The sequence below is a fragment of the Beta vulgaris genome, chromosome 5 (assembly GCF_026745355.1).
Source record: "Beta vulgaris subsp. vulgaris cultivar EL10 chromosome 5, EL10.2, whole genome shotgun sequence".
Taxonomy (NCBI): domain Eukaryota; kingdom Viridiplantae; phylum Streptophyta; class Magnoliopsida; order Caryophyllales; family Amaranthaceae; genus Beta; species Beta vulgaris.
In genome coordinates this window covers 18,088,966-18,161,054 of record NC_079206.1, presented here as the reverse complement: position 1 = coordinate 18,161,054, position 72,089 = coordinate 18,088,966, and the positions used below count along the sequence as shown (strand labels likewise).

General features: G+C 34.9%; 2 protein-coding genes and 1 pseudogene across 3 annotated transcripts; 1 reads left to right on the top strand and 2 right to left on the bottom strand.

Moving 5' to 3' along the window:
- Window positions 1–15,573: 15,573 nt before the first annotated feature.
- LOC125497550 (uncharacterized) lies at window positions 15,574–18,919 on the top strand. Of its 2 annotated transcripts, none has more exons than XR_008969373.1 (4): window positions 15,574–17,246; window positions 17,367–17,456; window positions 17,609–17,767; window positions 18,694–18,919. XR_008969373.1 is itself a non-coding variant. In XM_057395030.1 (4 exons), exons 1-4 carry the CDS (start codon window positions 17,160–17,162, stop codon window positions 18,725–18,727), a joined length of 345 nt encoding a protein of 114 aa, XP_057251013.1. In that variant the 5' UTR covers window positions 15,577–17,159; the 3' UTR covers window positions 18,728–18,919. The 2 variants fall into 2 exon arrangements, 1 of the variants encoding a protein (XP_057251013.1); XM_057395030.1 differs by having other exon boundaries at window positions 15,577–17,246; window positions 17,609–17,742.
- Window positions 18,920–35,153: 16,234 nt separating this feature from the next.
- LOC125497861 (protein NSP-INTERACTING KINASE 1-like) lies at window positions 35,154–35,702 on the bottom strand. Its single transcript, XM_048645562.1, has 2 exons — window positions 35,487–35,702; window positions 35,154–35,393 (listed from the first exon to the last, which is right to left on the bottom strand). Exons 1-2 carry the CDS (start codon window positions 35,700–35,702, stop codon window positions 35,154–35,156), a joined length of 456 nt encoding a protein of 151 aa, XP_048501519.1.
- A 6,066-nt stretch (window positions 35,703–41,768) lies between these two features.
- Window positions 41,769–42,603, bottom strand: LOC109136557 (uncharacterized; annotated as a pseudogene).
- Window positions 42,604–72,089: the final 29,486 nt, after the last annotated feature.

Genomic DNA, 72,089 nt, shown 5'->3' with positions numbered 1-72,089 from the left:
AATGATCATACCTCAATATAAAACTAATTTTATATAAAAGCTATAAGTGTTAGTTCAACAACAATTAATCGTCATTAATATTTTTTATTTTAGATAACATGCGCGATGTTCAGTCAATGAAGTGTAGACCAACATAAGATGGGTTAATTGATAATTTATCACAAAATATAGGGGTTGAGCAATACTATGAAATTCGAAAGCGGTAATGGTTTCATGGAACGAGTGTTAGTAGACAGTAATAGTGCAAATTGTCATTTTATATAAAGAAATGGGTTAAGCGAATATTTTTCATTAGATAGGTTGAACTATACTATTAGATAATCTAATAAATTAAATGGTTCTACAAATTTATATAAAAGAACAACTAACCAAAGTGATATACTATACGGCATAGTACCATTCTGTTTACTATTCTATTCCTTATTAAAAAAAAAGTTCAATAAATTCAGTCAAATTCATATAAGCTCAGATAAAATCTAATAAAAATTAATAAGCTCGGATAAGTTTAGAAAAAGTCAGTTCAACAAAAATAAGAAGAAAAAAGTTCGACGTACTCATAAAATAAGGTATAATGAATTCGGAAAATTTTGTTCACATAAATTCGATTATGGTCTACTAATGACTAATAAGTTCAAAAGGGTAGGATTATTTCCAAATATAGGAAAATTGTTTGATTATATTATTGAGACATTTAAGCAATCCTATTAATCATATTATATAAGTTAAAATATTCATAAATTCAAACTTGACGTGTTGAATTTCCTTATTTACAAAATTATAAGTGTTAACAACAGTTAATTGTCAAGAATATTTTTACTTTAGATAACACGCGTAGTGTTCAGTGAATGAAGTGTTACACCAATATTAGATAGACTATTTGATACTATATCACAAAATAGAGGGATTGAGCGAGACTACGGAATTCAAAAGTGGTTATAGTTGCATGAAGGAGTGCCCGTAATAGTACAAATGATCATTCTATCTGAATCTTTGAATAAAGAAATGGACTAAGGGCATGTTCTCTTCGGCATAAAACAGCTGAACTGAATTAATTGGAGCTGAACTGAACTGAACTAAACTGATTGGAGCTGAACTGAACTGATCTTAACTGAACTGAATTGAATTGAATTGAATTGAATTGAATAAATATATAAATAATAATTATGATGATAAGTAATAATAATAAATAATAATAATAATAGTATTTTGGATATTTTTAGATGATAGTTACAAATAAATAATATTAATAATTATTAATTAATAATAATAATTATTATTTTATATTATTTGTATTAATATATTAATACTTGATATTGAGAATATAATAACAATAATATCTAAGAAGTAAATTAATATTACTATTTTAATAATTAGATTTAATAATATAATAATATTTAGAAATTAAAAATAATGATTGGATTGGACCGCCAAAATTGCAACATAAACCGTTTTGACGTGATTTGATTGGTTTATGGCCTAAAAAACGTGGGTTATTTGCGCTTTGAGTGTTCCTCCTAAGAATAATACTAATAATAATGAGTAAAGCTATAATAAACAAAATAATATATAGAAATAATAATAATAATAATAATACTTAATAGTAATGATATAAAAATGAATAATAATACTTAATAGTAATGATATAAAAATGAATAATAATAATAAGAGTAATTAGTAAAATAAATTATACCAATATAATAATAATATTTAACAAAATGGTTATAGAACTGAACTGAACTGATTTGATCTGATCTGAACTGAACTAAACTGATTGGAGCTGAACTGAACTGAAAATAAGCTGGGGAGAACAGGCCCTAAGTGAATACTTTTTATTATATAGGTTGAATTATAGTGTTAGAGAATCTGATAAATGGTTCTACAAACTAAAATAAAAGAAAAGTCAAAGTTGTATACTATACGATCGACATGGTACCATTCTGTTTATTTTTTATTCTTTACTGAATCAAAAAAAGTTCAAAAAGTTCAGTAAAATTCATATAAGTTCGCATAAAATCTAATAAAAATTAATATGCCCGGGTATGTCTAGACAAAGTCAGTTTAGCAAAGAGAATAAGAAAATGAAGTTCGATGTACTCATAAAATAAGGTATAATAAATTCAGATTTGTTCGAATAAATTCGATTAAGGTCTAATAATAACTAATAAACTTAAAAAGTTATTTTTATTTCCAAATTTAAGAAAATCAATTGATTATGTTATTGAACATTTTCAATATTATTAAACATATTATAAGTTTAATATCATAAATCCAAACTAGATGTGTTGAATTCCTTAAAAATATATTTAGATTTACAAAAGTTATAATACAACAAGGATTGCAAAAAGTAAAAGGTTAGTTCAACAACAATTAATTGTCGCATCATTCTTTTACTTTAGATAACACGCGTGATGTTCAGTAATGAAGTGTACACCAACATCAGATAGGTTAATTGATTACTATATCACAAAAGAGAAGTGTTTGAGCGACCTATGGAATTCGGGACGAAAATGATTACATGAAGGAGTGTCCAGTATTAGTATAAATTGTTATTTTATCTGAACCTTAATGAAGCAATGGGTAAGTGAATACGTTTTGATAGATATATCGGTTGAACTATAGTGTTAGAGAATCTAAATGTTTCTACAACTTAATAAAATAACAACCAAAGTGATACATTACTATACGATACAATACTAATTTGTTTTTTTTTTAGTCCTTATTAAAAACAAAAAAGTTCAATAATTCAGTCAATTCATATAAGTTCACATAAAATCTAATAAAAATTAATATGCTCGGGTAAGTACAGATATAGTTAGTTCAACAAAAATAAGAAGAAAATAAAGTTTGATTTACTCATAAAATAAGGTCTAACAAATTTAGATTTGTTCAAATACATTAGTTAGGTCTAATAATGATTAATAAGTCAAAAAGGTAGGTCTATTTCGAAATGTAAAAAAAACGATTGATTATATTATTTAGACATTCACGAATCCTATTAATCATCTATATAAGTTTAAACAATCATAAATCCAAACTTGATTGTGAATTTCCTTAAATATAATGTTTAGATTATAATACCAATAGTTCTAATACTCCCTTATTTTTTTATTCTACACACTTTACTTTTTGATATCTTTCTTTTTAATATAACATTTTTGCATTTTTAATTCTTGAAACAGTTCATCAAACTTTCTCCTCTTTTGGGTAGTTATAGGTAAGAAGATATATGAAAAAAATAGAGGTAGTATTGTAATTTTTGGTGGGTCATGATTACTTAATAAAAAATGTATCAAGTAAAAGAGCTAACATTATTGAAAATTTGAACAAATAAATGTCTCAAGGAATCCAAAAGCTATAAGTGTTAGTTCAACAACAATTTAATTGTCACAAATATCTTTTATTTTGGATAACATGCACGATGTTCAGTCAACGATGTGTACACCAACATCAAATGGATTAATTGATACTATATCGCAAAAAAGAGGGGTTAAGCACGACGAAGGAATTCGAGAGTGGTAATGCACGATGTTCAGTCAACGATGTGTACACCAACATCAAATGGATTAATTGATACTATATCGCAAAAGAGAGGGGTTAACCGCGACGAAGGAATCGAGAGCGGTAATGATTGCATTAACGGGTGCAGTAATAGTGCAAATTGTCATGTTATCTGAACCTCTTAATGAAATAATGGGTTAAGCGAATATTTTTCATTAGATAGGTTGAACTAGAGTGTTAGAGAATCTAATAAATGTTTCGACAAACTTAAATAAAAGAACAACCAAAGTGGTACACAGTACGATACAGTACCATTCTGTTTTTTTTTTTCGTATTAAAAACAAAAAAATGAATAAATTCAGTCAAATTCATATAAGTTCACATAAAATCTAATAAAAATTATTAAGTCTGGGTAAGTTCAGAAAAGTTAGTTTAGCACAAATAAGTAAAAATTATAGTTCGACGTACTCATAAATTAAAATAAGGTTTTATCAATTCGGATAATTTTGTTCAAATAAATTCGATTAAGGTTTAATAATGATTAATAAGTTCACAAAGGTAGGTTTATTTCAAATGTAATAAAATCGATGATTATATTATTGAGACATTTAAGTAATTCTATTAATCATACTATATAAGTTAAAACATTCATAAATCCAAACTTGATTTGTAGAATTTTCTTAGATATAATATTTTGATTTACAAAGTTATAATACAACAAGGATTGCAAAAACTTTAAGTGTTAGTTCAACAACAATTAATTGTCACGAATATTTTTTATTTTAGATATCATGCGCGATGTTCAGTCAATGACATTTTTCATGCAGCTTGATTTATGTGCCACATATATGCCATGTCAGTTAAACAATATTACTAGGGAACTCTTTGAGTCTCAACAAGAGAAAAAATAGGCAACTATTAAGTTAAATAAAGTTAGGAGTTAATTAGGTGATCAGTCAAATAATGAAGTATATATTAAGAAAATAATATGAGAGAGTATTATACTTATTATTCGAAATAAGTCATAAGTCAAAATCGTATAACGCATTTAGTGGCGGATCCAGGATTTTACAGTTATGAGTCACCATCGTCTACAACAAAATGTCAATCAATTATCAATGCATGAATTTAAAACTTCATAAAAAGTTTAATTTCACTCTACAAGTAATACTCCGATCCAATTTTTCGAGATTTAAACCATATTCAAAAAATGTATTTTCACTAAAAGAAACATAATAAAATTAAAGACGAACTAATACAAGATACTCAAAACATGAGTTTTCAAAATATAAAACTAAAGATTATCTTATTTCAAGCCAATGGGTACATTAGTACCACAACTTGAAGTTATTTACCGCACCCATCTAAAATTCTAATTTTATCAATTAAAACTCATTAGGATATACCTCCTTGCAAATTAACAAAAACCCATCAACAAATTACAAATTTAACAAAAAAAATTTATGCAAAGTGAATGGAAAAAAAAAGGTACATATAAATTATCGCAAACAATGGTGTTCACTGGGTGGCCTAATGCAATGGTAGTGCAAGGCAGCAAGATAGGTAGGTGAGAGGGATTGTAGTTAGCGGGAACAAGAGTGTCTCAATGACTGAGTACGAGATGTGGTCAAAATGTATGATATAATCTAATCCTTTAAATTAAATGAAGTAGCAGGCAAAGCGAAAACATCAATTTTTTTTAAAATATTAATAATGGGTCACGTGATCCACAATGATATTAACTACATCAACTGCTCAACACAAGGGTCATAAGCAATTCTCTAAGTAAATAAATACATGATTATAAAACTTTAAATCAGAAGATACTACTTATACAATAATTTAAGAAAAACAACATAAAATCTTAAATTTATGGAACAAATTTTTTCATGCAATTTGCACGGATCTAATAGCAAATCAAAATTTACATTTATGTATATACTTCTTTTTTTATTCCTAACTTTTATATCATCTATTTGATAGATAAACATGTTTAATAGTTTCACCCTGATTTTAGGGGAAATAACATAAAATCTTAAATTTATAAAAGAAAAAACTCCCCATGCAGTTGTACCAGTGTAAAATGAAAATCATGACTAAGTAAGCAGCTACCACTAGGTGGCCAAATATGATGCATCGATGGTGCAAGAAGGTAGAATAAGACTTCCATAAGTGGTTGTTGAAACCGGCATATGGTTGAGTGTTATTGGTGGTGCGAATTGTGATTTTATCTGAAACTCTATGAGAAGCAATAGACAGAGCAAATACTATTTCTATCAATTTTTTAAAAATATAGGTGGGTCATGTGATCCACCATGGCATTAACTACATCATCTACTGAACACACGGGTTATAAGTCAGTTTCTAAAATAATCTCAATATATGATTATGAAATCTTAAATCACAAGTTAATATTCACTACCATGATTTTTAGCAAAAACTTCTTAAAATATTCAATTTATAAGACAAAACATTTACCGTGCAATATGCACGATGCACGAGAAGTTACTATTATTTTCGAAAGCAATGTTGGAGAAAAAAAAATGTACTCCAAGAATGACATTAACCCTGTTTGACTTCACTAAATTTCCTATCAGATTCAGAGACGATAATTTACTTTAATTAATGATTTGTTTTGCTGTGACTTTAAATAAAAGTGAAGGACAAACTCTATATCATGTAGGTATGTATCTTCAATACATGTTATTAGAGGACAATTTTATGTTATCGTTTCCAGAGTTACGAGCAAAAAAGGTCTCAAGATCCTTTTGTTGTGAGAGAAAATTGTTTGCGTGCAAATACGCCAAATGTAATTTACAAGGAAGCGTTCGCAAACATATAAATTGATTTGGAAATTGCATTTGTAATTTTTTTTCATCACCACTCATACTTTATGTTTTATGATTTTGTGTAATATGGGAAGTTAAGTCAATGTTATTATGTGACTTCTTTTATATATGTAATAAAACAATAAATACGCACGGGTCTTAATACTAGTGTCTATACAATAAACAACCATATCGCACTGGTTCTATTAGAAGTGATAGTTAGTTAGAAGATACAAACAAGGAAGTCCATTTGGCAAATTATCATGCCTTTTATCCAATTCTTTCTAATACTAATAATGTGAGTTATAATTTGGCCTCCATTTATCGGATTAGGTTTAACGGGGCAAGATGATCTTGACAAATTGGATAGAAGCTAGTTTTGGGTATCGCGAGCAGAGCGTACCCATGGACAAATATGATAACTCTACAAATAACTCGATGATAATTTTGGTATCATTGTCATTTTATTAGCAAGATTATTGGTGTAAGGGTTTGATCAACGAGAAAGAACCAACTTTGACAAAACCTATGTACATAACATGAAGAATTAGATTTCTTGTAGCTCATAGCCTTTTTAACTCATATGAATACGAAAATTTTTTCCAAGGAAAAAGTGTATGTTGGGTAACCTTCTTGTCATACAGTGAAGCTATTTATAATCTAAACGGGAAAAATTTGCCAAAGAAAATACCTTACATAGAAGTTTTATTAAGCGAATTTTTTTTTTAAAGTATTCTTTGCAAAAAAATCATAAATTTAATTTTTCTTGCAAGATTAAAGCTATTCCCATTTTTTCACTTTGGTTTTTCTCAATTTCATCGGTGACCCTATACTATTTTCCTTTATCCCCCTATTTTCATTAATTGTACCACCCCCTAGACATTTAAAAGCCATGCTAAAAAATGAGAATAGGTTTTATCTTGTAACAAAAATTAAATTCGTGACTTTTTTTCTAAAAAATTGTTTTAAAAGATTATTTTTTTTGCAAAATTGAATTTTAAAAAGGTTTTTTTTTTGGTAACTTTTCCTTTCAATAAAGCTCCATGAAGATATTATATGAGAGGTAGTCTTAGTATCTTTTAAGAGAAAAAGTATTGCAGTTGTGCTCCGTCTAATTATTTCTTAGCATTTGCAAGAGTTAACACTTACTGGGGTACTAGTGCGTGTACTCGAGTTTGATGTTATGGTAAGAATTGAGTTGAATATCAAGAAAGTAACTTCAAGAAGAACAATTGAACTTGCTTGTGGGGATATCTTTGGTTTGAAGATTGAATAATAAGAGTGATTAGGTTAGCGGATGTAGACATATTATTAGGAGTTAAACGGCTTAAACCTCGTTTTGTTTTGTATGGTATAGTACTTTTTATTCTCTTGTGTTGTTAGATCTATCTATATTAATATATTATACTACTTTTTCACTATATATTTTTGATAATTTTTTTTAATTTGCACCATATACTTTTTCCACTTTTGAAATTCACCATATACCTCCCACTTTTCAAAAAATACATTCACTTACCCTTAATGACTAACGGCGTTCAACTCCGTTAGTCATCAACCACTAAATCCCCTTTTAATCTTAATTAAGGGCATGTTCTGCCCGACTTATTTTCAGTTCAGTTCAGGTCAATTTAGTTCAGTTCAGCTCATTTCAGTTCAATTCAATTCAGTTCAATTCAGTTCTGTTCATATTAATTCAGTTCAGTTCAGCTCTGGACAATACTTTTACTCTCACATATCACTATTCATTTCAGTTCAATTCAGTTTAGTTGAATTAAATTCAGTTTAATTTAGTTCACTTCAGTTCAATTCAGTTCAGTTCAGTTTAGTTGTTTTACGCCGAAGCGAACATGCCCTAACTACCTAAATTTAACCATGACACTAACCCTAATAACCCCTAATTTAATATCCTCACCCTAATCACTCATCCTACACCCTAACCTTAACCTTAACCCTAAGTAAATCTTAAATATCTCTGTCCCTAACCTACCCCAAGCCACCACCCCCACCAGCTCACCATCCCCTAGCCTAACCTCAGCCCTGCCAGCCCCCCAACCCAACTCGAGCCTCACCAACCAACCCCCTACCCCCTCCACAACCACCGCATCCCCCACCTTCCCTCCCCCACCCCCACAGCCTTGCCAGCCCCCTCCACTACCCCACCCCAATCCCCCTCCCCTACCTCGTGCCCCACTCCCCACCCCTCCCCACCCCTTTGATTCTCAACTCTCACCCCCACCCACTGATTTTCGCACCCCAGACCCCTAGATTTTCTCACCTCACCGAGTTTCAGATGCACAATTTACCATATAGTAGCACCCCACCCCACTGGATTTTCGCACCCCAACAGTTTTGGGAAATCGACAAGGTGGGGGGATGAGTGCAAAAATCAGTAGGGATGGGGGTGTGAGAGTTGCGAAAATCGCAAGGATGTGGGGGGGCGGGATGGTGGGTGTAGGGCGGGGAGCTGATGGGTTGCGAGGGTGAGGGAGGGGGTACGGGGAGGGGGTTGGCGAGGTTTCTAGGGTGGGGGATACGGTGGTTGTGTGTGTGGGGTGGGGGGCTGTGGGGGTAAGTTGGTAACGCTACGGGGCATGTAGGGTGGTGGCTTGGGGTTAGGTTCAAGAGAGAGATAGTTAGGGTTCACTTAGAATTAGGGTTAGGGTATTAGATTAGGAGTTAGGGTTAGATTTAGGTTTGTTAATTAGGATTAAAGGGGGGGGGGGAGTTTAGGAACTAATGACTAATGAATTTTAACACCATTAGTCATTAAGGGTAAGTGAACGTATCTTTTGAAAAGAGAGGGGTGAGGGTGTATGGTGAATTTCAAAAGTCGAAAAGGTATATGGTGCAAAAAAAAATTGTCAAGGGTATATAGTGAAAAAATCGTATATTATAATGCGTTCTTAAGCAATTCTATAAGTCACGTGGCACTTCCTTTTCAGTTGTTTCATTATATTCCATGTCATCAACATACATGGAAAAATTGAAAAATGTTTTAAGTATATAAGATTTGAGCATTTGCCTCATGTTAATTAATATACTAAAAATCTGACCAACAAAATATGCAACATTAAATGTTAATATGATAAGTTTGGCAACACTAAATAAAAATGACCTGAAACTGATAAGTTAGTTGAAATTTAAAATATTATAACTGAAACTAATAAATTAGCTAATTGCACAAGCTATTTGATAACACTCGTTGCTGAAGTTAGTTAAAAAAAATTTCTCATTCTAAAGATTAACTTATATATTTCAACACTTTCCCCTCAAAATAAATGATGCTCCAACACTAATTTTTTTTTTTTAATGTACGAGTACTATAATCAATGAAATACCAATATATAGACTTTTATGTTTGCTTCTACCTTACCGTCACGAAAGAAGCACCTGCAACTAACAAAACAAAACATGACTAAAGTTAAAGATGGTGGACCAAAACTTCTATTTGATAAAGTCCATAAAAAATCCAATCAACAAGAATAGTGCAGCCATTCGCTATTGATACACTTGCTGGAAATCATCATCATCACAATTTTCTTATTGAAAAGACATTGATTTCCATCATCATCTTCTTGGTTATAATCCTGATAATAGGCTGACATATTAAGTTCAACGTTGGATAAATTTAGGGGAAATATTCTTAATTGATGAATTATTTATGTCAAAGTTACCTTGCTGGAGTACTCCATTGTTGCAGTGATGAGTTTTGTTTTTCTTAAGAGAGATAACGTGAGGTGAGAGACAAAATAGGAGAGGATATAGAAATTTAGGCGACTGACTGTTAAACATTAAAAAATTACCTTATCATTTCAGTCATTTAAATCACCTGAAGTTATATTTAAGCAACTTCTTAAACACTCCTAATCATTGAAGTACCTGAAATATTTCAGCACCTTATCACGTTAGGTGGCTAAAATCCTTCCCCAAACAGGACCAACACCAAAATATTAATAATCTGGGATAACACCCAAAACCAAAATAAAAATTGGATTTCTCATCAAATCTAGTCCTTAACCATACCATTCCTTCTATCTACATGAGCATGTTGGAAGTAAAGATGGAAAAATGAAAAAAAAGGGGCACCCGATGGGATCTGATGGAGGGAGCCCGATCGGATGACCGTTGTTTGCGCACGTTCGGGCGACCCCTATGAGGTTTTGTGATATTTGTCTAGGGCCCGATCAGGTGGGGCTCACCGGACCTGATCAGGCTAACACCCAAAGACGTTATTTTTTGGGTTTTGATTATTTCCTTGTATGCTTTTATAACCCCTCCTTTTTAGTTACGTGGTTAAGGATGGTGTACATCCTTATGATGACAATTTAATTAGTTTATTTCATTTTTTTCTCTTGATGATGGGAGTTTCAATTGTTCAAGTTCATGAGTTTAATTGGATTAATTTTATCATTGGATTCCATGGAGTCCTTTGATTACTTTTGGGATGTTCTTCTCCTTCTCTAATCTTATAAATGTGATTCATTTTTCTGATTTGGAGATAGACATCCTTCCATTCTTTATCTTCTTCTTTTCTTAATCTCTTTTGCACGTAAGTTCTAGTAAGTCCATCTCACACCCAATAGTGCCATTATATGTTGAGAGTTATGTAAACCTTAGGGAACGAATCGGTGATTACAATAGTGCACCCCGGTTGCAACAAATCTCGTTTTCAAGGTACTGGTTTGCTCACCATGACACAACAAGTTATTAATATTTTTTTCATATCTTGTTTTCATTATAGCCTTCAAAAACTTTAAATTCAACAATTTGAAAACGAGAGCATTATGTCGATTGTTTTGACTAACCCACTGTTGAACAAGACTCTTTCCGACATCTCAAAGTTAGAGCCTCTTGATGGCAAGAACAACAAGAGATGATCACAAAAATTGTTGTTATTTTTTGAGCAACTTGAAATAGATTATGGCCACTATGAGGATGTGATTGAAGCAAGGCGATAGCCCCGGATCCCTCCATTTCGGCGTAGGAACTCAAGAAAGCGGTTGATGCATTGACCAAGAAGGAGAAAAACAACAAGCTTGTTCGAGCTCATATCTCCATCATGTGAGTGGAATTTTGTTTAAGTTTCTTATCACTAATCGATTAAGCAAGTCCATTTGGGACACTTTGCAAAAGAAGTATGGAGTCGATGTTGCCGGTAAGAAAAAATATGTTGTTGGTGAGTGCATTAAATTCAAGATGATGGAAGACAAATCCAAAATGAATCAATTTCATGACTATGAGAACATCGTCACCGATATCCTAGGTAAAGTGATGAAAATATGTGAAACTCTTCAAGCCAATGTGCTTTTAGAGAAATTTCCACCTTCATGGAATGACTACTGAAATTCCTTGAAGCACAAGAAGAAGGACATGAACCTTCAAGAGCTTATAGGCCACGTGAGTACCGATGAGGCTAACGGCCTCAAAGATAAGTTTGATTCTCTCTATTTGAATTCTTCTAAAACTAACTTGGTTGAATCTAATGATTCTATTGCTAGAAACAAGTCCAAAGGTAAGAAGAAGAATAATGGAAAGAAAATGGACTTCACTTTTAACAACAAGATTCAAAAGACCAAAGGAGCATGATATCTGTGTAGAAGAATAGGAGACAATGCCTATCAATGTGTCCACCGCAAGAACAACTTCAACGGTGCCTCCCAAGCCAATCTTGTTCAAAAGGATGATGTGATAGTCGCGGTGGTGGTTGAACCCAACTTGGTGGAGAACAAAGTGAAATGGATGTTGGATACGGGAGTAGGGGTGATAATGAGCCTAACAAGCTCGCGAGTAGCTCGGACTCGGCTCGGACTAAGCTCGGTCAAAGCTCGGCTCGTTGAAGCTCGGCTCGAGACTTAAACGAGTCGAGTCAAGCTAGGCAAAGATCGACTCGTAAAGCTCGTGAACAGCTCGATTATTATTTTATACTAAAAATACATATTTTATATTAAAAAATATTTTATATTAAAAAATTGTTTATATATTAAAAAATTATTTATATATATTAAAAATTATATTAAGTATTTCTTTTAAGATATTAACTAAGGTCTGTGATAGAAGAAAAATAAAAAGAAAAGGTAAAAACAATTAAAAACGGTATTTTCATGAAGGTGTGATTGTTTGATCATTCTCACACTTGAAATAGAAAGAGGAGAGAGAAAGAGAAAGTGGGAATAATTACTGAAGAGAAGGTTTCTTCACGCATGGACAATGGGCAGCAATGTTGCAAGACGGAAGCAAGTGAAAAAGAAATTTGGCTTTCTAGAGTCCACACCAGTGGAATAGGGTGAGGGTGTGAGTTAGAGGCTTTAGAAAAGAAATCTTTCACTCACTAAATCTCTACCATTGGCTAGCTACTACTTGCTTGGCCATGCAATAACAAGTGTTAGTTATTGGGCCTTCGAACTACTAAACGTTCGAGCCTAATGAATTATGACCGTAGTTTTGCTTAGGGTTGAACCTTGAAGTTATATACGAGCCTTTCAAGCTCGAGCGGAGTTGCAAAATTTGGACTCGAGCTCGAGACGAGATTAATATTTCGAGCTCGACGAGCTTTGAGCTCGAACCGAGCCCAACTAAAATTGTTCTTGAGCCAATTCGAGCCTAATTAGGTTTGGTCTCGGTTCGACTTGTTAACACCCCTAGCCGACCCTAAACGAGCCGAGCTCGAGCTGCAAATTCTAATCACGAGCTCGGCTCACCCAAGCTCGGCGAGTTCACGAGCCGAGCTGAGCCCGTGAGAAGTTAAACGAGCTCGAGCCGATCCCCGTGCTATTCAGGCTCGGATCGCTCGATAAGCACCGACATATTTGTGCTAATAACAAGGCTCTCATGACGGACTTTGAATATGCTACCGATGGAGACCATATTTACATGGGAAATAGTAGCACTGCGGTCCACCTTGAACTTATTTCTGGGAAACATTTTGTTTTCGAAAGCAGGTTTAAAGCTTGTCTTTGAGGCGGACAAGATTGTTATCACTAAGAGGAAAGTTTGTTGTGAAAGGTTACCTTAACGGAGCATTGTTTGTGATGAATGTTTTGAATAATAATGAAAGTACTTCATTTGCTTATATTGTTGAGTCTATGGATGTTTGGCACAATCGATTAGGACATTTAAATGTTTCATAAATGAAAAAACTAAAGGACATGGACTTAATTTATTTTGACCAAATTGACAAAGCCTCTAAATGTCCTATTTGTGTTGAGGGGAAACATACTAAGAAATCATTCAAGCAAGTTGTATGAAGAAGTACTAAATTGCTAGAGTTGATGCACTCGGATTTAGCGGACTTTAAAAATTGCACTACTAGTAAAGGCGGAAAAGTTACTATATAACTTTTTTTGATTATTTTTCAAGATTCTCTAAATTTTACCTTTTGAAAACTAAGGATCAATCCAGAGTGCATTTTTAAAGTATAAAGCCAAGGTTGAAAATCAACTTGATCTTAAACTTAAAAGGTAGTTAAGAACTGATATAGAGGTGGTGAATGTGGAAAATGGTCTTTAAAAAGTTGTGTGAAACTAATGGGATCATCCATAAGCTAATTAAGCTCCCCTTACACTCCACAAAAAATGGTATTGCGGAACGAAAAATTAGATCTTTAAAATAAAATATGAATGCAATGCTTTAAAGTTCCGGATTATCCGACAACATGTGAGGAGAGGCGGTTGTATCTGCTTGTTATGTACTCCATAGAGTGCCCATAAGAAATTGGATAAAACACCTTATGAACTTTGGAAAGGATATAAACCTAACATGAGTATTTTGAAAGTGTGGGTGTGCTTAGCTAAGGTTGCTTTTCCAGATTTTAAGAAAACCACTATTGGGTCTAAAACTTTTGATTGTGTGTTTATTGGTTATGCTTATAATAGTGCAGCATATTGATTCAAGCTTTTGATTGATTATTCTATTTGTGAATCTAGAGATGCAGTTTTCTTTGAGCATACTTTCCCTTTGAAATCATCATCATCTTTGCATATAAATGAGTCAAGTGTTGATGTGTCCTTCGATGCTTCATTGCTGAGTTCTAGTGTTCCTCCTCCTTCTTTGGTAGTGGAAGAAGTCCCACCTATGTAAAGTAAGAGGGTTAGGGTAAAGACTACCTTTAGACCGGATTTCTTGTCTACTTCTCTTGTTGAGAATCATGATCTGAATTGTTTAAGTGAAAATGTTGTTTCTTTGTTTCTCTTAGAAGAAGACCTAAAGACTTATAGTGAAGCTATGAAATCCATATATGTCAGTGTTTGGAAAGAGGCCATTAAAAGTGAATTAGATTTAATCATGTCTAATCATACTTGGGACTTGTGTGATTTGCTTAAAGGGTCTGAACCCATAAGTTGTCGATAGATCTTTATTAAGAAGAAAAACCCTGATGGCTCTATTGATAAGTTTAAGGCTAGACTTGTTATTAGTGGTTTCACTCAAAAAGAGGGAATAGACTTTTTTGATACCTACTCACTCGTGAATATATTGCTACCATTAGGACTTTGATTGCTTTAGCAGCAATTCATGATTTAGTAGTCCATTAAATGGATGTTAAACAACTTTTCTTAATGGTGATCTTGATGAAGAGATATACATGACTCAACCGGAAGGTTTTGTATTTAAGGGTCAAGAGCATAAGGTGTGTAGGATTAGAAAGTCGATATATGGTTTGAAACAAGCTTCTAAGCAATGGTATGAAAACTTTGATTGTACTCTTAGGAGTGATGGTTTTATGACTAATTCTTCAGACTCTTGTATATATTCTAAAGTGTTAGATTCCTCTTGTGTTATTATTTGTCTCTATGTTGATGACATGCTTATTATTGGTACCGAAATTGAGGTTGTAAATTACACTAAAGATTTTCTCTCTACTAAGTTTGAAATGGAGGACTTAGGTGAAGCAGATGTGATCCTTGGTATCCGGTTGACCAAACTCAAGGATGGTTTCTCAATGAATCAATCTCACTATATGGATAAAATCTTGATCAATTGCTATCATGTGGAGCCATGTAATACAACAAGAATCCGCCTTTCTAGCGTCTGAGCTTAGCGTCCGTCATATAAATCAGATGGTAAATGTTAAAATACCGTCAGTTTATTAATCAGACGCTCAATAGCGTCCGCTTTTCATCATTTACCGTTCGCCATTTAAACAAACGTCAATTACCGTCTGTCTTTGGGATTCAGCATCTGATTATCAACGGACGGTAACTTAGCGTCCGGTATGTCAGATGTTACTTGCTTTAGGCGGACGCTAATAAAGCGGCTATAACAAAATCAAAACCGACCCTTCCACCCACATTTCGACGACATCTATTTTCTCTCCAAACCAAACCATAACCTCTCTATTCTCTATTCTTTCTCGCTCTTCTCTCTCACCGTCGACCACACTCAGAATCAGAACTTGACTGCCAAGGCAAACACCAATACAACGGAGAAATGAACAGCTCAAGTGAAAATCAATGGCGAATTCATCGTCTTCACCATCATCTTCTTCAACCTTGTTGTCGGCTATGGCGGCAACATCCGATAAAGATAAAGAAGATATACTGGAAAGAATGCTTACCAACTTAGCTTTTTCCTCGCGCTATCTTACTCGCCAAGCTTCTTCCTCGCGCTATCGCTGCTCTCTCTTCTCAATCTACTTCAATTCGATTATTCGAACAAGGTCCTTTAACACTTTATTCGTTCAATTCTGTATTTCTTTCATTTTTGTTGAATTTTGATTTGATTTCGTATTTGTGTGTTGCGGCGGATTGAGTTATTTTGTTTCTGAGTTTTTTGGATTATTTTGTGTTGTGAATGTTAGGGTTTTTGCTACTACTGATGAAATTAATCGAATTTTCAATGAATTAAGGTGTTTTGAATTGTTATATTTGATTACTTGATGATTAAGCATGGTTGTAGTGACAATGATTAAGCATGGTTGTAGTGACAATTGTTATAGTTGAATTGTTAAATTGTAGTGTTGGTAAAAGTGGACAATTAAGTGATAGAGCGTTGCTTCTCCTTGAGAAGTGTGTGTTTAGGATTGGAGTTCAATGTCGAATATCCAGTGATGCTAGTTCATAACAAATTGGATATCTAATTCTGAATGTTCTGTATTAGATCATGAATGTTGGATAATGAAATCAATATTTCACCACTATAAATAGCTAATAGATGATGTTCAATTGCAACCAGGAAATGTTATGAACAAGGAAGCGACTATTAGTAGTATGTATTAGGAATTTCTCACCAATGTCAAGACTATTCATTTACAAGGACAGGTTATTCATTTACAAGACTATTCTGTACATGAAGGTTTTGGTTTGGATGACTGATCATACATTTAGAGTGATATGTGAGTTAATTGTATAGAGACTAACTAAAGGCAACTAGATAGGTGAAAAATTGGTAAATGTAACTTTTATGAGTTCAGATTTATCCTCGAGTAAGGAGATCATTAGAATAATTGATATGTCATCTCTATTTGAAGTCTCATATTGTTTGATTATGCTTATAGAAATGATGGTACTCTGCTCTTCTGCTATTAAAGGAACAGTTAGTAAGGGTGTCTAAGCATATCTAAACATAAGATGCCAAAAGGGTGTCTTTTGTTAGTTGATTGTAGTACAGGTTGGTTCCATACACACAACTTTGATGCTTTTAAACATGAAATGTGGGATCTTTAATTATTTAGATCTTCAGAGTATTGCTCGATTAGCTAGAAAGTGTCTAATTATGATTTTAGAATGATTGATGTGTTGTTGCTCCTTGAATTAGGTACTTGAAATTTTGAGTCATATAAATAAGCGCGTGAAGCATGAGCCAGGAATTGGCTTGCCATTATCCGAATTATGGAGTATGTATACAGAAGCAACCGCTGCTGCAATGGTCCGGAATTTTTGCATCATTTACATTGAGATGGCATTTGAGCGCTCAGAGATAGAGGTTTGAGTTGATTTGTTAGTTACCCTGAAGTTCAGTTCTTTCAGAGACATAAGTGGCGCTTAAAATCTATTTTTAGTAAATTCCTCTGGTAATTTGTTAACCTGTAATGCTTCTTGATAGGTCCAGAAAAGTATGGCTCCCAAATTTTTGGTAGACATTTCGAAGCTTCCTCCTCAGCATCAAGCAATAATTCTTAGAGCTTGTGTAAAGGTATATTTTGATTTTTTTGTACTATAAATTGTCACCCTCAAGGCAATATGCTGCAAATTTCTCTGGTGTAAGTGGGGCTCTTGAGGAAATCTTGCTTTGCATTTTTAAGTCTAGATCTTTCGTCTAAACTCTTCAATAATTTCTGGCTCTAGGTCATTGATGAAGCTCATTCTCGCAAATTTGACGATGAAATTGCTGCAAAGTATAGACTGATGAGAGGTTCTCAGGACTGTGAAATATTTGTTGAATTTTGCCTGCATACAGTTTTGTACCAACCATCTCAAATGTATATTTCTAGTGACTCTTAAATGGTATGAAATTTTGAGGTTTTGTGGTCATTTTTTTTGAAGTAATAAGTAATTAAGATTTATATTAGAGGAACACTAATGGGGTGTATGTCATTCATGTACAAGTAGAGGGCTAAGGATAAGAAGGCTTAAGCCCTCAAGCTATTGTAGAGAAAATTAATTCCATAATCACCACTATAAAATTGATCATGAATGTTGTATTCAATGGTCCGCTACCACATTATACGTTTTGTTCTTGATATTTTGCCTTTTCCTGTCAACTTATGTGTTTATATATATACAACAGTAGCTAGTTGCCTAGTCAAAACAACATTATACAATGCCCCAACAGAGCTCTCTTCTTTCCCCTCAGCTTAAGGTAACTATAGAGTTGGTAGGATGGATGATAGTGCACTGGACAACATTATATCTTCCAATTAATCAGAACCCTAGACTCTTACTCAAGATGGAGAGCTCACACAGTCATCTGCTTTACCTCAATCAGGATTTTGTGGGTAAAGCTTGAGAAGAGTATTTGCTTGGTATCTGGTTAAGGTTACCTCATCTTCACCCCACTAGTTGGTAGGATGGGTGATAATCAATTCTAATCATCTACCTTCAAATGATAATGTTGTTAGAGAAGATTTTTGATAGAATGGTTATGTACATATCTTGATGCAATCCTCTAACAAGCCACAACTCCTGAAATATAGGATGATCATAGTGTATTATGACATGGGGGTTGGGTCGTTGGTTGTGTTAGGGTTTGGGTGGGTTGGGTCGTTGGTTGTGTTAGGGTTTGGGTGGGCTGGGTGGTGGGTTAGGCTGGCTCGGGTGGGGGTTGGGGCAAAATAAGTTCCAGATTTATTTAGTTATTCATTTAATTTTTGTTAATAATTATTTTTTTTCTGGTTAATTTCATTAATTTCTTTGTTTTTGTTGATTTGCAGGGTTATGAGATTTGCGTTTGAGTTTCAGATTTGAAGTTGGTTTCGATCCAGATACCAGATTTGAAGTCCGTTTTGTTCCAGATTTTTGTTGTGGACTTTAAATTAGTGTACATGTAATTATATGAGATTTGTATTAGATTTTGTGCTAAGTATACTAGAATTTAGTACTAGAATTATTTTTTTACTTGTATCTACATTTATTATCAATAATAATTGAATTGATTAATTTGTTTGCCTTAATAAAAGGAGTATGGTATTTGCATCATTTCATATCTTATTACATCTAGTATCAATTAATTAAAAGCAAAAAGCTATATTACATTTAATACTAGTTAACCAAAAGCAAAAAAAAAAAAAAAAAAAAAAAGAAGTGGACTTAGGTTGCTAACTAGTTAACCAAAAGCAAAAAAAAGAAGTGCAATAATATTAACCAACAGCATACACTAATTAGCGACTGCCAAAGCTAATTAGCGACTGCTTTAGGCGGTCACTAATTAGCGACGACTTTTGGCGGTTGCTAATCAGCGTTGGCTTTTTTGCGGTCGCTAATTAGTGACTGTTGTTGGCGGTCGCTAATCTCGAAAATCAGACGCTAAAGGCGGACGCTATTTGGACAATTAGCGACCAGGGGTTTTGCATCAGTCCTTTAGCGTCCGTTTGCGGACGCTAATCTATTTAGCGTCCGATTCCGCGTTTTTAGCGTCTGATTTTGGCGGACGGAAAGGAGTGACATTCTTGTTGTGTATAAGACTCCATATGATGCAAGTGTAAAGCTCATGAAGAACAAGGGTCCTGGTATGTCTCAAGAGCAGTATGTTAAGGGTACTAGAAAGTGTGATGTGTCTGATGAGCTGCACACGTCCCGACATTGCTTATGCGTTAAGTAGATTAAGTTGTTATACTCATAATCCTAGCAGTGAACATTAGAATGCACTTTATCGGTTGCTTAGGTATCTTAGGGGAACCATGGAAATTGGTTTGCATTTTAATCAGTTTCCTAATGTCTTGGAAGGTTTTTGTGATACTAGTTGGGTATTCAATTATGATGAAGTATTCTCTACTATTAATTATGTGTTTATGTTGGGTGGAGGTGTTATATCACGGAAGTCCTCAAACAACCATGTTTAGCTCACTCCACCATAGTATCTAATTTCATTGCTCTTGAGTTGGCAGGTCAAGAAGCGGATTGGCTAGTCAGTCTACTTGCCGACATCCCATTGTGGGGGAGAAAGAACCCTCGGTATCTTTGCAATTTGATTCTCAAGCTGCAATTGGTGTAGCTAAGAATAGCAATTATAACGGTAAGAAGAGGCACATACACCTTAGACATAGTTCGATGAGACAACTACTAAAGAATGGAGTTATTGCTTTGAACTATGTAAGGTGCGAAAGGAATTTGGCGGATCCTTTGACTAAGGGGTTGGCTAGGAACCAAGTTCTTGATTCGTCGAGGGGGATGGGGATCAAGCACATGAAGTGTATATAACTAGCATTACTTATATTACATCTCTATGGCATGTTGTGTTGTAATGCTTGTAGTAGGATGAATTTGCTGAGAATTATTAACGGATTTATACTTACATGGTAGGTGTTCTAGCTAAGCATTTGAGAATTTGTTTAAACTCTTTATGAATCCTAAGAGATGTTTTAAGCTATTGAGAAGTACAAGGGATTCACCTATATAGTTGTGAAGACTTGCCATCTTTTATGGGAAGTTTCCTAGAGCTTCCGTGAAAACTAAGATAAACGTATGACTTAAAACGCGTTTACTTTGTGGAGTTTACTAGATTTTTGGAATGATGTATGTGTTGTGTGTGTGTGTGGGTGGGGGTTGACTTAAATCTTAGAGTTTCAAGTTTAGTTCACTCTTTGATAAAAAAATTTAAGGGTTTCAAGGTTTGTCCACCCTTGGGCTTGTAAGTCATTGTACCATATAAATAAATATTTGGTTTCAATTTACTTAAATGTAACATCGGGTGTGAATATTAATCTCCTCTTATGCCCGAAAATTTCCCTTCTCACATTTGTATCTTTTTCATATTCTTAGTAGGGGATTGTTGAAGTAAAGATGGAAAAATAGGAAAAAAATGGGGCACCTAATGGGATCAGCCAGATGTCGCCCGATTAGACGACCGTTGTTTGTGCCTGTTCGGGTGGGGTTCGCCCGGTCGGGTGACCCCTATGAGGTTTTGTGATATTTGTCTCGGGCCCGATTGGGCGAAGGCCCAAAGGCGTTATTTCCCGAGTTTTTTTATTATTACCTTGTATGCTTTTTTAACTACCCCCCTAATTATGTGGTTAAGGATGGTTTACATCTTTATGATGGTAATTTATTTTATTTCATTATTTCTCTTGATGATGGGAGTTTCCATTCTTCATCTTCATGAGTTTAATTGGATTAAATTTATCATTGGGTTCCTTGTTGTTCTTTGATTGCTTTTGGTATGTTTGTCTCTTTCTCTAATATTATAAATATGATTCATTTTTCTAATTTAATTTTGAGACATACGTCCTTTTATTCTTTCTCTTCTTCTATTTTTAATATCTTTTGGGAATTAGTTCTAGTAACTCCATCTCACACCAAAGAGTGATATTGTGTGTTTAGAGTTTTGTAAAATGTAGGGAACGAATCGGTGATTATAACAGTGCACATCGGTTGCACCGAATTTCGTTTTCAAGGCAGTGGCTTGTTTACCATGGTACAACAAGTTCTTAATATCTTGTTATTCATTCTAGCCTTTAAAACCTTTAAAAACAACAAAGCATACCAATTCTCTTTATAATCTTGAAGAAAGATAATAAAAGTCCCCTCACAATTTTCACATAAACTCCCCTTAGCTTGGCACGAGAATCTGTCCCCAACCATATTTTTTTAGACTGAATTAATTAACCGAGGTTCGGTTCACTTAAAACAAATTAAGTTCAATTTATTTTAATTTAGTTGAGAAAAGATCTTCTTACTATTTCAGTTCAATTACATTTAATCCAATGCAATCCAAAAGATCAGGATCTTAACTTCCCCCACAATGTATAAGCTTTCCATGGATAAATTGCATTTAAAGTTTGAAATTTTTATGTAAACAACCATAATTAAATCTAGCAATCTTCTGCCATAATGATTGCTTGCGTGCGGCCAACGGTGTAAACATGTTTTTGTTGTACACAATTTTCTTAAGAAGGACACTAATTTTCAAATCACAATCTATACGAATCTATGATAGATGAGCAATAATGAAAACACATCTAATTCGTGGTGGACTTAGATGGGGATATGGGGTACAAGTACAATTATACCTTTTTTTTTAAAAAAAAGCCTTTGAGAAACAATGGTACATTAAACATCTCGGGTCGCATATAATGTGATTAGTCGATTTGGCCTAATGGTCATACTGGTGATATAGGTTATTTATCCTCTTTAGTGGCATGCGTGCCTATCCAAGTAGATCTTATATTTGTTGTTTCAAATTCTATCACCTAATCTCTTTTTCGGACACAATGGACTATTTGGAGTTTTGCACATTGCATCCATTATTTCTTCATTTCACTTCCTTTTCTTTTAAACGTTGCTCCTCTGATACTTTAGCTCTTAATTTTTTTTCCTAGTAGTCTCTAGTATCTAGTTTCTAATAATAACTAATACTCTCCTTATTATAATTGTTATATTTTGTACTTTGACAATACTTATGCACTCTATTTTGACCATCATTTTGTAATTTATATGTAGACAAAAGCATATTATATAAGATCCTCATTACTTTTATAGTTTATAATTCTGAAACTATATCTAACTTCTAATGTCTAAAGATGCCTAAGACAATCTATTCATGCTAATTATATTAAAACGTGTTTGTATGTCGCCACGTGCAGGACCCCATTCACTAGAAATACGCAATGTCATATGCTTCAGTAGGAACATGCAATGTCATATACTTAACAAGGAATATGTACTACAAAACTTTTGTGTAGTAAGATTCAAACACGCGACCAATAAAATGTAAAAGTAGATATTTTACCATCTTAACTAACTATTAGATATGCTCATTACCCCCACCCCCACCCCCACCTCCCACCCCCCCCCCCCCTCCACCAAACACACATACACATATATATATATATATATATATATATATATATATATATATATATATATATATATATATATATATATATATATATTGAAACATAATTATATATACAAACTAATCTGAAATAAATATAAGCTTAGAACATTGAAGTATTATTAAAATTAAAAACTCGGAGCATTTTTCGAGCTACACACTAGTTACCAATTAAGTGGAATGTTATGATTGATCATGCATAATGGTTTTGACGCTAATTACTAGAGGGTTGTATTTAATAATAACTTTGATGAGAAAATTTTAACCCGATTGATAGGTAAATATAATGATGATTACTTTAAAAAAATGAGAACGTGTAACCTAATTAAGTTTACTCCTTAACATTTACAGGTTGTAATTGGTTGAAATTCGAATTAATTATTGCGATGATATCGAATGATATCGAATCAATGTGGTTAATATTTTCAAATGATATTGAATCAATGTGGTTAATTCATAGACCCGCAAGGCCGCAACTAATGTATTGATGAACAATTTTTTTTCGCTATTTTTGCATTTGTTGTATGTTTGTACTCTCAAAATTAAATATTACATCTACCACTACATCTAACATAGCCAAACAAAAATCTTCAATGAAAGAACAGAGAACACAAATATATAAATTTGACAGTTCTGTATATTCTTGACTCGCTGTTCCAATACAACTTTTCATGATTAGATCCATCGTTCCATAAATTTGTATGGAATTTTTTTTTGTATTGATTCAACACACAGATTTCATACGAATAACTGATAACTTTTGTACCACTGCATAACAAACCATCAATATACCATTAATATCCATACATACTCTGAAAAATTAGATATCTTGAAACTCCTACAAAAGGAGATAAAACCAACCAACAGATGAGACAAACGACTCTTATAAATAGAAAAGGTTATATATTTCACAATGGAGACTGAAATATTGGGACTTACCATCACCGAAATTGGTAGATCGTAGCCCCTAGAAGAAGGAAAAGGCTAGGAATTCTGTATGGACAGGAGAGGGAGAAATACTTTAAAGTGATTTTTCTAATTATTTTGTTGTGCTCTTACTGTAGCATAATCAATGTTTAGGATTGCTTAAATTATTGTAATAACTATCAATAAGTTCTTTGGAAGTCGAAGTACTTGACTAATTTAGGGCCCGTACACTAATATTTCAAGTTGATTTTTTAATAAGAATAATACAAACTTTTTCCCGTTCTTAGTAATACAAACTTTTGATTATTATGTAATAATACAAACTTTTGATCAAAATTCTTCCAATAAGACAATACTAGTTGTTAACCTAAGGTAGGAGGTAAACAAACTGACAAGCCACTCTCTAGGACACGTGTCATTTTTTTATTGATTGATTTTGTAAATTTTTATTTATATTTGAAAAACAAAAAAAGGGACTTTCAGTGGGGTAGGGGTGTTGGGGGAGGGGCGGGTTTTAGATTTTAAATTGGTTAGCTAGGGGGGAGGAAAAAGAGTTTTTGGAGTTAAAAAAAAAATTACCTGCTTTACAGGTTAATGGTCAACTTGACCTACTGGAGGAATTATGATGTTAAGTTTGTATTATTACATAATAACAATAATAAATATGTATTATTGCGAGAGAATGACCAAAATTTTGTATTATTATTGTTAAAAAATCCTTATAAATATAAAAGTCATATGATGTAAGGAGTATAGTAAACTTAAAATTAGTCATATTTATACTGAACATGTCAATTTTGAAAACTATCAACAGAAAAATAGAATTTTTTTTTTTATTTTCATATTTTTGTTTTTCGTTTCATATAAAATAAACGCTTCTATCAACTAGAGTATATTTTTGGTTCCACTAAAAAACCCGCTAGTAATTTCCATGCATAATATTGTTATATACTTCTAGTAGTATTATTCAAAATAATGTAGCTGTTACATAATCTAGAACCAATTCAAAAAGTTTTAATAAAGTATTTATGTCATATTATCATACATAAATACTCCTTCCGTCCTCTATTAGTTTACCCCTTTTTTTTGCACATAGTTTTAGGAGAAATAATGTTGTAGGTCATACAATGAAAGTGAAACTATTATTTTATATTAAAGTTGAATGTATGTGTGATGAAAAGTTTGTGATCCTATTTCAAAAATACCAAAAAAAGGAAAGGGGTAAACTAATAAAGGATGGAAGGAGTAATAATTAATAAATGAGCAGAAGTGATAGTCACCTCACCCAAAAAAATTTAAAAAATTACAAATAGTAGATTCAAAACTAGAAGTGGTTAAGCTTCTCCAGTTGTATACGACAAATATATATGCTTGGTACTAGACAATGATTGCTCATGTTAACGTTACGTACTTAAATTTCCAGCATAGTTCTATTGTCATCTTCATTGCGACGTAGAACTATTACTTGCTCTAAAATTTCTTGATTTGGCAATAAACCCCGGTCTTTGTTAAATAGGACGGTAGGCTAAAAGAACGACAAAAACGTCCGGTAGATAGAGGTGGGGAAGGTGGATGTGGATCATATTATTATTTGGAAAAATTAATTTAATTAATTTCAATCATTGCCTTTTTGATAAAAACAGTTCTAATTATTGTTTTTATTGTTTAAATTCTAACTTTAACGTAACCCTTACACTGATGGTTCGAATGGACTAACGACTTACTAAACTAGTAAAAAAAAAAACAAGTTAACCCTTATTTTCAAATTTTTTTTACCTGTTTCTTCTACCTCGTCTCTCAAGTCTCAATCTTTCTCCCTTCTCCCTTCTCCCTTCTGCCTCCTCTTCCCCTAGCACCCCACTCACTACTAGAAAATCCTTACCTTCGGGACGCTTATTGCTCGACGCCTCGGCATAAGTGCGGAGCGGGTTTAATTTATCCCGTAGTATCTCGACGCTTTTAAGCGTCGAGAAGGTTGCCTACGCGTTAAAGCGTCCTCATTACACGTGAAATTGAAATATTAGCTCAATGTATACTCCCGCTCGAAATTTTAGAGCAAATAAATTAAAAAATAAAAAAACCTCCCCACCCCCCCACTTCGTACTATCACTCAACTGCATAAGCGAAATTTCAGAGCAACCTGGGTGAAACCCTATCTAATCAATTCTTCGCAAATCGCTCATCAATTTCTCGCCATAATCTTCGTCTTTGATCATCAGGTATGCCTTCGTTCTTCTCTTGCTATTTTTTTCGTTCCAATTGTTCGAACTTCTATTGAAGTTTTCATCTACTACCTGCTATCAACAGTCTTGAAGTAATTGGAAAGTTGCGAGAATTTTCTTGTTCGCCATCGTCTGATGGTCTGCATCAGGTAATTTATGCCTTCAATTGTCTCGAATTGTTGTTTTTTTTGATGAATTTTGTAAATGTCATCAATCTGTTTTTTCGAATTACAATTGAATTCTTTGTCTTCAACCTCCCATCAATTTAGACTTCATAATTCATAAATTCTAAAGGTTTTTCTTGCCTCTTTTTTTTTTCTTCAATCTCAAAGATATGATTTTTGATGGAATTATTGTAAATTGAATAATTAAAAGGCCTCTCGTTATACAATATACAAATGTCGACTAACTGAAATTTTTATGCTTTAATTTATTGTTTCTTGAAATTTTCATAATTCAGCGCAATAAGTTGATTTCCTTTACATGCCTGAATACCTGATGTACATGCAGTATCTGTAATGAATTGGAAATGTTGATTTTTCGATAAATATGGAGAAAACTATTTATGGTTAAAGTTTCGTTGTGGTTAAGTTGGAAAGACAGTAGATTTAATTTGTCAACTGTTTATACTTGTGGTTTTGGCAAAGTCTGTGTAGGGGATATAGTTTAACTTCGACAAAATATAGTCTACTTGTAAAGCCTGAATATCTTTTCTACAGTGAATGTGATCTTGTTTGGTGAAATCCTATTGTAAGGTGGCCTTTTGTGTTATCTTCTGCTTGAAATTTTAAAAATATTTCACTGCTTGGGAGCTTGTATGGTTGATGCAAATTTTTTACTTGTACTTTCATGTGCTTATTGAAAGTTCTCTGCACCATGCTTTGATAATGTAAATGATGGAAATTCGATTTCGTCAACCCTAACTTCTTTAATTATGGCAGGTGGTGAGGCGGGTGGAGTTCAGTAGCAAGTTCAGCGGCGAGTTCGGCGACAAGGTGAGTCATGAATCAAACTCTAATCTTTACCTATATTTGATTGATTTATGAGTTACTATTTTCCCTGTATGATGTTTCTTTATTGAAGTGAATTTCTACAATTTCTTGGATTTCTGGTTACTTAAGTATTCAATTCCTAGCAAATAATGTTATTTAGGATCGCAAATAGTTACTACATGAGAGTGGTAAGTCAAAATCTGATTATGCTTATGGGTGAGATGAATGTCAGGTGATGGATTATGTTGAATTATAATTATAGCCCACAAGCCAACAGAATGAGTCCATCTAACAGACATAATTTGACATCGAGTTTCTAGTTTCTACCATATGCCATGTATTAGTTACAAGTCATATAAGCAAGAGTATTTCATTTAGGTCATGTTTTATGTGAACTATTTGAAGATATATGTTCATATTTTTTTTTCTTCTTAAGATGGTTCTTATTTGTTATCGTATATTTTTTTTTTTTTTGTAGACATGGATTCTAGTTGGATAGATTTACCAAAGGCCATCCCGCTTATTATAATGGTTGCATGAAAATTCTTAGAGCTTGCTAAAGAGACTCTTGTTGAAGGAAAAACTCGATGCCCATGTAATAATTGCAAGTTAAACAAATGGTTTAAGTTGGAAAAAGTAGGAGGCCATATTTTATTGTACGGTTTTTATAAGAACTACAAAAATTGGATTTTTCATTGTATCATCAAGTGGGTAACAACTTAGGGCTCCATAGTGATCAAGCAAAAGGAGTTGGTCGAGATGATATTGATGGATTACTAAAAGCAGCTTTTAGGATTGGTAGTCCACAACCCACTAACGAACCCTCGTTATTAAGTGAGTTAGATTCCGATGACGAAGATCTAAATGAGATGCATGAAGAGGTAAATTTTCAATACGAAGTAGATGATGAATGTGCATCAACCAACACCAACGTGAAGAGGCAAAGTATAAAAGACTAAAGGAAGCTTCTAACGAGAGTCTATATGAGGGGTTACTACTTTTTCAAAGCTATCGTTTCTATTACACTTATTTCACCTTAAGTGATGAACCACTGGTCTGTTGAATCATTTAATAAGTTGCTTGAACTTCTATTAGACGCATTTCCTCATATTATGGAGTTCCCGTCGTCTTATTATGAAAGCATGAAGATAATAAAAGATCTAGGATTAGGTTATGAGAAAATCCATGCATGTCCAAATGATTGTATGTTATATTGGGGGGAATACGCAGACAAAAGTGAGTGTCATATCTGCCACACATCAAGGTGGCAAAATTTGAAAGGCAAGGAGAGTGATGAAATGAGAAAAGTAAGAAACGTGTAAGAAGGGGGTGCCAGCTAAAGTAATGCGGTATTTTCCTCTCATCCCTAGACTAAAAAGGCTTTACATGTCATCTAATACCGCAAGAGATATGATATGGCATTTTGATCGGAAGGACGAAAAAATTATTAGTCACCCGTCAGATGGAGAGGCTTGGAAAAGATTTGATAAGAGATATGAAGATTTCGCTATAGATCCTCGTAGTGTTAGACTTGGTCTAGCAAGTGATGGTTTTAATCCATATCGTCTATGAACACTAATTACAGTACATGGCCAGTTGTTCTGATTCCATATAATTTGCCTCCTTGGCTTTGTATGAAGTCATCTTCATTTATATTGTCCTTGATTATTCCTGGAAAATATGGCCCTGTATTGATATTGATGTGTACTTGCAACCTTTAATCCATGAGTTAAAATTGTTGTGGGAAGGTGTAGATGCTTTTGATGTTTATAGCGGAAAAAAGTTTAAACTACGAGCAGCATTACACTCCACTATAAATGACTTTCCAGCATATGCTATGTTGTCGGGTTGGAGTACAAAAGGTTATAAAGCTTGCCCTTTTGCGCCAATTTTACCGAATCATATAAGTTTGGTGGTAAAATTGTCTACCCCGGATCTCGTAAATGGTTGCCGATTGATCATCCTTTTCGTTTTCAAGCTAATTTATTTGATGGGAAAAAGGAATATGGTCTTGCTCCTGTTCCTGCTAGTGGGACAGAAATTTTGAAGCAACTAGAAGAAGTTAATTATGTTTATGGGAAATCAAAAATAATTTCTAAAAAAAAAGGAGACAAGAAGTTGGGACATCTAATAATGAAATTGAGGATGATGAAGGTGAAAATGAAGATGAAAAGGTTCTTTGGAAAAAGAAAAGTATATTTTTTGACTTGGAATATTGGGAACATAATCTTCTGAGACATAATTTAGATGTTATGCACATTGAAAGAATGTGTGTGACAATTTATTAGGAACTCTTTTAGACACAGAAAAGAGTAGAGATGATAAGAAAGCTAGGGAGGCTCTTAAAGAACGAAACATAAAACTCATCTTTGGCTTCAATCTCATCCTAATCGTGTTAAAGAGTATATGCCTCCAGCTGCCTACAATATGTGTAAAGAAGATAAAGAACGGTTTTTGAAAGTCTTGAAAAAGCTTAGAGTTCCTGATGGTTATGGATCAAATTTGCAAAGATGTGTGAATATGAAGGAGCGCAGACTTAGCTTATTAATATGAAAAGTCATGACAATCATATCCTCATGCAAGACCTTCTCCCGGTTGCTTTAAGAGCGTCAAATGCCACAAAAGTTACTGACTTACTTGAGGAGTGTCGTACTTTTTCAAGAAGATATGTTCAACTGCCATTGATAAAGGAGAGTTAGATACCATTCAGTCAAATCTTTGTTGACCCTTTGTAAGATGGAGAAAGAGTTTCTACCAACATTTTTCACAATTATGGTTCATCTACTAATTCATTTAGTAGATGAGGTTAAACTTGGCGGACCTGTTCATTACAGATGGATGTATCCTATTGAAAGGTTAATATATCAAATTTCGATTACTCTTCTAAATTTTCTTCATCATTTTGTAATAAGAAACCACCATCAACTTCTTTTCTAATTTTTCCAATCACAACTTCATTATTTTCGAAGGTACTTGGCCTTTTTGAAATCTCATGTTAGCAATAAAGCACAACCGGAAGGGTCATAGCTGAAGGGTTCCTTTTATGGGAGACAATTACGTTTTGCTCGAGATATTTAGAAAGTGTTGAGACCATGTTCACTAGACCAAAAAGGAATGATGATGGTGCTCCACACATCAATAACTATCTATACAACTCATGTGGTCGTGTCGTTGGAAAGAGAGAAAATGTCCGTCTTGATGACAAAAGTTTAAAGCAAGCACATCGCTATGTTTTACTTCATTCGGATGAGATGAAACCAGTATTTGAGTAAGTATCATTATGGATTAATTGTGAATATATCTATACTCAAAACGTTAACAAATACTTATTTTTCTCTTAAGTGATTTCTTACAACTAAAGCGACAAGAGCATGGAGTCGCAGCCAATGAATATCTCGAAAATCAGTGGAGGCTTAAGGAATTCTCCGATTGGTTGCAGAACCAGGTTATATGCTTCAAAATTTGAAGTTGCCTTAATTGTTTTATATATCAATCTAAGTTTAACTTAACCATCTATTTGGAATCATAGGTCCATAACCTAGATGATAGCACTCAAGAAGGAAAGTTGAGAAAAGCATTAGCCGGTGGTTTAAGCAACCGCGGTAAAAGGATAAAAAGCTTCGTTATTAATGGTTATAAGTTTGATACTGTGGATCGTGAACGGTTTCGGAAGACACAAAATTCTGGAGTGATGGTTGAAGCCGATGGCCAAGTGTATTATGGAAAACTCAAAGACATATTTGAACTTGATTATTTTGGTTCTTTCAAAGTTGTAATGTTTCGTTGTGATTGGGTGATATACGTAGGGGTTGTAAACATATCCAAGTGGCAGAGTAACTGTCAACTTCTCGAAGTTGATGCACACTGGTCGAAATTTGCCAGATGATCCATTTGTTTTCTCTTCTCAAGCAAAACAAGTTTTTTATGTCGAGGATGAGATACAAAAAGGATGGCTTCATGTAATTAAGACTAAGCCTAGGGACTTGTTTGATATACCCGACGATGATGAGATTCTAGAATAGTAGGGTTTTGGGTTCTTATAATTACTTGTTCATTTATATATTTTATTCTTTTATGTTGGATTCGTGTCCTTAACTGTTTCAATGAAATTTCAGTCATTAATAATATTGTAATTGCTATTTCCCCATTTCCTTGTTTCTATCTCTTTCTTGGACTCTATATCCATCATGCATTTTAAAGTATATGATTAATAATTAATATGTCATCTTTTCATGTCATTCTAATAAGTAAGAGGACTGATTTGATAAGATGATGGCTGTAGTGAATGTGCTCACGTTTTGTTGTGGATATTTTGTGATTTTTGCAGAGTCCTTGTGAGCACGCCTTCTGTCTTGATTGCGCTAGGAGTGATTCCATCTGTTGTCTGTAAGTGCTCATATCATTGCTTTAAGGCCTGCAATTTTTCTGCTTTATTGTTGATTTTTCTGCTGTAATTTGTCAATATTATCTGCTTTATTGTTGATTTTTCTGTTGTAATTTGTCAATATTATAAGTTTGACATATCTATGTATTTATGGAGGAGTTATCAGTAAAATGGCTTCCCTTGGCCCTTGCATATCATCTGCTTGAGTTTATGATGAAGAAGCAAGCATCTGAGTTAAGTTGTTGATGTTTATTCTGACAAGTTTTACTATTATGGAAGAGCAGAGATCCTAGAGTTCCATTTCATTAGTGTTCTTTTTCAAACTTGTATAAGCACTATTGTTAAGAAAAAAAAGTTGTTAAAGGGTTACAAGTCTTCTGTCTGGAGTGTACAATAGTATGACGTTTTTGTGATGCTTGACAAAACTTCAATTGTTACTGATTTTAGTGTCTTTGATTTGGCTAGCAGTTCTTTTTGTAACAAATGAAAGGTTCTCTTGACTGATAAGGGAATGTCCATCACATCATGTCCTCTAAATATGACAGATAGATCATTTCACATTATTCTAGTATCAGAATTCTGACTTCCAAGGTTCTGCAACTAACCAATTCAGACACTACATACTGCACACTTATAACACGTAAAATAACCATTTCAAAAACTACTTAGTGTGCAACAATCACACAGAATAATACTGAAATGCTAAATAAGAGCATATAACTTAAAAACAACAATTGAGGAAAGACATCACTAACCTCAGCCATGCTCTTTGGCATTGGCTTTCCCTCTTCCTTTAACTTCTGTAGTTTAAACTGTGCTTCTTTAGCCCACGTATACTTTGCCAAAGTATTCTCAACATCAGCCATCGTACACTTGCACTACTTTGCTGCTGCTTGTTTTTGACTGATTTGGAGATTCTGCAATCAGTTAATTTTACAATGCTCCAATCAAAATATAGATGGTGAATATGAGAGCTTAACAGGAAGTTTCAGTGAGTCATTGTTGCAATTATAATTGAGAACTTGATGAGCATAAGATCGTCAAACCAAAAGTATCATAAGAAGGACTTCTCCAAGCATCTATTAAACATCTTGATCTCCCCCCTCTTATATTTATACTTATAACTATTATTTCCTTATGGAGAGAATGTATACTTCCGCCATTCCATGAGTATTGCAATTTGCAACGTTTGGATTTTTATGCTATTCACCTTACGAGTTTGGAGTTTATCTAATCAGTCTAGTTGTCAATATTATCTGAGTATATATGTTCTTATAAGCTCAAAGGCCTTAACTTTGATCTGATTTATTTATGTTGCTGAGTATATATGTTCTTATAAGCTCAAAGGCCTTAACTTTAATCTGATTAATATCTTATGAAGATGGTGAAAAATTAGGAATGTAGTGGGTTGTTTTTGTGGGTGTATCTACTAAACTAAGTGACATGAAAGTACATAATAATGACATTTGGAGGGAAATATGTAATAATTTTCAAGCTCTACATGCCTAAATGTTAAACTATTTCCTAAATGTTTTTGGTTTCTCTCTTTTCACTATGTTGTCAGATTTTATTCTCTTTAACCACTTCTATTTTTATGTGCCTTGCCCTATATTGTAGGAGATGACTTATCGAGGAAAGAGAACGAGGGATATACATGCCTCAAATACTAAACCTATTTCTTCTTTGGAGTCACCAACCTCAAACACCTCACCTTTGGCCGAAAATGCATCACAACCAACCAAAAACAACATCTCCAATCACAACCACTTCAAGTTCCTCCTTGTGTCAGTTTTGGACCATTTAGTCCACCGAGTACCATTACATCTAAGGTTCAACCTCCATGTTTGAACACAACAAAAAGTCCACCACCACTATCAGGAGCTACATGGAAAAATCCACCTACTATTGCATCAAAAGTTACAACAATCCCACCTACGTCCACTAGTCATAAATCACGTAGTATTCCGCCTTCTACTCATATATCCCCTACTATTCCATCTCACAATGATCGATCTTCTACTGCACCAAAACCACTCACTGCACCAAAACCACTCAATAACCCTTCTTCTTCTACTGGTCATACGTCACATAGTAGTCCGCTTTCTACTCATATCTCCCCTACTATTCCATCTCAAAAAGGACCATCTTGTACTGCACCAAAACCACTCAATAAACCTTCTTCTTCTGCTGGTCATACGTCACGTAGTAGTCTGCCTTCTACTCATATCTCACCTACTATTCCATCTCACAAAGACCCATCTTCTGGTGCACCAAAACCACTCATTAACCCTTCTACTTCCACAGGTCATAAGTCACATAGAATTCCTCCTTCTACTCATGTCTCCCCTACTATTCCATCTCAAAAAGGACCATCTTCTACTACACCAAAACCACTAAAAAACCCTTCTACTTCCACAGGTCATAAGTCACATAGTATTCCTCCTTCCACTCATATCTCTCCTACTATTCCATCTCAAAAAGGACCATCTTTTACTACACCAAAACCACTCAAAAACCCTTCTACTAGCTCAGGTCCTATCCCACCTTCTGATCATATTGATACATCAACAAGAAATTGTCAGACTCATCAAACAAACCAAAAAGGTGGTGAAGAACCATTACATAAGTCAAAAACATCGAAATCCCAACGGTCAAAGTCCTATCCATATTGGACTTTAGATGTAGAATTTAATGACAAGGAGGAGTTATGACGCAAGGTAAATCATTCTATTTTTCATTCTTCATTAAGGATCTGGTTTATCATTTGATATAAAGGTGAACTATTAAGTACTTTAATTTGTAATATAATTGTTTGTTGTTTCTTTCTATGCAAATGCTCAGGGTAACATAACACTGGTTAGTGGTTCTATTCCGATAATGGACGTGTGGAGTAACAACGGTGTCAGATATTGCGTTGAATTCAATGAGTTTTGCCAACCACTTAGGAAAGGTGGAAGTATGTTGGTTAGATTCATTGGCAGCATTGCGAAGGTTGAGACATATTGTCCGGTTGGAGAATCAAATTGGCATTCTGTCGACACGAATCTCAAAACTAAGATGGTAGATGAGATCAAAGTAAGTAACTTTCACTCATTAAAGTTGAATACATCAAAATAAACATGGAACGCATCAAATAGGCGGTCTGATATGAGACCTTATGCTTGCTCAGTTAATCATGAGAATTACTAAAGAATGGAAAGTAGCTTTACTAGCTTTCATAGCTGCCACACCTGCCACACGTGCTGCATTAGCTGCTCTGTTAGGGGCTGCTATAACTTTGTTCACCCTATCATCTACTTTTTTCACATTATGTGCTCTCTCAGATGCTTGCCTAAAGTGTAGACTGAAGGCAGTCATTATTTGTCTGTGTCTAGACCTTCTGTTCATCTCACCGAAAGAGCAGTTGCAAGAGGGCACTTGAGGAGAAGTGTCTTGCCAGTTTCAAACAGCAAAATTACAAAAAGATGCTTAAAAATGTACCATTCAAATCACTATTAATCTGCTAGTATATTTACTATAGGAAGCTTAACGAATAGGAATATATTATACACCCTGTTTAAATTATGGTTGGAAAATAAATTACACCCTTCAAAATTCCACTATATATGCTTACAGCTTACTACAATAGCCTTAGATTTCACAATTTGTTAAAATGTAAGAAAAAAGAAAAAGGGGAACCCTTTCTCACATTACATTATTCTTACAAACTTGACCCACACTCTTTAACAATATTCTCTATGCAATTAAGAGATAAGGTCGCTTTTAATCCTCATTCTAAACACTAAGTTTCTGGAATCTGATTCTGTACAATACCAAATTATGGACAAACTCTGCTCCTTGTGGAATCAGCTCTTTGAGAAGCTTCCCATTTCTCTGCGAGGCCATCTCCCTCGAGCATCCTTACCACTTCCGACATCCTAGGTCTCTGATTAGGGAGGAATTGAGTACATAAGAGAGCTACTTGGACTATTTCTTCAAGTTCAATGCTGTCATAGTTGTTCTTCAAGTCCTTGTCTACCAACATTTCTAGGTTCTTTTCTTGGTTAATTTTCTTAACCTACAAAGTAACAGCAAAAAATTTAGAGGGGAAACAGAAAACATTTAGGTACTAATTACCTTAAAACCACCATAATTTAATTTGTTTTTTTACCCAGTCTAACATGGCTCCTTTCTGGTTTGCTGCTTTGCCAAAATCTATTGCCCTTTGACCAGTTATCAACTCTAGTAGGAGGATTCCAAATCCAAAGACATCTGTTTTTTCTGAAGATTGTCCTATAGAAAGGTACTCTGGAGCTATATGCCCCACGGTGCCCCTAACAGCTGGAGTTAATCTAAACACCCCATAAAATCTTTTAGCTTCTGACATTTGGTTATTTCCTACACAATCTGCAGACCTGATGCAAATACCATTTTAATACCTACTGTCAGTCTTTCTCTACAAGGGGCTAGCCATGTTAAGGTTGATGATCCTATTATTGTGATTTCAACACAGGTGTCAAGCTAATTTCTGCCATGTAATCTATACACGAACTCAGTAATTGACTTCTCTGCCACTACTTAAGTGCAATTTTCAATCCTTCTAAATGCAGAGTGAACTTGTATATTGTCTTGTTATGGTCAAGAGTACAAAGCTCAACATTATTGGACGTAAGTCATCTGTTTGCAGATAATGTTTTACCATTTAGGTTCAGTGCATTTGGTAATTCTGGACAAGTCAGGAAGTCCATGGAAAGTGTCTAGATCAAGCCGAATAGAGGAAATAATTCATCTGGCTCATAATATACTAGGAAGTCGATGGTACTCATATAGTCATAGTTTGTTCTTTCTTTTCCCTTTCTTTATAAGTTGTGATTAGAGATACGAGAACTTTACTGCATCTGTCCTATGGAGTTCATTTTTTATGAATAACTTTTGACAAAGCGAATATATGGCTTGTTTCTTTGTTCAAACTAAGGCACGGTTTGTGATTCCCTACGGTCCTGAATACGTCAAACAAATACTCAAGCATGCTAGTAAAAGTTGGAGGCAGTTTAAACACTCTCTCAAATCAAATCACTATAAACCAGAGGAGAAGACACTCGATGAGATGTGCAATATGGATCCACCGTACGGAATTACCAGTAATCAGTGGATAAAGTTGGTTAAGCGTTGGGATTCGCAAGAAGGAAAAGTAAGTAACATACTTACAATTAAACTTTATTTACTCTTTGCTTATTTTATTTCATGAAAACATCAACTTTTTTTCCATAATAAATCTACATGAAAATGAGTGCAGAAACTGTCAGAATTGGGGAAAGGAACACGAGCCTCCCTAAATCAACTTCACAGATGTGGTTCGAAGAGCTTCGCGAACAAGCAAGCTGATTATGTATGAATCGTGAATATAATAGGTTTTTATATATTTCATATTTAGGATGAATTAGGCCTTTCACTTATATTTTGCTTGAATAATATGAATGTTTCAACTTATTTATGGAAAAATATGAATGTTTCACATCTTATCTTGTTAATTTTTTTTTATTTTTTTATATTAATAAAAATAATAGGAAGATGAGCATGGAGAAAAAATGAGCTTGTTAGCTCTTTGGAAAAAAAACTCATATGGGCAAGGATGGAGGCTATCTACCCGAGACAGTCACAACAGATTTTGTGGTATAAGTACATATTAGAATGACTTTTTAAGCTTGCTTCCTTTGAATGTAAAATAATACTTCTTTAATTCTATATGGTAATTATATGTGTAGGATGATGCATATGCCAAGTTGGAATCATTAAAACAAGTATGCGCTTCTAAGTTTGACTTAGAACTCGAAGATGAAGCCTTTGAGCACACCATGTACGGTGGAGTGATTCCAGAACGTCCCGTAGGCTATGGACTTGGAGTTCGAAAGGGCAACATTTACGGTGTGCATGGTGTTCTGAATAAGCAAAAGGTTCAAAAGAGGACTGTGGTTGTGGAGAAGGATAAAGAAGAATTTTCCGTTCTTAAGAAGGAAAATAGCTTGTTGAAAGCCCAAGTTCAAGAGAACAACTCTCTACTCAAAACGCTAGTTGGACAATTTTCTCAACTAGTAGGTAAAGTTCGTAAAGGAGAGGCTTCAATGCACCTTTTAGATTGTGCACAAGCAGTCTTGGAAGTGACAAACCAAAAGGTATGCTCATTTCGTAGGAAGGTTTTCAATGATTTACGTAAGATCGTTAGATTTTGGAACTTTAGAATTGCATAGACTTTGAGAAGAATATTTTATCTTAATTAAGCATTGATGGAACTACATTGGATTACAAGGACATTGTTTTTCATAAAAGAGCATTGCAAGTTTGCTGTTGTAGGTGTGTTTAGTCATAATCCAGGAATAGCATCTGGGTCTGATGTGGATATCGTTGTTTTTCCTTTAAGCTAGAAATAGGATATTTTATGTATAGAGGGGTTTATTTGCTGCAAAATTACTGAAAATCTTTGACCTTTTCTAATCCAGCAAATTAAGAAATAGGTGTGTTTAGAAATCCTTTGAATTCTTTTCCATTTTTTGTTAGGCTGATAACTGGAGTTCCTTTTCTTTTTCTGTTTGCATTTATAGCTTAGCTGCACTTTTTGATTCCATATAATACTCATTGAACTTATTGATTGGCTGAGAGTAACATTTATAATGGCAGATCGCAGGATGCATGAACATTATGCTATATGAAAGTGATTGTTTGTGTCAATGGTCTACTTTTTGATTCCATCCAAGTACTTTTTGATTCCATGTACTCATTGTTTGAACTTATTGGTGGCTTTAAGAACGGGAAAATCATGTCAACTGAGCTTAGTTGAGTGTCTAAATGGTTGACTTAATAGCGTATTACCTATTTTTTATGCTCATGTTACCTATTTTTTGGGATATATTACATGTGCTAATTATAATTTTGGTCTTATTTTTCATCTTTTGAAGGTACTCGAAAATAATAATAGAAGTCCAACAGATCAAGAACAAGAGGACACTCTTGAGGCTTCAAATTGACTACCATCATTATATTGTTTTGCTAGATAGATCTTAGTATTAGTTAGTTTTGTAAGGCTACAACTACATTTTTAGTGTGTTTTAATTTTGTGGTATTTTTATTAACATATTAGTTATGAAGTATTATTGATGAACGTGTGTAGGAATTTTAATTGTGCAAACTACGCTTATGATTTATGATTATATATACATTGTTCGAAGTATTTTTATGTAATCTTCAAGTTTCATTGTTGACTTTATATTCTAAATTACTATATATTATTATAATTACTGTATTATTATATATAATTATTTGTTAATTAATTATGAAAAAAGTACCAAAAGAGTCCATACAAAATCTAGACGCTTTTCCTTGTCAAGAACTTATGACAAATATAAAATTAATTTTCCAGCCAAATTTCTCTCAACACTAAAAAGCGTTGTGACTAATTATAGTCGACAAAAAGCGTCTCGAATTAGGACACTTTAAAGCATCTTTAAATTAATTGATGGCACCCCACTAACCAAATGTCGAGACGACTATACGGGTGAGGGAGACACTTTTTGATGACGCTAATGGCGACGCTTTTTGGTGACGCCAATGGCGACGCTTTTTGGTGATGCGAATTGCCGACTGATTCCGCTCGACGCTTTTTGGCAGCGTCGAGAGCAAATTTCGCGATGCTTTTAAGCGTCGCCAATTGGTCCAAAAAGCGTTTTCACAACACTCCTTTTCTAGTAGTGACTCCCACCACCTCATCCCCCCATCCTTGTCCCATCCCCACCACCAGCCTAGTTCACCCCAAGCCTACCCACACCCTCCCAACCCACCTGCAGCCCCTCTCTCCAGACCACGCCCCTGCACATCCTCCTCGCACCTTCTCACTCCCTTCGCCACAAACTCAGGCGAAAATATTCCAGCAACGCTGTTCAATTTCCATTTTCGTCAGCAAAAGAAGCTCCATAGGTATCCGTGGAGTGCTGAACTAACGGGAGGTGCTACAAAATCAAGCCGCTATAGCAAGCAAAAAAGGGTTGGTTATGAGTGAATTTTGTTTTTTTCTTTTGTGTTGTTTTGCTCAATTTCCATTTCGGTGTAATTTCCTTTTTTCTTTTTTGCTGAATTTTATTTGTCATCTTTGTGTCGCCCTCTTAGCCATTTTCAATTAATAAAAGTTGGTTTAATTGGATTGGAATGTGGGTTTGAGGTATTTTCTTGAGGTGGATGTCAAATTTGTGGAGGAGATTATGAAAATTTTGGAATGTTAATTTTTATTTATGTTTTTTTTTTCTATAGGTTTTATGCTTTCTAGATCTATTGTCTCGATGCAAATATGAAATATAATGTTACTATTATATATTAGTAAGTATCTTCTCTAGATCTATGATTTATGCATGTTGATTTTGTTTCTTTTTCTGTCTTTTGCGATTGATTGTTTGAATTTGATATTTCATGTATTTGCATGTTTTTGTTATCTTTTCGTTTTTATTTTGTTTTGAATTTTGGCATTGATTCTAGATTATCATATTGACATTTTGTTGTTTTTCCCCTCTAATCAGTATTAGGTGTAGGAAGGCTACAAATAGATTTATGAATTAAACACTATTTTTTTGAAAAAAGGAAAAAAAAAAAACAGGTCCAATACTGTCCCGGACCCTGAAAAATCAGGTCCAGTCTTGACCGGAATGAAAACAGGTCCTGTCCAGGACTAAGCAATCGTTGGATTCCGGTCCACCGGTTCGATCGGTTCCGGTCCGGTCCGATCTGGTTGTGGACCGGTGCTCATCCCTAGTCCCGACCCCAGCCCAAACCCCCCCCCCCCCAAAAAAAATCATTGGAAGTGTTAAAATCTCCGACATGATAGTGTTGACCTTGTTCATCAAAGATACTCTCCAAAGTTTACCTACTAGTGTAGGTTTCTAACCTAATGGGAATGCTATTGTAAAATACTCTCCAAAGTTGGACTGAATAATAAAAAACAATAGTTGTGACTATTTTTGTCATGGCGCCCATAGTTGGGACTCATTAAATCATTTTTTCCTTATTATTTTTAGTTTATATCATACAATTGGGACTTGGAACTTGGGAATACTGTACATTTACGACTCGTTTGGTAAGAAGCTATAAATAGTGGGAATCGCAATGCATTATAATGTGAACTTGACTAGAAATTCAATGTCATTAATGCTACCTCATCCCAAGATATCCATTTTAATCCTAAAATCTCATTGATATCCATTACCATTTAGGAGCTACTAAGATGATAAAGGGTAACCCATGTTTTGTGAAAAAGTGTCATTTCCATAGTTATTGATATGATAACGTTTTTATAGATTTACACTAACTATCATTACTATTACCACTATTTATGACCACTAACCAAACGGGTCGTTAAGAGTTTTTCATTTTTATTTCGCGAATTATATAAAATGACCCCGTGTCTTAGAAATATGTAGGGTTTTGCTATCCGACGTCCTAAAATTATTTTAAAATGCCCTAAATACGTATTTTTATACTGTGTTTCTATATCTTTCCATTACTTTTCCCTTTATCTCCTTCCCCTTCACTTCCAATTCTCCTTTTCATTTTCTTCCATCACCAGCACTAGAGCTGCCGCCGCCGCCAACACCAGCACCAACCCTCTCCATCACTTCCCCTTCCTCTTTACATTATGCTGTTTTTAATTGGATGATCCTTTTTTATCTGTGTTTCTATGTTTATACTGTGTTTCTATATCTTTCCTCTTTAATTGCAATGGGTCTGTCATCTAAGCCCGACCACCAGCGTAATCGTCCATGATAGATACTCCACCTCAGGTGAGGCGTCTGTCATGGATGCTTATGGAAGTGGTGGGGAGTCCATGGCAGACGACTTTTTGTTTATATAAAAAATACTCAAAGCAAACGCGTCTGTCGTGGACCTTCCGCCACAAACGTAGGCCTCTATTTAAAAATACTTATCAGCGTATTAGTATGTAAATTAGGGCGTCGTATAGTTATTTAGAATATTTATACGGTGGACAAAAAAATATGTGTTTTCTTAAGTCACAATTTTATTTTCGGGGAAAGCAGTAGGTGAGTATATTAATCAGCGGATAAAATATAAATTAGAACATAGGGAGACACCTCAGCAGGATAATGACGTTCCTAGCATTATTCAACATAAAAAGGAATCAGTCTAGCTAGGTGGTGGGAAACATTGAGTTAAGGGTACTTGAGGGTACTGAACTTTCACAAAAGTTTCAGTTAGGGTACTGAACTTTCAAAAGTTCCAGTTAGGGTACTCAAAATGGATGTTTATTAACTTAAGGTACTAAACTTTGGTATGTATCATTATCAGCCCCAAAATTTAAAAAAAAATGTGACATGTCATTAATTAAAAAGAAAAAGGTGACATGACATTAATTATAAAAATTCCAAACGCTTTTCTCTTTCCTCTAATTCCTCACCCCCTATTCGTTCATTCGAGTTTCCCAGATCCTCCACTCATCGGTGCAACAATCTTCATAAGTCCTCCTAATCCCTATCAAATAAGTAAAATAAAGCATAGTCTTGTCCTCACAACTACCCACTTTACAACCATTATCATCACCAACACTTAATTTCAAACCCAAAGGGCTAGAATTAGAATCCACACTCTTAATCATAGAAACAATCGGACTCGAATCAACCGACATATTCATCCTCCTTGGTGAATCATAACCTAAGTTTTTACTTGACAATGCCATTTGATAGCTAGAAGAAACATTAAGGTCCATCTTAGAAACAAGTGACTCCTCAGACAAAAGTTTCCACAAAGGTTTAGAATTATTCAAGTTACTATTATTACTACTATAATCTTCCTCAAGTTTTGGTTGAGGCATTTCAACAAACACATAAGAGTCACTTAATTTATTAACAGAATCAGAAAAATTTATCCCTAATCTCAAATTGGTGTATTTTCCGGGCATCTTCAAAGTCACATAAACTCAAACTTTATTAAACCTTAAAACCATTACCAGAATCACGATTAAACCCATGGTTTTCCTCTTCCTCAAGATCTTCCATAAGTTCCCAAGTATTAATAACACAATCCGGCGAAGACTTGCCGGAAAACTCATCAATTTCGCCGGAAAAAGACTGTTTATCGACGACAAGAGACCCATAAGTTGTTCAAGAGAGTGAAACAAGATGGTTTGTGTCCCCTTTACGAGTTGCAGGATGATGAACAATTTGCTCAAAAAGTGAGCGAGTTTTTGGAATTACAGATGAATTTGCAAAAGATGAAGATGATGAAGATGCATCATGTGTTGTCGTTGTTGAAGAAGAAGAAATGGAAGAAATATGAGTTATGAGAGGTGAGAGAAAAGATAACGAACAAAGGGTGAGGAATCAGAGGAGAGAGAAAAGAGTTCGGAATTTTTCTAATTAATGTCATGTCACCTTTTTCTTTTTAATTAATGCCACGACACCTTTTTTCTTTTATTTTTGGGGCCGATAACGGTACAAACCAAAGTTCAGTACCTTAAGTTAACAAACATCCATTTTAAGTACCCTAAATAGATCTTTTGAAAGTTCAGTACCCTAACCGAAACTTTTGTGAAAGTTCAGTACCCTCAAGTACCCTTAACTCGGGCAACATTATTCCCATCCCTTATCACATGAGACCACTTAATAGACACATAATTTTACTGAGCAACATCATGTCTGTTGACTTCTAAGGGAACACTATAAGAGGGGGGGTGAATTATAGTGTGACAAATATACGTTATTTTTTGCGGAATCATAAAACAACGAAAGGAACAAGAGAAATACACAAGAGAAAGAGAAAGGAACTTCGAGTGAAGTTTGAGAGAAAACGTCAGTTGTTGGGAACTGTCGTTGGGAACTTGAGTTGAGTGACTTAAGTTGAGAATCGAGAGAAAAGTAATAGGTTGTAATCAGAGTTGTTTTGGCCTATTATAGTGGAAAGCTGTTTAAAATCCCTTGTGGTCGAGGTTGTTTCTTCCTACTAGGCCTAGGAAGTTTTTCCTCGTAAAATCTCTCGTGTTCCCATTGTTTGTTCCCAAGTTTACTCTTAATTCCGCAAACAGTATAGCTTATTCTCTCACTATAATTCCCCCCTCTTATAGTGCTCATATTATACAACAATTGGTATCAGAGCGGGAACTCTAATATTCAGGAAACCCTATTGAGTTCAAGATCTTGAAAAATATGAATACTAGAGAGAAACTGTAAGAAGGGTACTCTACACAGAGGCCACCAATGTTCAATGGTAAGTTTTACACTTACTGGAAGAACAGAATCGAGATCTTTATCAAAGCCGACAATTACCAGGTATTGAGAGTCATAGAGGTAGGTGATTTTGAAGTCACTACCACTAATGACAAAAATGAGGTAATTCCTAAATCTATATCTGATTTTGATAAAGCTGATTTCGAAAAGATGGAAATGAATGCTCTTGCTATAATACTGCTTCATTGTGGTCTTGGACCTCATGAACACAATCGTGTCATGGGATGTAAAACCGCAAAACAAATTTGGGATCTTCTTGAAGTCACTCATGAAGGTACGAGTGAAGTTAAGAGATCAAAAATAGATATTTTGATTAACCAATATGAGCTTTTTCAAATGAAATCAAAAGAGTCTATCCAAGACATGTTTACACGCTTTACTAATATTATTAATGAGCTAACATCTCTTTGTAAAGTTATTACATATGAGGAACAGGTACGAAAGGTCCTAAGAAGCCTTCCTAGGGATCGATGGATGGCTAAGGTAATTGCCTTACAGGAAACTAAGGACTTTACTAAGTTCAATTTGGAACAACTTGGTGGTTCCGTTATGACTCATGAGTTGCAATTGGACAATGAGAATGGAGACATGTCCAAGCAAAAATCGATTGCCTTAAAAGCTGATGAAGATGAAGACTCAGAAACTGATGAAGAAGAATCCGCTCTCATGGTCCGAAAATTCAAAAGAATGTTTAGGAACATGAAGAATGGAGATTACAAAGGTAAGAATAAGAAATATTCTAACAAACTTGTTTGTCAGAAGTGTGGCAGTTCTGAGCACTTCATCAAGGATTGTCCCCAATGGGAACAAGAAAAAGGCAAAGGAAGGGAACGAAGCAGAGATAGGAACAAGGAATACAAAAACTCCTATACTCGATCTGACATGAAGAAAGCTATGGTTGCTGCATGGGGAGACTCTGACTCCGAAGAAGAAGATGATCCTCAACCGAATGAGGAGACTGCAAACTTCTGTCTGATGGCTCGTGACAATTCCGAATCTGATGACACTACTACAAAAATGGCCAAAGAGACTACCTATAGGAGACCGGTTGAGGTTACTAACCCATTTCTTAAATATAGGAAACCATTGATTATCTAAAACCAGTCTCTTAAGTTTAACTATTTGACTAACTAAAAAAGTTGTTGTGAAATAAGAGACCGCTTTCAAGTAAAACAGGTTTTCTTGAAATATTTTATTTTTTTAATTCATTTTTTTTCAACATAATTCACTATGATATGTATATATTGTTGTTGTTGTAAGATACACTACTTCTAACTAGAACCGGTTTCTTTAAAATAATTTAATTTTTAAATTTAATATATTTCAACCTAATACTAGTATAGTTGTGTAGTATATTTATATATATAATTTTATTTACTTTTAATTTTTTTTTTCTTTTTGAAATAACAAATACAATAAAAAAAACCACCACTACTAGTATTATGTATCATTTTTCATATTATTTATTAATATGATTTTATTATAAAATATATTTTGGGTTCTAATTTTAAAAAATTGAACAAAATTTACCTAAACCAAAAACACCCCCCCTTAAACCTTTCTCTCTCCCCGTGAAAACCACAACCCCAAAACCGACACTCAAACTATGGAACCCCACCAATTCTCCCTCATTCGCTTGTTGTGCCTCCCTCATCGGAGTTTTGTTTTTGTCACCGGAGGCTCGCCTCTCCTCGCCGGTGTTGTACTGCGCAGCGTCGTCTCTCTCTCCTTCGTGATGCTGTTGTTGTTTCGTCGCTGCTGTTATTGATGCTTTTCGCCGCTTCTTTCGCCGGAGCTTCTTCTCTTCTGTCGTTGAGTAGCCACCTGGTGCTACTGCTGTTGTTGATTTTTGTGGATGGTTGCGGTATCGTCGTCCCTGCTTTGCTCTCTCTTCACCCTCGCTGATGTGGTGCGGTGCTCGGCGCCACCTCCCCGCGTTGTTTTCGTCCACGTCTGTGCTCAGTCGCCGTCGAAGCTTCGAACCCCTTCTTAGCCATCTGTGTTCGTTGCTCTTTCTTCGTTGCTCTTGTGAGCAAAGGTACACCCCCACCTCTTTGTTTCCCTTGTTAGTTTGTTTAAGCACAAATTTAATTACCCTTGTTAGTTTGGTTAAGTTGGACCTAAATCATGTTTTAATGAGTTAATCTAGAACTGGATCCTTGTTTCATTTCAAGACTTACCTAGTTCATTGTACAAGAATGGATAGAGGGATACAATTCGCTACTGAGTTTTGTTCTACAGACCAAACTATACCACTTTCATGTGCTAATTTGTATTTCTTTGATTGGAGTTTGTAGATTTAGCGCATTAGGTAACACTAACCATATGTCAGTATGTTTGACCATTAGTAGCTTAAACTGGGAACTGTTATTTTGCAATGGAGGATCTATAAATTTTGATTCAGTATCACTTCTTTTTTGAAGTTATAAACATGGATTGATGAATCCTAATATGGGATTTGTTTACCAGTGAGCAAACTTTTGGCAACTACTTAAATCTATTGGTTGTGTTATTGAATACATTTTAATCCATTGTACAGGAGTTCTCTACATGGCACACTCTCGCCTTGACATTCCAAACTCCTGGTGTGGTGTATTGTGATGTGGGCACGAGCCCTCTATATGTCTTCACTGACGTGTTTAGCAAGGTGCCTATAACATCAGAAATCGATGTTCTGGTGGCATTGTCTGTTATACTGTATACAATAACTCTTGTACCCTTAGCGAAATATGTATTTGTAGTGCTTAAAGCTAATGACAATGGTGAAGTTACGAGATTTTCCAACTTTCTTTCTGACTTATTTGTTTTGTCAATAGTTATTAAATGTCTACAAATAATTGGCAATTATTGGCTGCAGGAGAGACATTGGCACTATATTCACTTATAAGCAGGTATGCCAATGTCAATATGATTCCAAATCGCGAACAAACTGACCAACAGATCTCTAGCTATAAATCTGTTTTCACTTTTCTCGCTATTTATTGTTAAAGTGTTGATGCTGAACTACTGTTAGGATATCCTAGCAATGATATTATACTGGAAAATTTAGGCGTTATTTTTTGTTCCTGAAAAAAGGGCAGGATATATGTGAGTTAGTAGTTTTTAGCTACACTTTTCAGATTATCTTTTCTTTTAGCCGCTCACCTTTATTTATTAATTTTATATTTATTAATCCCTAGAACTTTACAAATTGTTGTGGATTTTAGGAAGTAGGGGGAGGTTAGGGGCGGAGAGATCTTTGTCATTTTGTACTAGTTGTAATCAACAACGAACCTGTTAATTTTTCAAAATATAAAAGTTCCTTTCTATTATTACTATCATTTAAAATGGACCACACGTTTTCTATGCTTTAGGGCCATCTTTGTTTTTGTCTTTGCATTTGTATTGGTGGGGGATATATTTACTTTCAGGTATGGTATTACCAAATCCACTTAACGTTTTGTTAGTCTTTAGTAATATAATTATGATTTGGTCAATGATCTTAAAGATGTAATATTTTTGGCATTTATAATGTTATATCATGGCGAGATTTTGGTTCTGTGTGGTGTTGTACTGTTGTAGATGTATGAAGGGATTGAGATGAGTAACAAGGAAAGTTTCTAGTAATTGTACTATCGAGTATTGGCTCCTGATTTGGAATTTAGAATTGTACATTTCCACTCTTGTTGTTACACTAATCACGGATGATTTTATAGCTTCGAGTGTTGGGAAAGGAGAGAGGATATATTTTGGTTTCAGTTGAGTAATGAAAGAAGGCTGGTGAGTATGTTGTTGAGGTAATGTTGACAAGTTGTTTTATAAAATTAAGCGCTGCCATAAGCTGCTTCATTTTTTTAGCTGGATGTCTGTAGAGGCTTAGCTGATAGATGAACTGTAATTGTGGTTTGGCTTAAAGGTTTACATGTGCTGAAAGCATCTTTATGTTGTGACTCTTGAAAAGGTGCTTACCACTTAATTCGCTTAGTATAGCTGATTCCAAGGACTAATGATTGTTTAGTGTTGGCTATACTCTTCTATATTATACTAATATTTTTTGTGTAATTCTAAATTACAGTCTTAAAATTACCATTTAATCAAACATAGATTGTTACTTCTACTCCTAAGTTTACTGATTTTGCCTTTGCAGAGGGCAGTTGGAAGCTGAGACTTGAGCTTCTTACGGATTTGAAAGCCTGTAGAAATAGGGATTGGTTATCTACTGGACATAGCTGATTAATACTTTTATATGTTAGATGCATTGTGACTCGTACATACATTTATGATCTATGGAAGCATTCAGTAGCACTAGTCGTATTTCTAAGGATCAGAAATGCAACATTTCTCCAGAGACCACCTTTGCTCCTCATACTCGTCAAGGTACGAAGTTGCGAGATATCTTGATGTCTGATAAATCGAACTTGTCATATGCGAATTTCCATCATGCGATCACTAGAAATTCCGATGATGCCTTGCCTAAATATGTAGGTGTAGGTTGCCAACAATGGTGGGTGTCAGATAGAAGGATTTGTAAAGAGGATGAGCTATCAGGTACATGTCACACTTACCAAGTTATTTAGAGAAAGGAAAGAAATTTAAGGAGAAAGGACTGAATGTTGGTGTTCTTGGCTCGAGGTGCCTTGAGAACTAGCGGTATAGTAAAAAACAGATATGATGTTACAGTATTAAGGGCCCTCAATCCATCTTATATCTACCTTTTCTTTAGGAAGAATGGTATCCAAGCATGGTCAGGTCTTGGTGGCTGTGTTTTGTGCATCATGTAATTTAAATATTATTATGAAGTTAGCAACAGATATCAATTCTACTTGACTTCTTTAATAAGTCAAATTGTTGTCGTTCTTTGTACCATCATTCCTTCAATCGATCACTGCTGCATAATTAGTATGATACATTTCCTATTGTTTTGCCTGCTGCAAGTAATCCCCTTGGTTCTTTCTTAACCAGATTTAGTTGTTTTAATTCAAAGAAAAATTTCGAACAAGTTGTGTTTGAAAGCCTAAAGAAATGCCGTTTCTTTTTCAGAATGCTGAATTACTTTTCAAAAAGTTTATGACGTTATGTTAACTTACCTATGTTAACATTGTAATTTGTTCGAGCTGTGTGATCGTAGGAGCTGAAGCAAAATTTGCTGATCTAGGTCACTTCTCTGTATGATTCATTCAGGCAGGTCTTTCTCAGTTGCATGGAGTGAAACTCTTCCGAATTTCTATTACTACTACTGCTTATCTTTGATATATGATGATTTGCAGATGGAATTCACTTGTGTTGTGTTCCCCTGCCTTGTGTTAGCTTACATGGGCCAAGCAACGTACCAGGTAACCCTTGAAATTGATGAAGTTACTACACTATCTTCTAGGATCATATGGGCTTTTTACTGACACTTCCATTGTTTCTTGCCATGCAGAAGGATTTTTCTGGCCAGTCTTTGTGATTGTTACACTTGCTGTTATTATTGCCAGTCAGGCCATCATATCTGCTAGCTTTTCAGTCACGAAGCAAGCCATGGCCCTGTCATGTTTCTCGAGGCTGAAGATAATTCACACCTCAAAGAGATTTTGCTCTTGAGGCTGACTTGAATGATGAACTGGATATTGATAGTGTCTCAATGAGATAAAGGGATGCAGAAGCTACTGATGATGTTGGAGATGAGCTGCAAACTCCATTGATGCATGATCAACGATTAGGAGAACCAAAAGCACTGAAATCAGGAGAACCTGACAAAATTGATTTTGTATATAAATTAAATGTAGCAAATATTTTTTTTGATATGATGAATAAAGCGAGCAAGAATTTATATTTAATAATATTGTTGTGGCTATTGATAAATTGTTATACAAACCTGACAAAAAAATAAAATAAAAAATAAATAGTTTTATTAGAAGAAAAAAAGCGTATATACGAAGAGCCGCAAATACAGGATAATGTATGTATTGTAATATTTTACTAAACCTAAGAAATCGGTTGTGGTCAATAAATGGTTTTAAAGGGTAAGGCAATGAGACCGGTTTTTAATGTTAAATGGTCTCCTAACCTCTCTATATATTATATATATATACTTATCTAAGAGACTGGTTTTACCTGTCAATCGGTCTCCTAAATAAACAAGGAAACCAGGCATTATAACCGGTCTCTTAGCCTAGGACACCTGTGAGATGGAGATGTGTTATAGTCCGGTTTCCTATGCCATTTTCAACCGGTTTCCTAGGCCATTTTCAACCGGTTTCCTAGGCCTTTTTGTAGTAGTGATATGAAGAGATTGAATCTCTTGAGGCAAGTCTAGACACCATCAAAACTCGTCTTAATTCTTTAAGTAAAGAAAAGTTATTTGAGTTTATTGTTGACGTTGTAAAAGATTGCAAAGATGAGACTATTAAACTAAAACAATGTCAACATGCTTTAAGTGTAGCAAAGGAACATACCTTTTGGCTTAAAAGTGTTCGAATTGACATTGAGAAAAGATTTTTCGAATTGTTTGACAAAAATCTTAAATTAAAAGAGGATTTCGAAAATCTTAAAAATGAGTACTTGTTAAGTCTTGAGTTATCACAACTAAAAGAGTTTGTTCCTGAAGTAAGTTCATTTAACATTAAGTCAGTTCCCTTGCAAAGTTTCAAATCTGAAATAAACGAATTGAAAAATCATGTTTCATTTTTGGAAATTGAAAATAATGAACTTGTAGGGGAACTGCACCAAATGAGAAATGAAAAGAAAATGCTACCTATTCCAAACTGGATTAAGAACCCTCAAACAAAATGAATTGAAGGTCTTGGTTTTAATCACAAAAATAAATTTGAAAACCCTAAAAAGAGAGTTGATTTACCAAGTGATAAAATTTGTATGTTTTGTGGGAACACTGGTCATTTTAGAAACTCTTGTCCTAAAAGACTTGGTCGCATTAATGAGAACTTGGAAACAAGTAGAGTAATTTGGAAAAAGAAATCTATTGTTCCTGAATGAAAGGAACCCAAGAATGATTGGGTTCCTAACTCTAACAATTAGTTTTCTTGCAGGTTGGAGTGAGGGGGAACAACACATGGTACCTTGACAGTGGTTGTTCTAAGCATATGACTGGAGATAAATCAAGATTTCTCTCAATCTCAGCCTATGATGGTGGAAGTGTGACTTTTGGTGACAACAAGAAAGGTAACATAGTTGCCATGGGCAAAGTTGGTAAGTCATCGTCACATTCCATAGATAATGTGTTAGTTTTTAGTTGATGGATTAAAGCATAACTTGTTAAGTATTTCCCAATTCTGTGATAAAGGGAGCTGTGTGAAGTTTAATAGTGAAAAATGTTTAATTGTCAACAATAGCACAAAGGATATCATTTTGGAAGGAACAAGGAAAGGGAACACATATGTTGTGGATCTCAACCTCGTTCCCAAAAATAAATTCACATGCCTTAGTGTTATTGATGATGATTCATTTTTATGGCACAAGGAAAGGGTTTTAAATTGTATCAAATGGATGTAAAATATGATTTTCTAAATGGTTATCTTAATGAGGAGGTATTTGTAGAACAACCTCCAGGTTTTGAAAGTAAAGAATTTCCTTCATAGATCATGTCTTTAAGCTTGACAAAGCTCTTTATGAGTTAAAGCAAGCTCCAAGAGCATGGTATGAAAGACTTTCTAAGTTCCTTCTTGAAAATGAGTTTAAAAGAGGAAAATTGGATCGAACCTTGTTTTTAAAATCTAAAGGAAAACATTTATTAGTTGTTCAAATATATGTTGATGATATTATATTTGGAAACACTAATGAATCTTTGTGCAAGGACTTTGCTAATCTCATGAGTAAAGAATTTGAAATGAGTATGATGGGTGAGCTCAACTTCTTCTTGGGGTTGCAAATCAAGCAAACAGAAGAAGGAATCTACATCCATCAACAAAAGTACATAAAGGAACTATTGAAAAGTATGGTTTGGAAGCATCCAAAGTAAATCATACACCTATGGGAATTTCAACCAGATTGGATGAAGATTCTATAAGTGTGGATCAAACCAAGTATTGAGGTATGATTGGCTCATTATTATATTTAACTGCAAGTCGCCCTGATATTGCTTTCAGTGTAGGGTTATGTGCAAGGTTTCAAGCCAATCCAAAGGAATCTCATCTCACAGCAGTGAAGAGAATCCTAAGATACCTCAAGGGAACAGATGATTTGAGCCTATTCTATTCGAGTTAAGTGATACCTTTGAATTGAAAGGATTTGCGGATGCTGACTATGCGGGAGATCTAGTCAATAGGAAGAGTACATCAGGTATGGTTCAGTTCCTTAGTCATAGTTTAGTTTCTTGGAGCACTAAGAAGCAAAACACAGTTGCTTTATCCACAGCTGAGGCTGAATATGTTGCAGCAGCAGCATGTTGTTCCCAAATGCTATGGATAAAACAATAACTACGTGACTATGGAATTTACTTTGGATGTGTTCCCATCTATTGTGATAATACTAGTGCTATTAGTATTTCTAAAGATCCCGTGCATCATTCAAGAGTCAAACACATCCATATTAGGCATCACTTTCTGAAAGATAATGTTGAAAAGGGTCTTATTAAAATGGAATTCTGTGAGACTGAACGTCAAATTGTAGACATTTTGACAAAGCCCTTAAATAGTGATAGGTTTGAGAAATTGAGACTTGAACTTGGCTTAATCGAGTTGAAATGATTTCTACAATATTCCCCTTTTTGTTAATTCTTTGGCATTATCTCTGGATGTGCATATTCGATGTTTTTATTTGCTTAAATACATTACAATCCTTATATGATTATTTCATGTGTATAAGTAAAAATGTCTGAAAACTGCTCACCAATGTCCAATAATATTCCCCTAATTATTCATAAGACAATTCTATGCCTTAAGTGATGACAAAGGATTAAAAGAATTAATGGAGTTCCAAAGTAGCAAGATTTCATTGTTTCCATTCAGTGTTCCCAAACGCTGTTCCCAGCGTGTACGATTTAGATTTTTTTTTCTTTTCAAAATTCGAAAAACCAAAAAATATTCTGTTCAGATTTTATTTCCTAAAAATCCGATTTTTCCCTTATATCTCTCAAGTTAGTTGAAGATATTTTTTTAAATTAGATAGAAATTTTTTCATAAAACGTGTACTATACACGGTTTTATATAATTTATTATATTCCTTCCTTAAACCAAAACAAAATTTTTTTTGCCTTCCTTCTCATAAAACCGAAAATCACTCCACAAAATATGAATACCAAAAACACTTCTCACTCTCTCTCCTCCCACAAAGCCGAAAAACACTCCTTCCTCCACTAAAATTGAATCACCTACACCCATGGATATTTCTCCCAACTTTTTCTTCTTCTCATAGAACGAATCACCAAAAATATGAATACAAAGGAAGAAAATGGAAGAAACGGTTGAAATGGAGGTTGAAGAAGCACATGCAACAAGTGAGGGGGAATCGGATGTTCCCGAGAGAGGAACAACACGAGTTGCTCGAAAAAATCCCACAACATCAAGGTATGTTCATGGACTTTTTATTGATGTTTCTTGGTGCAAAAGAGTAAATTTTTGTCAACTCAATATGATCAAGTTTCAAGGGTGGGAGCATCTATTTCTGAATTGTTATGGAAATAGTTTCATTCCTAAGTTAATGGATGAATTTTGTGAAAATTTTTCATGGATGAAGAAGGAAATTGTTCCACTTTGGTAAAGGGAACTCAAATAGATTTTAATGCTAAAATTTTGGGTAAATTGCTTGGTGTTCCCGTGAGAGGAACTGATGTTTATTTCAAGAAACAACGTAGTTCATATCCATTTCGGATATCTCTTTTGATCAATTAATTGTTAAATATGGTGGTCAAAAGGGAAAAATATTTCTTGATCATAACCTTCTTTCTCCCTACCACAAAATTTTATTTCACATCCTAAAGAAAGCCTTATTGCCTCGACTCTCTAAACATGCTCAAGTTAGCATGTTGGATTTGATTTATATTCATTGTTTAGCCTCTCATAAGCACATAAATTCTCCCTCTTTAATGATTCAACACATGAGTCATTGTATTCAAAATGGATTTTGTTGGATATGGAGCTTTAGTAACCGAAATTCTACTTAAGTTCAATGTGAAAATTTCGGGAACTCAACCATTGAGTATCTACGGGAAATATGTTGAATGTGCGTGCCTTGAATAACTTAAATGTTTGTGTTATGAATGGAGAAGTAATCAAGGGAAGGGCTAACCTTGATGATGAAGTGGAAGAAGAAGAAGAAAAAGAAGTCGAAGAGAAGAAAAATGAAAAGGCGGAAAAAGAAAAAGAAAAGAAAAGAAAAGAAAATCGAAAAAGAAGAAAAAGTAAGAAGAAAGGAAGAGTGGTTGATGGTTGAAACGTTGCTAAAAGCACTAGAATACAACGGTTCAAAACCATGAAAGTGCCTAATTTTCCTTTGATTGATGCCGATGAAAGTTTTGAGGAAGATGAAGTTAGGGTGATTGATAGGGAAGATTATGAATCTAACCTACCTCCTTCTAGGGAACCGACTCCTGTTCCCATGGAAACCAATCCTCCTTTTCCTCCCTCTCCACAAAAATCTGCCTCACCCTCTACCCTAGCACCACAAAATGATCCTATCCCTCCTTCTACCTCAAAACCCTCCTGTTCTGTTCCTAAAGCTAAGATAACAGGTGTTGTTCCCATTCCAGAGGAACAACATGCTGTTCCCAAACCTTTTTTTTTTTTTTTGCTAAGTAAGAGTAAGTAGTATTAATCACAAGAAAATTCAATACACTAACAGCTAACCCCTAGGGAGCAAACCAACTAGGTTGGACTCCTCCACACAAGGGAAGCTACAAAATTTCAGCCAACAACTAAACACTATACACTTTGCTCTTTACAGTTTCCCACCATGCTATATCCTTACTGGATATCTTCCTAGGCAAAACACTCTTAATACGCATCACTATACCCTCCCTAATAATTCTATACACCTTCTCTGGTCTCCAGAGAACCATGTTCCATTGAGCCTCATTCCTTGCCCACCAGACATAATAAACACAAGCCGTGATTATTGCAGCATGTATTTGCTTCTAAACTCTGGACTTTCTACTTCTACTATTCAGCATCATCATAATTCTCATCAATTGATCCTGCCTACTTTTAAATCCCAACCATTCAAACACATACTTAAGGACTCTCTTTACATAAGAGCATTGAAAAAACAGATGTTGATGACTCTCTGTGTGTTCACAGCAGAGTTTACATTGTACATCACTTGTTACCCCCATCTGACACAGTCTGTCAGTTGTTTGAGTCTTCCTTGGATTGCCAGCCAGCAAATCACTCTATGTTTAGGCACTGCTAGCCTATTCCAGATCATTTTATCCCAGTAAACTCTCTCCCCTTCCTCTGTAATCTTATTATACACCACTTTGATCTTCAAGTTTATCATCCTCTTCATCTCTTCTTCTGTGTAGTGGTGCTTCATATACTCTTTAACATTGCAGATTTGCTTCCAATACCATGAGCAGTTCTTTGGTGGAATATAACTCCACCAACTTTCCTCTTTGATATACACTGTATGCACCCACTTGACCCACAAGCTATCTTGTTGTGTTGTTATTGCCCAAACATACTTTGCAAGTGCAGCCATATTCCACTCCTTGATTTTCCTGAAACCAAGACCCCCTGAGGCCTTAGGTCTACACACCCTCTCCCACTTTATGCTACCAGGGACATTGCTAAAGTAGTTTCCAGACCATAGGAATGCTCTACAAATCTTCTCAATGTCCTTTAACACAGTCTGAGGCAGCATAAATACTTGTGCCTAGTAGATATGAAGACTCAGGAGCACAGAATTGATCAGCTATACTCTTCCAGCATATGAAATGTTCCTGCTACTCCACACTTTAATCCTTGCACACATCTTAGCCAGCAGCACTTCACATTCAGCAACATTTACCCTTCTAGCACATATAGGAACCCCCAAGTATTTGAAAGGTAACCTACTATGATTAAACCCTGAAACCTCTTTAACTCTTTGAATCACTGATTCAACAACATTAGCAGTGTAGAAGTCAGACTTCTGCTCATTCACACACAGCCTGAAGATTGAGAAAACAATTTAAAAGCCTGCAACATCTTGTATATGGATTGAAAATCGCCACCACAACACAAAATGATATCATCAGCAAATGCTAGATGAGTCAATTTAAGTGTTTTGCATCTTGGATGAAACTAAAACTCCCTTGATGCACTGAGTTTCATCATAATCCTTGATAAATACTCCATGCAAATGACAAACAATAGAGGAGAAATAGGGTCTCCCTGCCTGAGTCCCCTTTTTGAAGCAAAGAAACCATGTATACTTCCATTAATCATCAAAGAGAACCTAGGTGTTCTAACACAGTTCATCACTAACTCTATAAACATCCTAGGAAAACCCAATTCACACATCATCTCCTGTAGAAAGTTCCAATCAATAGTATCATAGGCCTTTTTCATGTCTAACTTCATTAGACAACTAGGTTTAATACTCTTCTTTCCATAAAACCTCACCAGGTCTTGACAAATCATAACATTGTGTATGATATACCTTTGCTGGACAAATGCACCCTGATTCTCTGCTATAATGTCAGCTAGAATCTCTTTCAATCTATTACACAGCACCTTTGTGATGCATTTATACAACACAGTACAACATGCTATAGGTCTAAACTCAACCACACTGCTAGGACAACTAACTTTTGGAATCAAAGTTAATATAGTTGTATTCACCTCAGTTAACAACTTGCCTGTTTGGAAGTAATTTAGGATAGCATTTGTTACCTCATCTCCAACTATTTCCCATGCATCCTTGAAGAAATGAGCTCCAAAACCATCAGGGCCAGGAGCTTTGTTCCCTTCAATTGAGAACATTGCTATCTTCACTTCTTCTCTTGTATACTCAGCTTCCAGACTAGCAATATGCTCTGCAGCTAACCTAGGACCCATCTCAATTACTTCCTTCTGCACAGGAATTCTATCTTCCATAGTTCTACCAAGCAAATTTTGATAGAACCTAAGGAAGCTTTCATTCACACTCTGCACTTCATCTTGCCAGACCCCTTGCTCATCATGGATAGCATATATGGTATTCTGCATCCTTCTGGCTTTAATTGACTGATGAAAGATTGCACTATTCTCATCTCCCCCTTTACACCATGCTAACTTGGCTTTTTGAGCTAAAAAAGCCATGTGTTGTTTATGAATTCTATTGTACTCATATCCAGCATCTCTTTCTTTATCTGCTAACTCAGTATCACTAGGATTCTGATGCAATTAGTCTTGCAAAGCTTTGTATTCAGTAAGAGCAACCAGCTCCTTACTTTGAATCTCATCAAAACCTTCCTTGTTCAACTTTTTGAGAGCCTCCTTAACATTCTCCAGCTTCTTCACCACCTTATACATAGGAGTCTCCATCTGGCTAGTTCTCCATGCTTCTGTAACAATATCATTGAATTTTCCAGAGAGACTCCATATATGAAAGTATTTAAATGGTCTTCTCCCCAACTGCAACTGAGGGTATACATGAATTTCAACTGGACAATGGTCAAATAGGCCTTCAGGTAAGAAATGAGTAGCTGAGTGCTGAAATTGGTCTATCCATGCCTGATTTATCATAGCCCTGTCAAGTTTACTATATACTCTACTTTCTCCTTGTTGCTTATTATTCCATGTAAATAAGCACCCAGTACTAGCCATATCTTGCATACCACATACATTCATACAATTTCATAGGTCTGCAATCTCCTGGTGCCTCACCACAGATCCTATCCTCTCACTAACATTCATGACACAGTTAAAGTCTTCTGACAATAGCCAAGGACCAGTAATGCCTCTAGCCATTTCCTCCAAGTCTTTCCAAGCTTCTCTTCTCCCATGACCATCATTCAAAGCATAAACAAAAGTACAATAAAACTCACTGGACCCATGTCTATTAAGAACTTTGCAATGCACCAGTTGGCTAGTCATAGCTAGAATGTCTAAGCTAAAGCTGCCGGGATTCCAAGCTATCACAATTCTGCCACCTTTGTGCAAAGCTGAATTAGATGTGAAACACCATCCATGGAATAAATTGAAGTAAAGACTGCCCATGTTACTTGCCTTTACTTTTGTTTCGAGGAGATTAACAAGACCAACCTTCCTAGAACTCAAGAATTTCTTGATTTCTCTTTGTTTAGCTGGACTGTTAGCACCCCTCACATTCCAGCTTATGATACTATCAATCCTTGTTGGAAGGACTTCCACCTTCCGCCTCTTCACTCTGCCTTCCTTGCTGATCATTCACCCTGCCTTCCACCATAGTATCCTCTTCATCTGCTAGGACCTCAAATCCATTCTGCCATGAGATCTGGCTGCTAATAACCTTTTGAGCTTTTGTATTTTTAACAACAGTGGTGAACTCCTGTGTCTCCTGATTTGCCACTTGATTCCTCTCCTTCACCATTCCAGCCTTAACATTCCTATCATCTACTTGCAATTGCCCTTTTGCACGCCATATTTGCTTCTTCTTGACCTCAGGTTTCCTGCATTCCTCTTGAGTGTGTCCCATTCCTTTACATGAAACACATGTAACATGTTTCCATTCATAATTCACCTCTACTTCCATAATGTTGTCCATTTCATTGATAAACACAATCTTCTCAGGAAAGACCTGATTCAATTGTACCTCAATCAGCATTCTCGCATATTGCAATTTTTCACGCTTGATTGTAGCTTGATCAAGCTTGATTGGTTTACCAATGGATTTTGCAATTTTAAAAATGCATTGTTCTCCCCAATATTTGAAATCCAACTTCATCTGTATCCATATTGGCAGCGTTCTAATCTCCTCTCTCTGGATGTCAACCTCAGGATTCCAAGCTTTCAATATCACTGGTTTATGATCGAAGAAAGGAATACTTCCATTCAAAATCTTATCTCTCTTCTCCACTGATCGAAATCGAATAACAAATATACCAGGTTTAACCATCGCTACCTTATCAACCCCCTGATCTCTCCAAATTCTCCTTATGTAACCTTCCATTACATAATCAGGTGGATTCGCGCCAACTACATAACAATATAATGCTGAATTCCAGTAATCGATCTCAGATTGTATGTCTTCAAGTTCAATCTTAATCATATCAGCATTCGCATTGTTTACTGTTTCATTAAAGAGAATTGGAATAGGATCATTACCTCCGAATTGAATCCTGCTCCTCTATTCGCCAGACATAATCTCTTTTGACTTGTTGATCGTCTCTATCCAATCTGAGAAATTCACTCTCAGTTCAAAGTGTTGCTGTAATTCTCTCAAAGAGGTTCGAGGTGATAGTATTTCTTCCTGAATGATCTCAGTCTCATTATCAATCTCCAATGGTGTGATTCCCATTATTACATCTATTGACTTCGTTTTCCTATTTGGAGTGTCTAAACTAGGTCCAGATTTCCTCATACCTCCAGCATTTCCACCATTCTTCCCTGCACCTCTAGATGATCTTGCCATAGCTACCACCATACAATGTATGTGGAGAGAACTTCTAGAGAGAGAAAAAAACTTTCTTCAATGACTACTGTTCCCAAACCTAAGGAACAAACAGCAGCTCCCAATCCTTCTCAAAATGCTCCCTCGTCTTCTCAAAATCCTACCATTGGTTCTACATATACTCTAGCTCATGCTAGAAGATTGGATTCTTTGTTTTCCTTGGTTATGGATCATTCGGAAGCAATATGGAGTTTGCTACGAAAGCTAAGGATTTAAATGGGTTGGTACAAGGGGTCATGCACAAAGTTGACAAAGCCTTGGACGGACAACAAGAAATTATGGCTCAGCGTGGTGAACTTTCTTCCTCCCTTCAAGCAATGAACTCTAGGTTGTTGAAGTTGGAAGACATTGTGCTCAAGGGAACTGATACATTGGCCGAAAATCATCAAGAAGTGATAAAGCTTCATGATATGGTGGAAGAAGTAGAGCAACCTCCCTCTCTTAAATCATAAACTTTTCTCGTTTAGTTTGTTTTATTTTGTGTGGGAACATGAACTTTTTAATATTTGTCTTTTCTATCCTTCTCCTTTAATCATGCTACAATGGAACTTATTAATTTGGTAATTCTAAGTTTGATTCTTTTGCATGTGTGCGTCTAAATGAATGGCTAATATTCTTGGATTGTGGTTTTTGATAGTTGAATGCTTTATTTGCTTATACTAACCAACTTATTTCTTACAAGTTTGGTGGTGTGTGTGTTTAGGGAATAATATTCATCTTTTTGAAATCGTGGACTATGTTTTTGAAGATGCCAAAGGGGGAAAGATAAGGCAATCATAGTAAATTTTTTTTTTGTCATCAATTATGTTCTCATATTTCGACTTTACAAAATAAAATAAATGAGTCTATAATACTTAATTTAACTTGGTTACATACTTTGTTAAAATATGACTTACGTGTATTATTTTTAGTATATGCCTTTTTGTCATCTTCAAAAAGGGGGAAATTGTTGACCCTTGAGTTTTGAAGATGACCTAACCACAAAAGACATAGTATATTTTATTTATGTTGTTGCAAGGTAATTCATGCTCAAGCTAAGAGAATACTTGATTGAAGATTAAAGCGGAGAATTAATCAAGATCGAAGTAAAGATGTTCGAGAGATGAAGAATCAAGCATGGAATGAAGATTAGAATACATTAGGGTATTTATTAATCTTCTTGTTAAGGTTGAGTAAAAGCTTTATTAAGTTCGTGTGAATTCTCAAAGGAACTTGGTTCTGTATGTTCCCATGAAAGGAACAAACCTGGCACTATAGGAACAAGGCAAAGGAACAAGACTTAAAGATTAGGGAACAAGACTTAAAACTAATTTAGGAACTTCTAAGTGACTAATATTGTGCGCCTAAGTGAAATGTGTGCCCAATATAGTTGTTAGAGTTTTTAGGGATATTTTGACAAGATCCATTATTTTAGGAAGTTAGTTTAAGTTTGTTAGGAAAAGATTTTTTGATTTTAAATTAACTGATTTTCAAATATTATCTTTTTAAAATATATATTTTATCTTTTATATTTTATTTAAAAGATTTAGTTTTCGAAAATTTAATATTTCCGGTTTTTAAATGTTTCGGATTTTTAAATTATAAAAACAGTTTTTCCGGTTTTATAAAAGATTTTAAAAAGATATTTTTCCTAAAAACTAGCTAAAGTATTTTATTTATTTATTTCCTAAAACTAGATTGCACGCCTAAAGTCTACAGCTACACGTTTTATGTAGTTAGTGGATTTAGTGGCTTAGTTAATTATCCTCCAAGTATTTATTTAATTAAATAAGTTTAATTAATCTCCAAGTTTGTAAAAACCACGTAATGTGTTACTACTTCTATGAAGAGAAATAGTGGATTAGTGGATACTTTACATGACATAGAATAATTAATTAATTTTAATTAATTAATGAAACATCATGGAGAACATGTTTTAATGGTTTAAATTAGTGGAGAACATGTCTTGTCTTAATTGTCTATAAATAGGCGCCTAATTCATTTGAGCAAAATTGTGTCTGACTTAGTTAATTTGTCCTAAGTTATCTAAAGTGTCAGTGCCTTTTCCTTAAGAGAATTCATACTTACATTAATCGAGTTTATTACTCTTCCATTATTTTATAAAGTGTATTTTTGAGAAAAAGGTTTGAGTGAACTCTTGTAAGTGTGAGAAAGCTTTGAGTGAAGCAGAGAAGAGAAAGAGAAGAAAGAGAAAGAAAAGAGAAAGAACTTCGAGTGAAGTTTGAGAGAAACGTCAGTTGTTGGGAACTGTCGTTGGGAACTTGAGTTGAGTGACTTAAGTTGAGAATCGAGAGAAAAGTAATAGGTTGTAATCAGAGTTGTTTTGGCCTATTATAGTGGAAAGTTGTTTAAAATCCCTTGTGGTCGAGGTTGTTTCTTCCTACTAGGCCTAGGAAGTTTTTCCTCGTAAAATCTCTCGTGTTCCCATTGTTTGTTCCCAAGTTTACTTTTAATTCCGCAAAAAGTATAGCTTATTCTCTCACTATAATTCACCACCCCCCACCCCCCTCTTATAGTGCTCATATTATACAACAATGTCTTCTAATACAATATCAAGATCAAAGAAGATATTACACCTTTTACTAGTATATTTACTATATTGAGACAATTTGTTTCAAAAATCAAATCTTTGCATCCATTGACACGAGCCAAATTAAGATATGTGCTTAGAGCCTTTCCCCTGCGCAACTTCAATTGGCCACAATGCTTTAAGTCATCGTAAAGAGAACTTCGCCCATCTCGTCCCATGCCACTACCCTCAGCCCAACCCAACCCAACCATCATCGCCGACCAAAGCGTTGGCGTTCACCTTCACACAACCACAAAGAGGAGGTTACCACTTCTTCGAGAGCACAGCAACAACTCTCGTCGAACCCCCATATATGCGGTGAGAATCAACCCCATAATCTGCAACAACTTTACAAGTAAGATCCACTACTTGTTCATTCTCCCAACACCAATTATCAAAGACCACCTTGTTTCCTTGATGCCAAACATAAGGTTATCCAGCCAGGTTTGAAGTAATCGAATAAGGAAGGATTCTTGGACATTCAAGCTGTGGATCTTCGAGCTTATGAGAGAATGATGACTGCACAAAAGAAAATGCATAACCATCTTGGTAATGCACAGTTTGCTAAAGTTGAATTGATTGCAGTACATAATTACACAGCAAAACATCTAGCATATACTACATTTTTATCACAGAAGTCCAAGGTTGTTTGGATCAAAGATGGTGATGATAACACATCTTTGTTTCATCAAAGCATTAAAGCAAGGAGGCTACATAATCAAATTTATATATCTATGATGAAAATGGTGAGTGGCATGATCATCCTGATTCTGTTACTCATGCTTTCTTAGCATATTATAAAAAGCTTCTTTGTGGAAATTCATATTCTAGGACATGTGTGTTGCAACAACTGGTATAAGAAGGACCAATCATCACAATGCATCATAGGCTTATTATTAGGGACCCCATATACAGCCAGTGAGGTCAACAAAGCACTATTCTCCATTCCCGGGTGTAAAGCACCTGGAACTGATGGTTTTGGAACCTTCTTTTACAGAGATGCATGGTGCATTATGAAGAGGATGTGGTTGAAGCAGTGTTGGATGCTTTGAATGGAGGCATAATTTTGAGGGAGGTAACCACTATTGACATTACCTTAGTTCCCAAAACAAAATGCCCACAAAATGTTAGTGAATATAGGCCTTTTTTTTGTTGTAATACAATTTATAAGTGTATTACTAAAGTATTATGTGGCAGACTGAGGCAAGTAATACTTGATCTGATTATGGAGAATTAGGGTGGCTTTGTACATGGAAGATATATCATACAGAACATAATGGTAATTCAAGATTTACTTAAACATTATGGTAGAAAACATACTCAACCTAGCTGTTTACTCAAAATTGATTTACAAAAAGCTTAAGATAATGTGAATTGGGTTTTCATTAAGGAGATGCTTGATTCCTTAGGTTTTCCCTCTTCTTTCACAGCCTTAATTATGGAATGTGTCACTACAACCATGTTTTCATTGACGATAAACTCCAGTTATGAAAGGATTTTTTACATCTTCTAGAGGATTAAGACAGGGTGATCCTATTCCTCCCTTATTATTTATAGGGTTTTTCTACATTATACCCTTATGTTTCTTCAATTTCTACGTTTTACCCCAACTTTTTAAAAATTCTACACGGTACCCTCAAACTTACCTTTTTTAATGCACGATGTCCAAACTGCTGATTATATGTCATTAATTTCACTTATTTTTTTAAATTTATTGGAACTAATTTGACTCATACATAATTTAACCCTTAGAAGGTTATTCATTAATTAGATTCGTTCCACCGGAATATAAAAAATAGACGAAATTAATGATGTATAATCAGCGGTAGGGGTATTGTCCGTTGAAAAAGGTAAGTTTAAGGGTACTGTGTGGAATTTTGAAAAGCTTGGGGTACAACGTAGAAATTGAAAAAATACAAGGGTATAACGTAGAAAAACCCTTATTTATATTATGTATGGAGTATCCCTCTAGGATACTAACTAAACTTGAAGAATTGGAGCAATTTCAGTATCACCCCAGGTGCAAAGAAGTTAAGCTCACACACATGTGTATCGCAGATGATTTGGTAATGTGCTGTAAGGGTGACTATCCCTCTTGCTACTTGTTATTAGGAGATTTTAAGCTCTTCTCTGATAAAACTGTTTTACAAGCAAATGTGGAAAAATCAGTTGTATATGCATGTGGCATGGCTGATAGTGAAACAAAGAGAATTGTTGATGTTTCTAGATTTTCTTATCAGTCATTACCCTTCAAGTATCTAGGAGTGCCAATTCGTGCTAAGAAAATTACAGCGGCACAATGTGAAGTTCATGTTGAGAAAATGGTACCCAAAATTAGGGTTTGGAGCTCATGAAATCTGTCATATGCAGCTAGGACTCAACTCATCATCAATTCATTGCTACTTAGTCTACATCTTTATTGGGCCAAGGTTTTTATCTTGCCCAAAAAAGTGTTATGTGAGATAATCAAGGTGTGCAGGGCCTTTTTATGGAGTGGTGAATACTTCATTAAGAGACCTGGTTTAGTTGCTTGGGAGAAAGTGTGTGCTCCTAATAATGTGGGAGGATTAGGCTTTAGGGATGTGATTACTTGGAATGATTGCCAGCCTAGGGAAATATGTATGGACTATTTCAACTAAACAAGATAGTGTTTCGTTTCATTGTTGGATTGTTCCTAAAGGTGGTGGGGTGGGTTTTTATTGTTCTCTTATTTATGCCTTTAATTCAACCAATGAAAGAGAGAGTTTATGGAGGGATCTTACGGGCATGGTTGAAAGAATTAGTGATGCTTGGTGTGAATGGGTGATTTTAATTGTGTTCTAAATATGGAGAGAGGATTGTTGCTCTTGTAAGGGATTATGAAATGAGTCCTTTTAGACAATGTGTAGCTATTTGTGGTGTTGATGATCTATCTTATGTTGGGTGTTATTAAAACCTGGAATAACAAGCAAAATGTGGAGGGGAGGGTTTTTAATAAGATTGATAGAGTGAAGGGGAACACTATATGGAGAAAGAAATACCGGTCAATTGAGGTTGTTTTCTTGCCCGAGGAAATGTTTAATCATTATCTAATGTTGATTAGGTGTCATGATGTTATTAGAGGGAGAGCTTCGTTCAAGTATTATAGAATGTGGAGTCAAGCTCCAGATTTCTTGAGTAGAGTTCGGAATGGCTCGTAGAACATTATGTTGGGGACTTCCATGTTCCAAATTGTATAGAAATTGAAAAGTATATATGAAAGTAGAGTTGAAGAACTTAAATAGAACTTAATTCAGTAACTTGCAAATTACTGATAGCTTGGTGTTAAAGGTACTTGAAGAATGTCAGAAACAATTGCATTCATGTCCATGGGATAAAACCTTAGGTGAAAATGAGATAAAGGCAGCGGCGGGGTATAGAAGGGTGCATTCAATGTATACTAATTTTCTTCAACAGAAGGCTAAACTTGCATGGATTCAGAATGGTAGTGAGAACAACGGAGTTTTTCACCAAGTTATTAGAGCAAGAAGGTTTCAGAATAATGTCTATAATATTCATGATATGAATGGTAGTTGGGTTGAGACAATTCAGGATGTAAATGCAGCTTTCTTAGAGTACTACAAAATTCTTTTGGGTTCTGGTAGGACTACAAGATACCAGCAGGTGAGGTGTTAAATGAAAGGCAACAGGATTTGGTTTTGAAGGATGTAACTCCATAGGAAGTAATAGAGAATGTCATTTTGTCTATTCTTGGGGATAAAGCCCCGGGACCCGATGAGTTTAGGTCATTTTTCTATAGGACACATCGGACATTGTTGGTGAATTAGTGATGGGTGCAGTTATGGATTTTTCAGCTCTGGCAAACTGTTGAAGGAATCTATAAATGCATTACAAAGATAATTTACAATATGTTGAAGTTAGTTCTTCCTGAAATTGTGGCTGAAAATCAAGGTGCATTATTCAGGGTCGTTTATTGCATATAACATTTTGATTTGTTAGGACTCAGTCAAAAATATGGGAGAAAGAATACTAGTTCAACGTGTATTATGATGATGGATATGAAGAAAGCATATGATTCCTTAGATTGGAATTTTCTAGAGGATATACTAGTATTAATGGGCTCAAATCTAGATTCCTTAACTTCAACAATGAAGTTATATCAAATCTAGATTCCTTAATATAACTTCCGGACATACGCTGAAGTTATAACTAGATTCCTTAGATTGCCATAAATACTAGTTTCCGGATGTTTTGGCGATGAGCATTAATGTGTCATGGGCTCAAATCTTCATCATTCCTTGCCATTTGATGAAAGAAATTGAGAGGATTTGCAGAGCTTACCTGTGGTATGGGTCTTGATTCAGTCAAGGTAATGGTAAGGTTGCCTGGGAGCAGATTAATTTTTTCAAGTATGCAGATGGTCTAGGGTTGAGGCAAGTGATGTTGTGGAATAAATCAGCGCTTGGCCGTTATGTTTGGGCTATAAATGCTAAAAAAAACATACTTTGTGACTTAAATCAGTGAATGAAATTTATATTAAAGTTGCTGAGTGGTGGGGGTACAATCCTCCTACACATTTCAATTGGTACCGAAAGAGATTGTGTCATGTGAAAGAAAGACAAGGAGTTTTATAATGCAGAATCAATTGGGCCTGTGCAGACTGCCCCCACCCCCCTGCACTCCCCCGCAACCCCTGCAGCCCTCCCCCACCCCATCTGCCCCCCGCAACCCTCCCCCACCCCTGCCCTCCTCTCCTTGCTACCCCCCTCCCCTTGCTGCCCCCCTCCCCTTGCACAATTGGTCTAATTTGACTCACACAATCCCCGTTTCCATTGCACAGTCTCTCATTCACTCACTCTCATTTAAAACTAATAATTGTTTTTCTATAATCTATGTAGATGAGGCTCAATCAAAAAGAGATTAGCGGCGAGTTCACTCCGGAAGTTAACAAAGATGCTCTTTACGTGACTTTGGGAAAGCACCACAATGGACGTTTGAGGGGTTTTGGTGGGATTCGGCTAAGCAAGACAAAAGCCTACAGTAAAGAATCTTCCACAATCACAAAGTCACGCTCTAATGCTTCCGCCCCACATGATATGGAAGCCATGACACAAGCTTTTCAGGAGAAGCTTACAGGGGAAATTAGGTGACGGAGAAACTCACGGCAAGTTTCAATGCGGTCCTTATGGAGTATGGTTTACCGGCGTTACGTCAACCTAAACTGGATCGTCCTTTGGAGGAAAAAGCTAGCCATCCTAACACACAAAAATCAACACCGTCTATACTTGAGTTAGAGGTAACTACTAGTCTTCTTATAACTTCAAAGACAAAGTCATTATATAACTAACCTCAATTCATATACTTTTGAAGGAAGAAACGCCTTGCCAGCTTTTACTAGATGTAAAAGATGCGGGTTTGATTGTGGTGGCTGAAGGAAATGCACAACCACGAAATGAACGAGCAACAGTCACAAATCGGTGGACAATGTTATACTGCGGTTAGTGTAGTCTCGATCACTCCTGGTTACGAAGACTTTGCTCTCCCATTGCCTAACCTGTCGACGGATACAAATGTCTTGACCGACGCTCATGGTGGTTATGTGCTCTGGCCAAAGGCATGGGTGAGGTTTTCAGCCGAGGTAAAATGAAGCAACTAAAGTATTTAATCATATTGATCTATTTAATTCATATCTATTAATTATTAACTAAGTATGTTTCAATCAATAGGTTTTGGAGAGAATACAGAAGCCCAACGAAAGCAAGGCGGAATCACCTCCTCTACAAAAGGCGAAGGAAAAGGATGGTTCAAGCAAGCCAAAGAAGGCGATTTCTGGGGAAGGAACACAAGTCTCCAAAGGTTCAAGTCCCAAACAAAACCCTCCTAAACCTACTTAGATTGAGTCATCAACGCTTCAAGGTGTCAGTATGGCATGCTCGTGGCTACATGCAAATATGCATGATATACCGGATGATACACTTTTGGAGGTTAAGTTGGGTGCCACAGAATTCAACTACCACGAGGAAGTGTCGACATGGGTGTCCAAGGATGATGTGAAAGAGTTCCTTTGCGGAGATATGTTGAATGTTTCATTGATTCAAGCATTCATGAGGTATAACATCGGTACTTATGAAATGTATGAACTTTCTTTGCAAGATCTAATAATATATCTATGTTATGCATATGATTGTGCTTTGAATTGAAGATTACTCCAAGAGTCTCCTTGCGGACGCGGTCAGTTTGGGTGGTTATGCCCAGATTTCGTCCGAGCTAACAACTGTTTGCAAAACCCAGCTGAGGTTAAGGAATATATTAGGCTATGTCTCCAAACATCTCAACGTTCACAACATAAGTTCATATTTGCCCCTTGTTTTGAGGAGTATAATTATTAACCTTATCCAATTTTAGCACTTAATAATTATTATACAATACAAGTATGTACTCACATGATTGCTTCGTAACTTGATTTTGTGATTTTAGTGCGCATTGGTCGCTTCTTGTGACTTCTCCTTCAAACAACACAATATATCAGTTTGATTCTACAGCTCAACATCCACCATGATCCTTACTCCTCAAATCAATAAAATAGGTATGTTTATTATTAGCCCCAACACTTTTCACTAATTTCTTCCTTTGTCCGCTTCTCACATGAAACTAAAATAACTACAGTTGCTTGAATAAGGTTGTGAGAACAGGAAGAGTTCCTCAGCGGAAAGCAATTAAGGTAATTCATATAATTTTTCTACTTCTTTCATTAATTTTACAATAAACAAACATGTATGTTTCTTACATGATTTTTTAATAGAATTCTATAATTAGTGTGCTCAACAACTCGGGGAAACCGAGTGTGGCTACTATGTGCTGAGGTTCATGTTCGATATAGCCTCATGTTGCAAGGAAGTCGGGGATATTGATAAGGTATTATACATGACAACCCATTTTGCCCTTTTTGGACCTTTTTTGGCCTTTGAAGTTCAATTTTCATATTTTTCCATACTTAGACACATGTTAGGACATATATAGTACTAATAGCAACATATATAACCATTAGAGTCAAGAAAAACCATTTCTCATGCTCTGAAACCCAATTCGGGTAAATGAAGGTCATTTAGGGCCGATTTTAGACTTTCATGTTCATTTTCCTTAAATTCTCACATTTAGCCACATGTTAAGAAATATATAGTACTAATAGCTACATATATAACCATTTGAGTCAAGAAAAACCATTTCTCATGCTTTGAAACCCAATTTGGGTAAATGAAGGTCATTTAGGGTCGATTTTAGACTTTCATGTTCATTTTCCTTAAATTCTCACATTCAACCACATGTTAAGACATATATAGTACTAATAGCTACATATATAACCATTATAGTCAAGAAAAACCATTTCTCATGCTTTGAAACCCAATTTGGGTAAATGAAGGTCATTTAGGACCGATTTTAGACTTTCATGTTCATTTTCCTTAAATTCTCACATTTAGCCACATGTTAATACATATATAGTACTAATAGCTACATATATAACCATTAGAGTCAAGAAAAACCATTTCTCATGTTTTGAAACCCAATTTGGGTAAATGAAGGTCATTTAGGGCCGATTTTAGACTTTCATGTTCATTTTCCTTAAATTCTCACATTTAACCACATGTTAAGACATATATAGTACTAATAGCTACATATATAACCATTAGAGTCATGAAAAACCATTTTTAAATGCTTTGAAATCCAATTTGGGTAAATGAAGTTCATTTCGGGCCGATATTTAACTTCTTAGCTCAACTTTAATTTCTTTAACCTCCCGCACTTAGTCTCATTATTGACTTCTTATGTGTGTTTCGTTATGAATGTTTTTATAAGATGTTCATCAAGGGCAAGCCAAGGGAGGATTCTTTCTCCACCTACGAGATAAACGAGGTTCGGGATTTGCTAGCACGCTATCTTACTGACATTTGTATGTGACATTTGCTAGCACGCTATTTTATAAGATGTTCATCAAGGGCAAGCCAAGGGAGGATTCTTTCACCACCTCCGAGATAAACGAGGTTCGGGATTTGCTAGCACGCTATCTTACTGACATTTGTATGTGAGGATTATGTCGCGGATTTGAGCTTTTTTGTTAGGATTATGTTACTAGCTACACTCACTTCATATGTTTATTTTTGATTTTAGTACTTATTTATAACTTCATTTGTAGTACATCATTAATATTATATTATATAATAATACCATTTTGAGTACTTTATACGACGCGTGCATGAGATGTTTTCTGGATTCTGGCAGGTTTAGATACAAGCTTTATATATATATATATATATATATATATAATTTTGATGCGGTTTTCCCTTAAAACCGCATCAGATTATCCATTTCTGATGCAGTTTTGGACCGCATCATAATGTTTTACACACCTGCTGGGAGCCCACCTGTTGCGGACCAAAACCGCATCCGAAAGCCCACATTTGACCGCATCACTTTGGGTTTTTTCCACTAGTGATTGTATGAGATTTTGATTATAAATAGCCCTGAACTTTGGAAATTATGAATTTGGGTTGTGAGAATTAAGTATTTGATTATCTGGAATTGAGTAAAGTTTTTTTTTTCCCTGTATGACAATGAAATTTGAGGTTTATTTAATGATAATTGAGATTTATGAATGTTAAGTGTGATTAGTTAGCAACTCAGAAGTGTAGGCTGTTACAGATGGTATCATAGCAACGTTGTTTTAGAGTTGTCGTGATCTTCATATCATGACATATGAGTTCAACAAAGATATTTGGGATAGTCTAAATTCATTTGAGTTTTTGGTAGTCAAAAATTGAGGAATGGAGAGAAAGGGAGTATAAGGTTAAGTATTAAGAACGATGTTTGAAAAACTAAAAGTTGTCTTGAGGTCTTAGTTTTGAGATTGTGTTGTTATTGGAGAAAGAACACATTATATTGATTGAGATTGTGGAGAATTCAAAATTGGAAGTTTGTGATTGTTAATTGGGTTAGAGTGAAATTTATCTTTTGAGATATTAATTAGAGTTTCGCTTTGAGTTCTTTTCGTTGATTTTTGTGAAAATGCTTTTTGTAATGTACTCGTTTTGAATCGATTAAAAGTTTTACGTTTTCAAATTTCGAGGATGACGAAATTTATTTTATTGGTGATAGATTGTATACAAATTATTAGAATAGGCAGTCTAATTTTAACATAAAATTAGACGAACTCAATACTGAAATTTTCTAACAAGCCCATTCCATTTCAATCTAACCCAACACTATTCTAATCATCCCTTCTCTTCTCTTTCCTTTGTTTTCTTAATTCTCGTACAACAGATAATTTCAAAAAATAACTCGGTAGTCTTACGGAACGGATTAAACTAGTCATTAAATTGATTAAACTAGTCACTAGACGGGTTAAAGAACATCATTACTGAATAGATTAAACTGGTCACGAAATAAAATAAATTGGTCCCTAAATACATTAAATTGGTCACAATATTTAAAAAAAAGGTGGCATGTTCTCTTCTTAATATTAGACTTGGGCCGAGCCTAATTTTAAATTAAAAGTAGACGATCTCTTTGAAGACCAACTCTAGATTGTAATTACCCATATTTTTAAGCAGGTTTAATTAAAAATTAATTATATTTTACTAGCTTTAATTATATTTGAGTTCGCTTTTAAGATTATGAACTGATTTTAGTAACTTTTGTATTTCTAAAAAAAATGACGAAAAAAAAAATCAGAGAAATGCTATCTTTGGTGGCTTTTGCGGGAATTGACACATTACAGCCTTGTTATCAACTCAACCAAAATTACCACAAAAGTAATAGAAAGGACTCAGTGAAGACTAAAGAGGAAACCCCTAAGCCCAAATTTTTCATTTTCTTTCACTTCTCTTGCATCTCACTACTTCCTTCTACTGGCAATTTGCTGCCATTCTACCGCCACCGTTGTTGTTGGTTGTGTTTCCAAGCATTTTGTTGAGTTTTCTCTCTCCTCTACTATGTCAGTGCTACTATCGGAGTGTCACGCATTGTTGTTGCTCGTGTCCAGTTGTTAATCTTGTGAGGTGAATTACTTTTGGAATTCGGATATCATATGGAAAATAAAGACATTGGACTCTTGAATATTATTATGAAGTCGAGCACTATTTGGAGAAGAGGTGCACACATATCGATCCACCTTTGTACTATAAAGTGGTATATTTTTTATGATTATATGCATTTCATGAATTGAACTCCATACACTTTTACGTTTTCCAACTATGGGATTGTTAAAAGTGGCTATTGCATATTCAATAGATTTGTCGAATACGTGTAAATGAGTTTTAAGCCAAGAGCGGAATGTTAAATATATGTTATGTTTTATTGATTAAATCTCTGATTACAAACTATACCAAGACTTTATATGTTGATTGTATGAACCAGCCCGAAGGAAGTTAGT

Excerpts from the sequence above, each read along its gene's own strand:
- LOC125497550 (XM_057395030.1), top strand. The coding sequence starts at position 17,160 with ATGTATACAGAAGCAACCGCTGCTGCAATGGTCCGGAATTTTTGCATC. Across the intron at positions 17,457-17,608 it reads TTCTTAGAGCTTGTGTAAAG|GTCATTGATGAAGCTCATTC; the intron begins GTATATTTTGAT and ends TTCTGGCTCTAG. Across the intron at positions 17,743-18,693 it reads TTGTACCAACCATCTCAAAT|GGTTATGAGATTTGCGTTTG; the intron begins GTATATTTCTAG and ends GTTGATTTGCAG.
- LOC125497861 (XM_048645562.1), bottom strand. The coding sequence starts at position 35,702 with ATGTCAGAAGCTAAAAGATTTTATGGGGTGTTTAGATTAACTCCAGCT. Across the intron at positions 35,394-35,486 it reads AAGGAGCCATGTTAGACTGG|GTTAAGAAAATTAACCAAGA; the intron begins GTAAAAAAACAA and ends GTTACTTTGTAG.